Source organism: Punica granatum, chromosome 4, assembly GCF_007655135.1.
Source record: "Punica granatum isolate Tunisia-2019 chromosome 4, ASM765513v2, whole genome shotgun sequence".
NCBI classification, from domain to species: Eukaryota; Viridiplantae; Streptophyta; class Magnoliopsida; order Myrtales; family Lythraceae; genus Punica; species Punica granatum.
The window spans coordinates 18,553,985-18,621,723 of NC_045130.1; the positions used below are offsets into that span (position 1 = coordinate 18,553,985).

Sequence of the window (67,739 nt, forward strand, 5' to 3'; positions counted from 1 at the left end):
GATCTTTCATTTGCAAACCTCCAAAGCCACTTCCCTAGCAATGCAATGTTGAAGTTCACCAAGCTCCTACTGCCGAGAACTCCTGAAGAGAGTGGTTGGCAAATATCTGACCAACTGACAAGATGAAAGCTGCTCCTATTCTCGTCCGAATCCCAAAGAAAATCTCTCTGAATTTTTTCAGTGCGATCAACAACTGATTTCGGGATGACAAAGATGGACATGAAATATGTGGGAAGATAAGATAAAGAAGTTTTTCTAAGAGTCAGCCGAGCACCTTTCGATAAGTACATTTTCTTCCAGCCTGCAAGTTTTCTCTCCATTCAATCAAATAATAACATTCCGAGAGGCAGGCTTAGATATGTCAAAGGAAAAGAACCAATCTTGCAACCCAAGATAGCAGTAAGAGCATTGGCATTATCAGATCTGACAGGAACAATTTCGCTCTTCTCTAGATTAATTTTCAGACCGGATACCGCTTCAAAACAAAGAAGAATGCACCTCAAATTACAAATCTCCTCTTCATTGTCTCCACAAAACAGAATGGTATCATCTGCATAAAGCAAATGAGAAATTCGAAACTCTGGGTTGGTGGAAGGAGAAGCTTTGAAACCAGTTATGATTCTGTTCTCACATGCTTTATCGAGAAGCTTGCTAAAGGCCTCCATCACCAAAATGAAGAGATACGGGGAGAGAGGATCTCCTTGTCGAATGCCTCTAGAGCTGCCAAAGAAATCAAAAGGCTCACCATTGACAAGAACCGACAGTCGTACAGTTGAGATACACCAATGCATCCATTTCAACCTGCTTTCTCCAAAACCCATCCTCATCAAATACAATAGAAAATTCCAATTCACATGATCGAAATCCTTCTGAATATCCAATTTACAAACAGGGCCTGGCCTCTTAATATTCAAACGACTGTCTAAGCATTCATTTGCAATAAGAACAACATCAAGAATTTGTCTTTCAGATAGAAAAGCATGTTGGCTGTTTGAGATACCCTTATCAATGGCAGGTCGAATACAATTCACCAGTACCTTCGCCAGAATTTTGTATATGTTGTCAATCAAACTTATGGGCCTGAACTCTGAGATATCCACAGCACCAGCTTTCTTTGGAATCAGATGAATAAAAGTGGAATCAGATGAATAAAAGTGGCATTAAGGCTCTTCACAAACCTGCAAAACTGGTGAAACTCAGAGAAACTTCAAGATGTCTTCTTTAAGAATGTCCTAGCATGCCTTGAAAAATGCCCTAGAGAAACCATCGGGACCCGGAGCCTTGTTGCTGCTCAGTTACTTGATAACTAGTTCGACTTCATCTTCAGAAAAAGGATTTTCTAAGATGATCGTTTCTTGATCAGAAATTTCATCAAAAGAGACCCCACCCAGATTAGCTCTATAGGAAGGTATAACATTTTCTAAAAAGCAGCAGCACCTATGCCAATATCCTGCTTCTCTGCAAACCTACTCCCTCCAACAGTAATCTCCTTAATCTCATTGAATCTGCCATGAGCTTTGGCCATTTTATGGAAAAACTCGGTACTATCATCGCCTTCTCTAAGCCCAGTGACTCGATTTTTGGCGCCAACTAATCTCCTCCAAAAGCGACAAAGGTTGAATTTCCTTCCGCACATGTTTGAGGTTAGCAAGATCAGATGGAGAAATGGTGCCAGCAGCTTCATCACCATCCAATTTACTCAGTTCGTTGATCAACCGATTTTTGTTAGCGCCCATCGCCAAAGACTTATCTAATTCCACCTCCGTAAATCTTCTTTCAAAAGCTTCAACTTTTGAGCTAAAATATAGCTACGATTGCCTTGAACAGAATATCCGCTCCACCGCTTCTTAAATTGATCGAAAAATCCTTCCTTTTTTAGCCACATATTCTCAAACTTCAAAAATCTTTGACCGGATCTTTGGGCTTTACCTTCAAGGACAAGAGGAAAGTGATCTGACATGATCTTGACCGTAGAAACTGACTAGTATCAGAAAAATGATCCCCCCAATCGGTAGAGTAGAGGAATCTGTCAAGTCGGGAATTGTAAAGCTTGTTACTCCGAGTTATTGATGAAGTTTGAAAAATTCTAACATTGATGCAGAGAAAGAGTGACAACCACGCCTTTCCACTAGACTTCTCTCCACATTAATGTCATCTGCAATGCACCAAGGAATGTCCCATCTCCTTCTAACATTCTCCAATTCATTCCATCAATCATTTCTAATTCTATCATCATTTGGACCATAAACTACAGACATAAACCAAACGAAGCCATCATCAGCAAACTTGAGTTGACAAGAGATAGAGAAAGTTCCGCACAACTTGTCGATTTTCTCAAGAAGCATGTTATCCCGAATAAGAAGTGAACAAGATAGAAATTGGGGAAAGAATCCTATCTTTCATCGGACACACAACTCTATTTATATATTTTACTGTTAATCACACAAAGAATATAAAGTAAAGGCTATGTACATTTAAGTCCCTCTACTATTAACTTCTATATATTTAACACACCCCCTCAAGCTGGAGCATGTATATTGTGTATGCTCAGCTTGTTACATATATAATCTACTCGAGGACCTTAAGAACTTTAGTAAAAATATTTGTCAATTGATCATTTGAGCTAATAAAGGTTGTCACAATATCCTAAGACTGCAACTTTTCTCTAACAAAGTGACAATCGACCTCGATATGTTTTGTTCTCTCATGAAAAACCAGGTTCGACACAATGTGTAGTGCAACATGGTTATCACAAAATAACTTCATAGGACAAGGTTGTTCTACTCCCAACTCTCCAAGCAATTGCTTCACCCACAACAGCTCACAAGTGTTTAGGGGCATTGCCCCATATTCAGCTTCGACACTTGATTGAGCAACAACATTTTGCTTCTTACTCTTCCAGGAAATTACATTTCCTCCAAAAAAACACATAGTAACCTATTGTGGATTTTCTATTTGATTTTGAACCGGCCCAATCTGCATCAGCATATCCAACTACTTTATTATGACCTCGATCTTGATATAGCAATCCTCTACCAGGAGCACCCTTAAGGTACTTCATAATCCGAATTACAGCATTCCAGTAAGTTTCAGTTGGTGAATCTAGGAATTGACTGACAACGGTCATTGCAAAAGAAATGTATGGTCTAGTAACTGTGAGGTAGTTCAGCTTACCGACCAATCTGCGATATCGCCCAACATCTAAAAAGGGTTCTCCTTCTCCCGGTGCCAACCTGACATTTGGATCCATCAATGTATCAACTGGCTTACACTCGAGCAATTTCGTTTCCTCTAAGATGGCTAACACATACTTCATTTGTGATATGTAAATACCACACTCAAACTGAGCAACCTCAATCCCAAGAAAGTACTTCAAGGCTCCCAAGTCTTTGGTTTGAAACTGTGAGTGCAAATAAGCCTTCAGTTGAAAGATGCCAACTACGTCATCCTGTGTAATTACGATATCATCAACATATACAACTAGGAGAATATGTCTTCCTTCATAGTGTCTGAAGAACATCGAATGATCAAATTGACTTCTCACTATACTAAACTTAAGAACAGCCGAACTGAAGAGACCGAACCATGCCTGAGGAGACTGCTTCAGCAAATACAAAGACTTGCGGAGTTTACATACCTTGCCAAAGTACTCCCCCTGAGCAACAAACCTAGGTGGTTTCTCCATATAAACTTCATCTTCTAAGTCTACATGTAGAAAAGCATTCTTGATGTCCAACTGATGGAGCGACCAATGGTTAATGGCCGCCAATGACAACAGTAGACGTACAGAAGCCACCTTGGCTATAGGAGAAAAGGTATCACCATAGTTTAGTCCAGGAATCTGTGTATAACCCTTGGCAACTAGACGAGCCTTTAATCGATCAATACAACCATTTGGGATATCTTCACTGGATACACCCATCGGCAACCCACAACAGTCTTTCTAGGTGGCAAAGATACAAGTTCCCAAGTGCCATTGGTATGTAAAGCAGACATCTCATCTTCCATTGCTTCTCGCCAGCCAGGATATCACAATGCCTCCCTAACAGATTTAGGAATAGAGACATAATCCAAAGAAGAAAGAAAAGTAGTATAGGAAGGAGACAGACGACTATAAGAAAGAAAAGACAGACTTATATAGAGGATAAGGATTAGCAGTGAAACGGGTATCTTTTCTTTGGGCAATAGGCAAATCTTGTTATGGGGAAGACATCAATGGTAGATCTAAGGTTGGAGGTGCAACTGGAACAGGGGCAAAGTCCTCTGGTCTCTCAGGAGAGGTCACCTATACCCTCTCTACCGACTGTGATTCAATATGAGGTACCTTTTTCCTGGGTTGATAAGAGATCAACTCACGTGATTCGGTTGGTCGAGAAGTAGATGGTTTCTCAGGTGTCTCAGACAGAAGAGTGGATGTGGATGAAATACTAGACGGGACAATCACATGCGTAGAAGGGAGAGGCAGTGATTTAGAAAGTAACTTAGACTGATTGGAAGATGCTGAGAAAAAAGGAGTGGACTCAAAGAAGGTGACATTTGCAATCACAAAGTATCGACAGTGTTCTGGAGAGTAACATCTATATCCTTTATACCCACGAGGATGTCCCGAGAAGACACACTTCAAAGAGCGAGGAGACAGTTTTGATGAACTAGGAGCAATTGATGGACAAAACAGAGACATCCAAAGATACGTAGGACAATGAATAATAAATTGCATCACGAGGAAACAAGACTAAAAAGAGGATTTGACCATGAAGGACACTAAAGGGCATTCTATTGACCAAATAGCGTGCAGTGAGAAGTGCATCACCCCAGAACTTGACAGGTACGTTCATATGTATTAAGAGAGTGCGCAGGGTCTCAACAAGATGTCTATTCTTTTGCTCAGCAACTCCATTTTGTTGTGGAGTATAGGTACAAGAAGACTGATGTACCATGCCTCGAGAAGACATATATGATTGAAAGGATGCTGAGAAATATTCTCGGGCATTATCAATGTGAAGGGTACAAATTGAAACACCGAATTGTGTTTGGATTTCAGCACAAAAGGACACAAATGTAGAATATAGATCAGAACGATTCTTCAATAGATATACCCATGTCATTCTGGAATAATAGTCAATGAATGTTACAAAATAATGATAACATTGATTTGAAGGAACTGGACAAGGACCCTAAATGTCTGAATAAACTAAAACAAAAGGAGCACTAGGACGTTTACTATCTCTACTTGGAAATTGGGCCCTAGTGTGCTTTCCAAGTTGACATGATTGACACTCTAATTCACTGACTTTTGACAAACTTGGAACCATTTGCTTCAGATTAGCTAGAGAAGGATGACCAAGGTGACTATGAATCTGCTCTGGAGATGCAACAGAAGTGCAGGCAATAGGTACTTGGAACTCACGCCCCGTTCTAATCGTTCCTCCTGTCCTCGAATCCGGAATTACCGCAGAGTCCGAGGTAAAGGTTACAATACAATTGAGATCTTTGGTTAGTTTGCTAATAGAAATTAAGTTATAGGGAAACTTAGGAAGATATAGAACGGAGGATGAGGGAATGAAAGCAGTAGGTTGAGTCGTGCCAAGGCCATTCACCCAGGCAACATAGCCATTAGCTAAAGTAACAAAAGGCAAAGAACTAGAGTTATGGAAGTGGGATAACAAATTAGAGTTACTGGACATATGATTAGATGCACCTGAGTCGAGAACCAAGGAATAGAGAGGATTTGGTGAGACATGCCACTGGCTGACCGGACTGGGCGAAAGAAACAACAGGTTGAGATGCTTGTTGAATTGCCTAGTTCTAAAGGAGAAGAGCAAACTAAGCACATTCCTAAGCCGAAATAACCACAGATGAAGACTGTCCAGTGGGTGTCCCCTTGTATGGTGCAGGGCTACCATCAGTATCAATTGGCACTTGCATCTGTGCAACATTAGCAACCTTGGGAGGAAACCCGTAGAGGGAATAGCACTTATCACAACTGTGACCTCGTCTTCCACAGTAAGTGCAAGTAAAGGGATTCCCTCTGTCCTTTCTACCTTTGAATCCACAATTTTCCTTGTGAGTATGAGCAATACCAACTAAACTCCAAGCTGCACTAGATGACTTGGACTCGGTGACAAGTGCCGCATTCTCCTTAAGTGCACTTGGAGTTTAGGAAACATCAGCCACTCGGATCAGACGAGCAACCACATCAGCAAGTAGAGGGATTGACTCTCCACTAAGAATTTGATGTCGAACAGATTCATACTCAGCCCTAAGACTTTGTAGGCAGATAATTGTCTTCATCTTGTCACGTTGTCCCTGTTGCTCCTTCAAGTCAATAGTGTAGGGCATGATCTCATCGAACTTAGAAAATAATCCTTGGAGTTGGGCCAAATGTGTGTGCATATCATTGTCTAAAAGCTTCAACTGGAATAAGTTGGAAGGGACAACCCTAGTAATATCCCAGGTATACACCTCTCTGACATGCATCCACACTACTTTGCATGTCCTATAAGGGCGAAACATAGAGATTAGGGATTGGTCAATGGACTGCCATAGGAGAGCGCATAGATATGCATCAGTTTGAACCCAGCTTGCCTTCTTTGACTCTTCAATTTCTGAAGCTTCTTTGGTGAGATGCTCCATGTGCCCTTGACTTAAGAACCATAACTCAACAGATGCTCTCCAATCAGCAAAATTTTTCCTATTCAACTTAACAGTGGAAATTACGGGGCTCCCATAGATTGGGGAGACACCCACATTACCATGGGAAGTTGACATAACTTTCCAAAGAAGGCTCAAGAGATACAAGAACACTAAGAAGCCAACAACAATTGAGATAACTAGAGCTCCAACAGAGCAGTAGAGGAGCACAGTTGCAAATACAACAGAGAAGGAGGTAGGCACAGCACAGACACAGCTGGAGAAATGAAGACGAGCATAGTAGAAGAGGAGCACAGACACAGTAGCAAGTCTTAATTCCAACCTATAGGCAGAGAGATAGCAGCACAGTAGAGAGCCAGAGAGAGACGAAGAGAGCAGAAGAACTAGGAAAACTCACTGAACGAGGAGCCAGGACGTCGAGGAAAGCAGAGCCAAAGGAGATGGAGACAAGAACCAGGATGTCGACTTAAGGAGAGCAGCAGAGGATGCACGCATATGATGTGCATGCAACTAGGATTCAGGTAGAGACGATTGAGGAATGGAACCAGTGGAGATGACTGGAGTTCCAGCTTCGACTAAGACAAAGAGAGGCTGCGACTAAGGCTCCAGAAGAATGGAAGCTCCAACTCCATGATCGGGAGAGTTCTAGCTTCAGCTCAGTTAGTGATCTTCCCCCAACCCTAGCTCTGATACCATGAGCAAGATAGAAATTAGGGAAAGAATCGTGTCTTTCATCAAACACACAACTCTATTTATATATTTTACTGTTAATTACACAAAGAATATAAAGTAAAGGCTATTTACATTTAAGTCCCTAAACTATTAACTTCTATATATTTAACAAAAAGAAAGCCTCCCGATCTCCCGAATTAAGGACAAAACTCCCAATCCAAGTGCGAGTTGTACCAAAAGCTTTTAACCACCCTCAGAGAGATCATCTCCATTTTAGTTTCTTGTAAAGTTAGAATATGAGGTCGATGCTGCTGTAGAAAACTCCATAAGAGAGATCCTTTTTTTTTTAACATTTTAAACCACAAACATTTTAGGAAACAAACTTTGGAATCATCTATCAACACGAGCAGCCCTCAAAGATTTCCTTGTATATACTTTCTCTATCGCCATCTGAGGCCTTTTATCGTAATTAATGGAGGGTTCAAGCCTCTTAAGATCTCGAGCAGTTCTCGCCGAAGAGTCTTCCCCTATATTTCTAGTCATGACATCACTCACAGCAGTCACAGGCTTTCTACTCTTCTTAATAGTCTCAAGAAGTTCTAATCACTTGTCTTCGTGGAATTCGACAGAGAGAATTAGGGAATTTGCAAAACACCTCACTCTGCTCAGGACTTAGCTAGAACTCGAACTAGGATGAGAGAGGGAAAAAGGTGAACCATAATAATCATAATCAATATCTTCAGAAATGAAGCCCGAGGGAATGACGTCAACCGCATCTTTTTCTATCAAAATGACAAGGTGGACAATATGGAACCAGAGCCCACTCTTGAGAAGCCAAATCAAAGACAAGAGAATCAAGTCGAGCCAGACCTTCTTCAACTTCGAGAGATTGAGAGAAGACAATGTCGACAGTTGAGCTTCCACCATGAAGAAAATCATCTCCATAAACAATTCTTGCAGCAACAAATGAAATCCATCGAGCCACCAGTTTTCTTAAATGGCGGAGAACCCCCAATTTCATAATTGATTCCTGCAACTGGTGATTTCTTCTTAGAGTTGTTAAAAGACTCTCGAGAACAAGGTTGTCAGAATCGCTATTCTAACTAGAATTGGTCGATGCTCGTGAAATCGTAAATCATAAAATTCTACCTGTAAATAAAAAAAAATGTATATATAGAAACCAAATCACAGTTCATACCTCAAAGTCTCAAAATAAAAATAAAAAGCTAACAACATAACATATGATGAACAAACAGATCAAATGCCATTCAAATCTTCATCGCTAACACTAACACCATCAACGCACAATAGAGCAGCAGCGAAGAGCTCGAAGTAGATGGCAACACACAGCAGTACTCGAAGGACAACGATTACAATCTGCAATTTGAGCGGGAATGAAGGCAATTTCTACGATTTGATTCGCGAGTCTAACAACCATGCTCGAGAAGATAATACGTGAGCCTTAAACAGTGCTACCATTTTTCAAAGCAATAGTCCACTCTTTATCATGGGCCTCCAATATAATAGCTCCGCTGAAATCTACATCCTGAAATTTTTCAAGATCTAAAAATTGTTTGGGTTGGGGGAAAGGAACGGGCTTGATCTTCAGGCCCAATAGGAGAAAAATTAGAAGCCTAGGAGGTGACATTCAAATTGGTACATCGAGCAACATGGCCTCCCATATTTGTAGGGCCCACAAGTCTCCATATTTGTCTAGGCTATTGATTTCTCCACATGTTGTCCATTGCCACCCTCATAGGCTTTGCTTTGACAAAGCTAGCAGACTTTCTAGCTCTGCTATGGGATGCTCTTGCATGGGTTGATACTCACTCCACTTATTACCAAGTATATGGCGTTTTTTCATCTTCTTTCTATCAATAACGAGGTAGCCTTCTCCTGATGATGATCTAGGTTTGAAAAGTGAAGCACAAGAAATCCCAGGACGTTGGTGATGGTAACCATGGTTGTCGGCTACAGAATTGGAAGAGTAGGTGGACGCTGGCAACGGTCTTTTGAAGTGAACTTGAACCTCATCAGCGAACAAAGTACCTTTCAACGAGAACGCAAAAGCTTCCCAGCTTGAGGCACTCACACCTTCTGAAATGAAAAGAAAATCGAGTCTTGTTCCATAGCTGAACTCAATAAGAGCAGCATAATTTCCCATATGGTTACGACAAACTTCTGAAAGATACGCATGATCATTATCCTTGAATGTCCTAACCAAATTTTTTGGAGATGATGCGGCCAGAAGCCCATTCATGCACCTCCAAAGCCACTGCATTCCTTCATTGCCGAGAAGAACCGACCTAGAATATCCAACGCCTGCGCCTCTTTCAAAAATCTTGTCGCATAAATGGGTAGAAAATTCATCGGAATGAATTTCAAAAGTCTTTCGCTCCATCTGAAAAATCTTCTTGATCATTTTGGATGAAGGAAGAAAGTTAACACAGGTAGGTCAACTTAGCTGTAGTGAATGGAAATGAAGCTTCTGTCGAGCATTGAGAATCCATGAGTGTGTGAGAGAGAGAAGGACAGTTTAAGGGCCAAGAATTCTCCTTCCATCTTGACGTGTACGCCCATGTATGTAGCCAAATCCACCATTATTACCATTCCAAGAGATGTTCACATTCATGCTCACCTCTTGCTTGGAAATAATCGGTAGTTTCCATCCTTGCATCACTAACCCATTCACGGCTATTCTAGTGGAGTATTGCCATTTTTAGGGTTGGGTTGATCTTTGGGCTTCAATTGTGGGTTGCATCTAATGGGTCTCATGGATTTTACACATTGTAATCCACATTTACCGCGAAGTGTGGAAAATGGGTGTAAACAATATCCCCGCATGTTTAGTCATAGGAGAATAACGAGCAGGGCTGGACATGTAATTATGTAATTTGCTACACAAGCATAGCTTGATCCATGAAGGCATTAGACTTCCAAACTGGACGTCCCTCATAGTAATAATTCTAGAGGCCATGCAGCTAGTTAGCACATTTGGTGCATCTTCTAGCCGTGAGGTCGACCCATATGTATTTGGTCGTAAATCGACGGGTAATTGGATTCAACTAGAAACCAACCCCTCGAGCGACTCGTGATGCTCGGGAAGTCTTGCAAACTATGGAACCAATGGTTAGAGTGCGTTCAGCCCCTTCACTTGTAGCTAGCTCACCCTTAGCCTCTGGTAGGGATTTTAGTTTCAGCTGCCGCTGCTTGGCTAGTAGCCTTTCATTAGCCTGTGCAACTAGTAGCTGGACACTTGATGATTGTCTACCTGATGACTATTTAGTTGAAGGTTGACTGGTTAGTCGGAGACTGAGCGGCCAAAGCTTTGCCAGCTGCTAATTTCTCTACTCTTCGGCGACGTTGCTCATGACGCTTTTGTATTCTCGTGAGTGATAGTTGATTCTTCGGGTGCACTAACATTCTCCACTGATCAGTGGGAATATTGGCGGGTAGGACGATGAAGCGCGACTTAACTGGAATCCTCCGAGTAGCTAGTTGCGACCTACTTAGCTACTTTTGATCTGGCTGGTTTTGATCCTCCAAATCTTCTTGGGTCTGGCTCTAAGTGTGACATCGACCCCTCGAGCATTCTAACCGTTTAGCTGCTAGTATTGGGTCACAGCTACAAGATCAACTATGATCCACCGAGCGTCCATACTGCTCGGCCGATTGTATTTGGCAATAGTCACACGTCCGACTACGACTCTCGAGCACATTTGATGCTCGACTGATTACTCCTATCTGCGGCTACTGCATTAATCGCCTACCCCCAAGCGTATTTAACGCTCGACTATTTGTCACGGGCGATAGTCATAGGGCTAGCCATCACCCCCCGAGCGTTCTTAACGCTCGACTGATCGTGTTCAATGACAACAGTTAGTTGGTCTATAGTGGCCAACTTCTTCACGACTGTCTTTGAAGAAGATGAAGTACTTCCTTTGACTATGGAATTCAAACAATAGAGGCATATCTTACCTAGTAGCTCCTCAAGTATTTTCTTCATTTCCTCAGCTATTATGTATTACTGATGCTCGGGCTTCAGCTTGGACAAAACAGACTCCAAGTTAGTTGTTCCAATAAGAACACTAGCCGTGTTGGTGAATGGGTCCGTGTCTACCTTCATTGGCTTTTTCCGTAAAAGTGAATATTCCCCAATTGACCTTGTCTTGGATGACCTTGCACAAATTCATGCAATCTTTGGTCACATGCCTAGAAGAACTGTGGAAAATGCAAAATCTTCGTGCTTTTATTCTTCCTCCGTTGGGTGCTTGTGGTCCGAGCCAAACTTAAATCAAGCTCGCCTTAACAAGATGGTCAAAAAAAATTTCGGTCTTGGAGACATCAAAGGAATAATACTTCACTTGGCCAAAGACATTCGGCCTTTCATCTCTTCCGCCTTTTGCTCGAACAAGAGTTGGACATGCCATGGGTTTATCGGCGACTATCTCAGCCGCGCCGGCCTTATAGTCATCATCGTAGTTGTCGAAAACAACATGGACTCTCCGTTCCTCTTCCGAGCGGCCATATCTTTTCTCAAAATCCTCTCCAAGAAATCTTTCATAAACGGCTGCTTTTTCTGGCAACTCAAAGAAGTCTCGAGAATCTATATTGAGAAACTTCTTTTTCAACCTACACTCGAGACCATTTTTGTACATCCAAACAAACTCATATTCAGGCCGATAAGCTCAACAGGTTTGTTGTGCCAGCTTGAACTGAGCAACACATTCTTCAACCTTCTCACCTGGTTTTTTATTAAGGTGAAATAAGTCGTTGAGGGTCGTTTCCAATTGTTTCCAATAGAACTGGGAGTGAAATTTCACCTCCATGTCTTCCCAATTCCTAAACGATTCGACTGGCATATTGGAATACCAATTGAAGGTCGTACTTGTGCGCAAGTTAAAGAACAATCGCAATTTGAGTAGCCACCTTCCTGCACTAGCTAGAGAGTCTTGCGCCGTCATCGGAAAATAGAGCAAATTTCAGTGTCTTGAAACCTCTTTGAAATGGATGGTCTTGATCCACCCATTCAGAATATGGCTGGCCCATACATATCTCTAATAAGGTCTTGAAGCTAGTCCAAGTTGATGTGCAGAGCTTGAGCCGCTTGTTTCCCCTGCAAATTATTGAGCGGCTGTCACGACCCGAAATTTCGATAGAACTTTTCTTAAATTTCATCAATAGCCCTTATCAGAACCACATCACTATTCCTATAAAATTTTCTTTCCATAACTCTCAAAAATATATAACAAATCCAACAATATCTAATACACACACACACACACACACACACACACACACACACACACACACACACACACACACACACACATATATATATATATATATATCTCAAAAGGGAGTAACTTTTCTCAACCACATCACTAACCCACTAAACAAAAATTTCAGGTCGTAACATGTTCAAATACATTCTGTACAATGAGAATACTTATCAAATAACTAAGACTTCTACCTAGTCCTCCAAGCTGATCCCCGATATCAAAAAGTGGTTCCTCCGTGCAATCGAAAGCTTATCTAGAAAAATGTATGCAGGGTGTGAGTTGCATCTCAGTGAGCACTAAATTCCAAAGCAAAATGAATAATATTAAGTGATAAATATATTTTAGACAACCAAATATTCATATAGATAGTAGTAGCATAACCAAGTCTATCAATTAATTCACCAACACGACGTATTAGACAATACGTACAAATGATTACTAAGTTCATTCATCAACAATCAATTGCCCTTATAACCATATAAAACTATTATTAGAATTAACATTTAACCCAACATCATCTTGCATTCATAGCCTAACTAAATCAAATTAGCAACAACACGGCTTCCACATAATAATTCAGACAATCATAACAATCATCACATTTACAACAATCCAACCAAACAAACAATATACAACACAACCAAATTAATATAGCCATAGGGTTGCATTTCCTCGCAACAGAGTTGTGACAGTATCGTGACCCCGCACATCTCACTCATATCATTCTCAACTTCTAATATCCACATCTCATAGGCGGGGGGCGCCTATTAACCTCTGATAGTAAGAGTTGACCTCAATTTGTATTCCGCCGGGTCTTAGCGGCCGATCAGGTCCCTTTTTCTATTCCGCCGGGTCTTAGCGGCCGATCATGCCCCTTTTTCTATTCCACCGGGTTTAGCGGCCGATCATGCCCCTATTTATATTCCGCCGGGTCCAGCGGCCGATCATGCCCCAATTTATATTCCGCCGGGTCCAGCGGCCGATCATGCCCTATTTGTATTCCGCTGGGTCCAGCGGCCTGTCAGCACCTAATTTCGATCCATTGGCTCCGAGGGGGGCAAAATTGTCATTTCCCAATTTATCACCTTTTCTTTAAAAAAAATATTTTTAATTAAATTAAATATGTTAAAAAAAAAAGAGTCGGGCAGGCCGGGCAGCGTTGACCTGCTGCCCGTGACTGCCGGCCTTCTTTTTAAAAAAAAAAAAATTCGGGCAGGCTGGGCAAAGGCCGGGCAGCGCTCGCCGGCTGCCCGCGATCCCTGCCGGCCCCAATTTCCCCAAATCACGATATTCGCGATTTCCCCCGAAATCGGTCAAAATCTTAACGGAAAAGGGGATGAAATCGAAATTAAATGGACAGAAATGCGATTCGGGGAGGGAGGAACAGGACCCATGGAGAGAAATCGAAAAGTTTGCTTCCGTTTTAAGGAATTTTGAAATCGGTGGAATTTGGAACCGTCGCCGGAAAATTGCGGAAACTCCCTCGATTCCGGCCGTTTCGACCTCGGTGAAGCCCAAATCGGACACCGCGTAGCCCAAGCGGCGCCCAGAACTATCTCCCGCGCCCTCTCGTGCCGTCGTCACGGCGTCCAGAAGCTAGAATCGCCGCCCGCGGCGCCATCGCCGCCGCCCCCGGCGATCTCGACCGCCCGCCGGCTAACAGGCTTTGGCCCAATCCCTTTTGTTTTTCGCGGGTCCAGCCCATTCAGGCCCAACACGCTTCAGTCCGGCCCAAGCGCTCTTCCGGGCGGTTCCTCCTTCGGGCGGGCCGTCCGATCCGATCCGATCCGACCCGATTGTCCGGCGATTTTTTTTATTTAAAGAGAAGCCCCTCAACTTTCTGGATTAGGTAAATCCTCGACTTAGTGGCATGATTAGGACTCATTTCCTGAACTTTCCATTTTGTTACATTTCTGTCCATAGGACTCATTTTATTTTTTTCAGATCTGCTCCGAACCCTAAAATTTATTTTCAACCAAGTCCCGGTCATTTTACTATTTTCCAATCAGTCCTTGGATTTTTCAGAATTTCTCAAGCGTCCCAAAAGACTTTCCAGGTTGTTTCAGTTTAGTCCCTGGGCCATTTTTCACCCTTTTCAGATTTGCCCCGCATTTCAAAATTTCTTTTCAATCAAGTCCCAGTCATTTTACTATTTCCCAATCGTCCTGGAATTCCCAGAATTTTTCAAGCATCCCAAAGAACTTTCCAAGTTGTTTCAGTTTAGTCCTGGGGCCATTTTTTTATTTTCAGAATCAGTCCCGATTTTCAAATCCACTTCAAATAAGTCCTAGGACATTTTCAGTATTTTTTGCACAGTCCCCATTTTTTTAGAATTTTCAAATCAGTCCCCAATCTTTTAGAATTTTCAGATCAGTCCCAATTTTTTTCATAATTTTCAAATCAGTCCCTGCTCTTTTAATATTGTTCAATTCAGTCCCCTGGACATTTTCTAAAATATCCGGCCCTTTTCTACTTGAATCACCCACCGACAATGTATGTGCCCCATTTAAATATTTCATTTTTGTAATTATGTGATCATGTCGGAAATTAGAGTTTATCGGATGGTCAACTAATGGCTATCTCGACGACTCGAAATTCGTAGACCAAAGTATTCGGCAAATTTCTAATTAACCTAAAATTCTACATACGGGGTAATCGGGACGTTAAATTTGGCTAAATTAAATCACTTGACTCTTTTAAATAAATTGCACGAACTGATTAATAATCTGTAATCGCACCGACAGTTCAAGAACTGTTAGTCATGCCCTTTTCAAAATTCACAATTTCAAAAGCACCGAGATACGTACAACGTAATCTTAATTTTCATGCACACACATATTTACCGATTCAATGGCATGATTATCGGTTCTTGTTCTGCCATCACTCTAGTGCAGGTTTGTGTTTAGAACGGGTTAAAACATGGAAAAACGGATTAATTTCAAACTCGGCATAATCAACATGGGCAAATAGTCAAGTAGAGGATTAGGTTTTGGGTTTTAGGTGAAAACACTCTTAATCTGTAAAAGCCATATTGCCATGATACAAAATAATCTAAAAATAACCCACACATTCGAGACTTGACTATGGACATCATGTTTGTCAAGTCCGTTAAATGATGTCGAATGCTACATACCCTATCTATCATCCTGTTTCTTTGTTTTAAGGTAGGATTTGTATGCCAACATATCCCGGTTAATAATCAGTTAATTCACGTAAATTCGGCGATAACAAGAAACCCCATTGTTTGTTTATTTGAGCTTGCTTGTTACATTTTTTGCACTTATTTGTTATGCGGATCGAGCCCGATCCTTTAGGACTCGATTCACACTGGGTCCAACGCCCATAACCTTCGATCACGGGGTCCAATGCCCCCATACACCAAGTGCGCATTTAATTTAATTTTCGATCTTTTCCAAACCATACGGTGAGCACGAGTGGAATAATGGCCGAACGCGAACCGACTGGGATTCAATTGCTGTAATTTGTATTTTATTTATTTGAGAGGACAATGTAAGGATTTATGTTGTACGTTTATTCTTATAAGAATCCCGGTCGGAGAGCGGACGGTCGGAGTGTTTCTTCGAATTTACTGTGTCAAAACGCGTAAGATGAGCGAAACTTAATCATGCGGTAAATAAATAAAATGGCAAGCCTAGCAAGTTAGAGTACCGAAAGGGCGTGTGGGATATAGGCCCACACGTAATAGAACCCCCGAATTCGGAATTTCCGGTTCCGTACAGACCATTGCCTTAACATACTAGGTGTATCCCATACCCCTAGACCCGGGTAACTTGCCGGCCCTCGACCTTCGGGTCGTAAAATGGCAAGTGGCGACTCCTTCTCACGTGCGTCCGTCGCGCGTCCCTGGGAAGGTGGACACTCCCAAGCCGCGTTGCATTTAGGCGCGCGCATGCGTGCCCCGACGAGACGAAATTCGGGTGCGCACAGCTTGGCGACTCCACTGGGGACACTTAGAGGGTTCGGGCTCGTTCCCGCTTGTTTTGTTTGCTTGTTTATTTATCGCTTTTCGCAGTTTTTCGCTTATCTACTTTACGCACCTTTATTTCTCGCATGCACATTGCATATCATACTAGATTCAGGTACCTACAGGTCGCGTCCCACGACCGATTTTAGGAAACACAGATTAGATAGGGGTTCCGAGTAAGGGTACGTCGCACGGTTGGACCGTCGATTAGGCCCCCAAACATCCCCGCTCGATTTCAAGGAATTGACACCCTTGAGTCGGGAGCCCCCATCCTTACGTAGCACGGTCCCTGTAGTACTAAAACCATGCATTCTGCAGGAGCTCCACGCCATCCTCCAACCTGACTCCAATAACAGTCCTTGAGTCGGCCTGCGCGCCAATTTGAATTTTTTCTGTTCTTGAGAGAGATGTGCGATGTATACTATTCATTAAGCCGTGGGCATTTTTTTTATTTTTTACATGCATGCATCATCCAATTTCAAAATTAGGGTGTCATTTGTATTGACTAGTCTTAAGTCGATTTTCCTTTCATCATGGATTAGGGATGTCACGCCCGGTCTCCTGTCCGCGCCTCGACAGAGTCACACCACCGCTCGAGGAGATTACCCGTATATGGGGAGCATTACGCCCAGTCGACCGCCGTTACATCTCTGCGTTCATAAGGGATATCCCTTTGCTGGCTACCCGGCACGTTGATTGGAATTTCCTCGAAGCCGCCATCGCATTCTGGAACCCAAGTCACGCCGTCTTCGACATACAGGGTACAGAGCTCACGCCAACCATCGAGGAGTACCGAACACTCATCGGTCGAACCGCAGTTGTCCACGGCATTGTAGAACCCAATTTCCACACCGCCCGATCAACCCTAGTCTCACGCCTACTCGGGGTTCCACGACTCGTTTGGATGCTGAACTCGCATACTCCGGCAGCACGGAGATTGCAATCGAGAAACTCCTCTTTTTTATTGAGTCCCGAGCACATAGGGTCCAGGGGGATTTTCTTCGAAAAGATTTATGTCATACTGTTCTATTGCTAATTTTTGGGACCCTCTTATTCCCTCGCTCACATAGTCTCATCGATGCGGCCTTGGCCAGCATTGTCCTCCAAGTGGTCGGAGGGCGTGGTTATGAGGTAGCCCTAGTGGCTGAGACCATCCGGTCCCTAGACCGCGTCTTGAGAACATGCGACCGAAGGATAAGAGGATCCCCTATACTTTTACAAATTTGGCTCCAAAGTCACGCAAACCCTCTGCGTCTGGTGCGCTCGATTATGTATTTTAATGGTCCAGAGTCAATTATTTCTCGATTGCTACCCCTCCTGCGTGTGGAAGAACACAATGTCTCTGAGTGGATCAAACTTTTTCATGAAATAGCACCTAGGGGCTTCAAGTGGCGTGCTGCGTGGATGCCACCCGGACCCATGGCCCTTAGGTGTCCTGATTTTTATGGAGTCCCACTCATGAGTCATGCGGGGTCCACTACTTATTTTCCGGCGCGAGTAGTGAGGCAGCTCGGTGGCTTACAAACGGTCCCCGAGGATACGGCGCGAACTAGATTTGAACATACTTGGCGGGAGGATCAGACACCCCCAGATCGCCAAAGTAACGTCGAACAGATCCTGGATGCGTGGCGAACTGTGATTACCGAGCTTCCATACTTCCCCGAGCATCCGACCCTTGATGAGCGAGATTTCCAGGCTACAGAAGAATACATCCTTCGCTTCTACCGATGGGGTCCAGCAACACACGAGGATCTCGTCAACTCTCCGCGAGTCGGAGATAGCGGGTCACCCGGCGCAACTCCCACTCCGAATATGGCCATCCAAGCCGAGCTCACTCATCTCAGAGCCGAAAGAGATCGTCTTCGTCGAGAAGTCGCAGAGAGGAACGAGCAGCTTGTTGATCAGCGTCAACTACAGAGAGAGCTCGCCCAGACCCGCGTCGAGCTACAGAGGCGCGATCAGGAATTGACACGAGCAAACGCCGCTTTGGAGAGGTTCAGGAAAAGGGCCTGCGGGGGTACATATACACCCTAGGATAGACACCCCTGCCAGACCCTCGAACTAGGACTTTCCATGGCGACGGTCGCTTGCACCTCGGGCACGTTGGAAAATCGACTTAGGACTTCAATTTCAAAACTTGCATTGTACTTTGAACTTATCGAGTCAATGTGAATGACAACATTAGCTTTTGGAAAACTCACGGATCGCATGCATCCTACTCATTTGTTGTTTTGCATAACAACTAACATCTCACCATACAAGTGAGTGAAGACCTCCTTCGCAGGTAGACTAACAACGACCTTTACTTTCCCTCCACGGCAAGGCAAGCCGTGGCTCGAGGATCGATGCACCTTCCTTGGCAAAGCTAGCTTCTCTCTAACTCCACGCAATCAAGCGTCATCGCGTGATCGTACGCATCTCTTCGCGCAACTGAGCACATCCATCAGCACAACCGAGTGCATCTTTCCGCGTCGTGCGAGCATGCCTCCACCTTACACATGCACACACCCCCGGCACGCTCGCACGACGCCCACCAGGCCAGTTCGCTTCCCTACACTCTTGCATTGAAATCCTGAACAATTTATGCTCTTTCATTGTTTTCTTTTCCCATTGCAGGAAATTCCCAACAAAAAGACAGCCTGAATACTGAGCGACCACAATTGAGACAACAAACGTCTCTCATTCAGCTCCTTGGGATTTCAGCACTAAGTCCCCATCCTTGCTCCACAAAGCAAGATGCAAGAAAAATCAGAGTCACCGCTTTGCAGTGCCCTGCACTTTTCTTCAGCATTGACCTTTGCTTTTGCATCACTTGCACTTTCTTATCGAGCATGCATTTAGTGCATTAGGCTTTGTCCTCGCATCGGGCTCCGGCCCCGCATTTACTGCATCAGGCTTCGGGCCCGCTTTTGGGTTTCGGCCCCGCATCGGGCTTCGGCCCCACTTTTGGGCTTCGGCCCCACCTTTGAGCTTCGGCCCCATATTGGGCCTCGGTCCTACATTTACTGCTTTCGGGCCCCAGCCTAGCATTTACTGCTTTTGGGCTCCAGCCCAGCATTTACTACATTCAGGTTTTGACACCTCGCATTTACAGGCTCATCTGAAATCCAAAATCGATTTGGATTCAAATTCATCCAAGCGATACTCCGATGAGCAAGTCTAATCCTTTCGCTGCAAAGACCGGAAGTGACAGCTCCACAAGCAGAGCATGATCCAACTCTTAATCGCAGGAGATACCAGCAAGATCATGCCTCTGATCAAAGAATGGATCTCATCCACCTCTGTTGTGGTCGCCGATTGAACGCGGGGGCAATATGCGCAGTCTTCTTTAAACTCTCTTTTGCTTTAATTTAAATGCATTCCCCCAAATAGACTCTCGACATGAACAAATCTTTCAATGGAGCATTAGGACAGTCTTTGCAACGCCCTATTAGTTCTGTTGGACCTGTTCGACTCGCTTGTCCTCATGGGACCTGACTCCTCGAGCCTTCCCTAGGACGACTGCGCATGCTTACTCGCAACTAAGGAAAATATGCTTATGTGACTTTAATCACGGTCTAACCACTCCAGAGTAGTGATGACTAGATTCCCAGAAACAAATGCCACCTACACGTGGCACCCCATGGGTCGCGCGCGGGATAAAAAGGGATTTTCCTATGGGACCACCTCATATTTCTTACCACATATTCACCGCATAATCGCCTAATGCATTATCTTCCTTGTCATCCTTCACAGGGGCACATTGACCACAGGCGAAGAGCGATGCACGAGTTCACGCTTCCTTGAGAACTTGTCTCGGACCCTTTCCTTATACTTTGACGAGGGAGGTGTCCGACGATGAGGTACCCCCCTATGAAGTCTGAAACCAGGACAATCGAACGAATCACTCAGCATTGATGCAACCGTCTTCCTCGAACATCCAGTGGCTTCAACAACGTGCACCCTCCAAGAGGCACGCGCTGTAAAGAACAATAAGACATGACCGGAAACATCACATCAGGCGCCTACCACGGGCCACTTCAACAAATGAAGACCGGGGCATCCCCGTTCAACATTCGCGCCGAGACAACCTCGGTTCCCTATTCCACATTGGGCAATTTGACATTTTCTTTTCCTAGACAACAGGGGAAATTCACATGTAATGCTTGCAAGGGCAAATGACACGAAGTTCGACTTCCGAGTGCGCGAGAGTCAAACTTCCAAGAAAGCCGGTCCTCACAAAATAGGGCTAGTAACACACAACAAGTCTCCACGAGGCGAAGCACACCGAAGCGGCTTCGGCGATGCAAAATCGTGAAGTTTCAAACCCCCGAGATTTAAAACTCCGGCACCGCCAATTCGAAGAAGAAATCAACAAACCCCGACAAAAGGGGAGCAGCAGATGCAACTCCTCGATAGAGACAGAACGCAACGCACTCGGAGGTCAAATCCTTTGAACCCTTCGCCCTTGCAAACTCGAGAGACAAAAGAATCGAGCCCGCTAGGTCGAAAACCCCTTGGGGCAACCTAGGCAAAAGTTAGGGCAAGAGAGAGGCACGACTGAAAATCCCGAGGCGGGCAGTCGTGGCAAAAGGAGAGCTCTTCCCCTTTAGGTTGAAAGGTGCGGCCCCGAGGTGGGTGACCGTAGCAAAAGGAGAGTAAAATGAGAGATAAACAAAACGGTCACCCTAGGCTCTCGCACACTGCGCAGACCAGGGATCCTCAACGAAAGTGGCCAGATTATCTACTCCAACATGATCCTCGATCAGCCCTCCAATACAGCTCAGCTGTCCAGCGTGGATTCCTTCTCAAGCACAGTGGGCAAATCGAGCATGTTATCCAAGCAGTTTGATACAGCCTACACAATAGAAGAACAAAGGAAAAAGGGTACATCTCGCTACAGGCGTGAACTCGTGTATCCTTTTAGCCTGGGGTAACGCGTTCCCCTCAAGCTTTCTCTTTTCTGTTTGTCTTTGCATAACTCTAGAATGGGTCACAGCCACCTTTCAACAGGCTACCACAAAACCGAAATCCAAGACATTCCTTTCTGAGGTCTAGTCATAGCATTCTGAAAATGGTCAGACCGAGTCTGATCAAATTTAGGCAAAAATCCCCACGCGGGTCACAAGCGCAGCTACCCTACGGTACCTTGACGAGAAGGGTCCTAAACCGACGGGCGCGTCGAATAATCGACAGAGCCGCTAGGGTATCATTAAGAATGTCTCAATATGCTCGTACATGGCCAACAAGAGCCTTGGAGGCCTCACATTGAGGCATTCGAAAGTGGGATCTCATTCGCATCGCCAAAGCAAGAACTCTCTACGGGTTGCCCAGGCGACCCGAAACTGAAGAACATGCGTCGCGAACACATCCTTTTACTTGTACTTATACATGTTAGTAACCCCATGACTTACTGATAATGCCAGGATCACAGGTACAACAAACGTAAGAACTACGGCAGACTCTGATCTCCGGTCCAAGAGGGTACGTAGGCGCTCTCAGAGCTCGAGTCCCGCATCGCAAGACGCTGGTTCATAGCAAATGAACAACCGCCCAACTAGCGAACGAGCAACCGCCCCAGGCGGGCAACGAGCAACCGCCTCGTAAGCAAAAGTCACAATGGCGAGACCGGGGCATTCCCAGCAAGCAATCACTTCAGCGGCGAGACCAGCTACCAGCAAGAGTAACAAACAATCGATCCAACAGCAGGGTCGGCTTCTGACAAATCAGACGCACAACTGCCCGAGGGGCAAAGCGGGCCTCCAGCAAAGCACAACCACCCCGGTGGCAATACAAGCCACGCCTACCACTACACCATCCCAACAAAGCCACGACCCAATGCCAAGCGCCCCTTTTCGGCGCCTCGCGCCATTCCCTAACACTAGTCGTTGCTTCTACATTCCTTGCATTTTCGCATCATGCCCATCTTTACTGCCTTTCGGACTTCGCGTCCGCATCTTTACTGCATTTTGGACTTTGTGTCCACATTCATTGCATTTCGGACTTCGTGTCCCCATCTACTGCATTTCGGACTTCGTGTCCGCATTCACTGTTCTTAGGACTTCGTGTCCATCTTTACCGCTTTTCGGACTTCGCGTCCAGGACTTCGTGTCCATCTTTACCGCTTTTCGGACTTCGCGTCCAGGACTTCGTGTCCACATTTACCGCTTTTCGGACTTCGCGTCCAGGACTTCGTGTCCACATTTACCGCTTTTCGGACTTCGCGTCCAGGACTTCGTGTCCAGCTTTCCCGCTTTTCGGACTTCGCGTCCAGGACTTCGTGTCCATCTTTGCCGCTTTTCGGACTTCGCGTCCAGGACTTCGTGTCCATCTTTGCCGCTTTTCGGACTCGCGTCCAGGACTTCGTGTCCATCTTTGCCGCTTTTCGGACTTCGCGTCCAGGATTTCGTGTCCATCTTTACCGCGTTTTGGACTTCGCGTCCGCATACTGCATTTTAGACTTCGTGTCCACATTTATTGCATTCCGGATTTCGTGTCCGAGTCTACTGCATTCCGGACTTCGTGTCCTCATTTACTGCTTTCCAGACTTCGTGTCCGCATTCACTGCATTTTGGACTTCGCGTCCGCATTTATTGCATTTTGGACTTCGTGTCCACATTCATTGCATTCCGGACTTCGTGTGCGCATTTACTACTTTTTGGACTTCGTGTCCTCACTTAATGTCTTTCAAATATGCGTCCACAGTTACTAATTTATGGTTTTTACTATTTTTGCAACAGGCTCACATATTAGCAAAAACGAGGAGAATTGCCAAACGGTCGCCAGGACCAAACGAGGTGCTTCTTATAGTCTTTGGCTGCATCCTCTATCCAAGCACGCAACCAAAGAGTGGCAAGCTGTCAGCACCTAATTTCGGTCCATCGGCTCCGAGGGGGGCAAAATTGTCATTTCCCAATTTATCACCTTTTCTTTAAAAAAAATTATTTTTAATTAAATTAAATATGTTAAAAAAAAAAGAGTCGGGCAGGGCCGGGCAGGCCTGGCAGCGTTGACCGGCTGCCCGTGACTGCCGGCCTTCTTTTAAAAAAAAAAAATTCAGGCAGGCTGGGCAAGGGCCGGGCAGTGCTCGCCGGCTGCCCGCGATCCCTGCCGGCCCCAATTTCCCCAAATCGCGATATTCGCGATTTCCCCCGAAATCGGTCAAAATCTTAATGGAAAAGGGGATGAAATCGAAATTAAATGGACAGAAATGCGATTCGGGGAGGGAGGAACAGGACCCATGGAGAGAAATCGAAAAATTTGCTCCCGTTTTAAGGAATTTTGAAATCGGTGGAATTCGGAACCGTCGCCGGAAAATTGCTGAAACTCCCTCGATTCCGGCCGTTTCGACCTCGGTGAAGCCCAAATCGGACACCGCGTAGCCCAAGCGGCGCCTAGAACTATCTCCCGCGCCCTCTCGTGCCGTCGTCACGGGGTCCAGAGGCTAGAATCGCCGCCCGCTGCGCCATCGCCGCCGCCCCCGGCGATCTCGACCGCCCGCCGGCTAATGGGCTTCGGCCCAATCCCTTTTTTTTTTTCGCAGGTCCAGCCCATTCAGGCCCAACACGCTTCAGTCCGGCCCAAGCGCTCTTCCGGGAGGTTCCTCTTTCGGGCGGGCCGTCCGATCCGACCCGATCGTCGGTTACCGGGCCTCGGCGGTCCAGCCCATTCAGATTCAGTCCAGCCCAGCGCGATTCCGATCCGACCCGATTTTTTTTTTTATTTACAGAGAAGCCCCTCAACTTTCTGGATTAGGGAAATCCTCGACTTAGTGGCATGATTAGGACTCATTTCCTGAATATTATTGCTTGCTTGATGGATATAATGTGAATTGAGTGTTCTTGGGTCGCGTGGGTGATCGGATTTGTCCCAAACTCGATTTTACGAACTTTCCATTTTGTTACATTTCTGTCCATAGGACTCATTTTATTCTTTTCAGATCTGCTCCGAACCCTAAAATTTATTTTCAACCAAGTCCCGGTCATTTTACTATTTTCCAATCAGTCCTTGGATTTTTCAGAATTTCTCAAGCGTCCCAAAAGACTTTCCAGGTTGTTTCAGTTTAGTCCCTGGGCCATTTTTCACCCTTTTCAGATCTGCCCTGCATTTCAAAATTTCTTTTCAATCAAGTCCCAGTCATTTTACTATTTCTCAATCTGTCCTGGAATTCCCAGAATTTTTCAAGCATCCCAAAGAACTTTCCAAGTTGTTTCAGTTTAGTCCTGGGGCCATTTTTTTATTTTTAGAATCAGTCCCGATTTTCAAATCCACTTCAAATAAGTCCTAGGACATTTTCAATAATTTTTTGCACAGTCCCCATTTTTTTAGAATTTTCAAATCAGTCCCCAATCTTTTAGAATTTTCAAATCAGTCCCAATTTTTTTCATAATTTTCAAATCAGTCCCTACTCTTTTAATATTGTTCAATTCAGTCCCCTGGACATTTTCTAAAATATCCGGCCATTTTCTACTTGAATCACCCACCAACAATGTATGTGCCCCATTTAAATATTTCATTTTTGTAATTATGTGACCATGTCGGAAATTAGAGTTTATCGGATGGTCAACTAATGGCTATCTCGACGACTCGAAATTCGTAGACCAAAGCATTCGGCAAATTTCTAATTAACCTAAAATTCTACATACGGGGTAATCGGGACGTTAAATTTGGCTAAATTAAATCACTTGACTCTTTTAAATAAATTGCACGAACTGATTAATAATCTGTAATCGCACCGACAGTTCAAAAACTGTTAGTCATGCCCTTTTCAAAATTCACAATTTCAAAAGCACCGAGATACGTACAACGTAATCTTAATTTTCATGCACACACATATTTACCGATTCAAGGGCATGATTACCAGTTCTTGTTCTGCCGTCACTCTAGTGCAGGTTTGTGTTTAGAACGGGTTAAAACATGGAAAAACGGATTAATTTCAAACTCGGCATAATCAACATGGGCAAATAGTCAAGTAGAGGATTAGGTTTTGGGTTTTAGGTGAAAACACTCTTAATCTGTAAAAGCCATATTGCCATGATACAAAATAATCTAAAAATAACCCACACATTTGAGACTTGACTATGGACATCATGTTTGTCAAGTCCGTTAAATGATGTCGAATGCTACATACCCTATTTATCATCTTGTTTATTTGTTTTAAGGTAGGATTTGTATGCCAACATATCCCGATTAATAATCAGTTAATTCACGTAAATTCGGCGATAACAATAAACCCCATTGTTTGTTTATTTGAGCTTGCTTGTTACATTTTTTGCACTTGTTTGTTATGCGGATCGAGCCCGATCCTTTAGGACTCGATTCACACTGGGTCCAACGCCCATAACCTTCGATCACGGGTCCAATGCCCCCATACACCAAGTGCGCATTTAATTTAATTTTCGATCTTTTCCAAACCATACGGTGAGCACGAGTGGAATAATGGCCAAACGCGAACCGACTGGGATTCAATTGCTGTAATTTGTATTTTATTTATTTGAGAGGACAATGTAAGGATTTATGTTGTACGTTTATTCTTATAAGAATCCCGGTCGGAGAGCGGACGGTCGGAGTGTTTCTTCGAATTTACGGTGTCAAAACGCGTAAGATGAGCGAAACTTAATCATGCAGTAAATAAATAAAATGACAAGCCTAGCAAGTTAGAGTACCGAAAGGGCGTGTGGGATATAGGCCCACACGTAATAGAACCCCCGAATTCGGAATTTCCGGTTCCGTACAGACCATTGCCTTAACATACTAGGTGTATCCCATACCCCTAGACCCGGGTAACTTGCCGGCCCTCGACCTTCGGGTTGTAAAATGGCAAGTGGCGACTCCTTCTCACGTGCGTCCGTCGTGCGTCCCTGGGAAGGTGGACACTCCCAAGCCGCGTTGTATTTAGGCGCGCGCATGCGTGCCTCGACGAGACGAAATTCGGGTGCGCACAGCGATCTGGCCCATTTTGTAATCCGCCGGTCCAACGGTCCCATGGCTATAGTCAAACAACAATCACAAACATAATCAGTTGCAACTAGGCCATCACACATCATAAACCCACACCAAATTCTTATTCCCAAATTATCACAACTTCCGTATACACAAATACAATTCCCATCATATTCCCAATTGAATCACATTATCATCATATATTTCTTACACGATCCACATACTCAATCACACTGCATATTCCAAGTTAAGGTGAATCACAAAGGCCATATTGCTCATATCCGTTCACACAACATAGCAATACCAATTCCTTAATCTAACTACCCCTACATTCATCTTAAATAATTTCTATAATTATAACACACGATTTCACAAGAGAATGGAGTATTCACATATCGTACATACATATACATATATATATATATATATCATTTCACAATGGAATAAAGTAGTAACTGAATATCCAAAAATATTTCATTGGGTCAATTCTTCGAGGTGCAAAGCTCAGTCTCCATGAGCCCTATTAATTATAAGCATAAAAATCAGATAACACACAATATAATAGTTTAAGTATGCATACTGGTGATATTAGATTTTTTCTTCTTTCCAAAAGAAAAACCAACATTAACGCTTCCATACTCGATCTAGCTTTATTATCCCTCCGTTCATCCATCAATGTGAAATAATTAATGAAAACATAACCTCTTCTACATCCTCCAACTTTTACCGAACACTACTTATATAAAATTCTAGGGAAACCTCTCTTACAACAACATATCGTATCATCATTTAATAAGTTGATCTCTCCAAGTTCAATTCAAGTATATTCATAGAAGCCAATGACTAGTAATACAAGGAAATCAGAAGTAACGCCTAACAACATCATTTTTTTTTCACAATAAACACTTGATTCAAAAGTTCTGATTTAAATTCCCCTTTTAATTTCCCCAATTTAACAATTCGACTATGTCGGCCTCCTCAATTCACCAAGGAAAAGACACAATTGAATAAAATGTGTCCTCAAAACTCTAAACTCAGTAACCTGTACCCAATGCGTCGATAATCTAAATAGATATATGATAAATCAGCCATATGTTTTGGAATTTTGACCCAAACCACTCATCCTTCAATAAAGCAATTCATACAAATATTAATTGAGCTCAGCTATACCTACACATATCACCGTAACATAATGGTCTTAATTTTAATAGAATTCGACTATCACAGACCTCTACCTGGAACCATGGTCACTGCACCCTCTCTCTCACAAAACTTGCACTACAAAATGGTAAAGGCATGCACAGTAATTAGTTACACCACAATTCATTGCTACTATAGTGATCGTAAGCTAAGTCAAAACCTTAACACTGAAATGAACAGAATCAAAAGAGAATACAGTTTGAGCAAACCTCCTTCCCTTACTATTTTTATATCACCACAAAATAATCACAATGACATTGATAAGAACCTTAACACTAGACATGTGTACAGAAAATTGAAAGCTTAGTAGCCAAATATTAAGAATGGAAGCATAAACCTCATGGAGCAGAATCTTATACTATCCTAGCGGTTTGTTTGAGAAGACAATAGCAACAATTGCAATTAATCCTTATAAAATAAAAATCCACTTAAATTTTTACCCGAAAATTTAGCTCCTCCTCTGTTTCCTTTGCTCCAACCAGAACCTTCCTTCTCTTCCATAAACCCCAATCTGAACTCTCAATCGAGCTCACGTTCTTCCTTTGTGCTCCATCTTCTTCCGATTCCCTTTGCTCTATCTCGATTTCATACTCTCTCTCTCTCTCTTTTTCTCTCGTGCTCTGTTGTCCTTCGACTTTCACAGCTCCAAAACAGAGCACAAAATGAAAAGAAAATAAAGAAAGAACAGGTGAGATGAAATGAAAGGCGGTGGAAATGGGGGAAGAGTTTGGGCCACGTGCAGCCCATGGCTCCATCCTTTTTCTTTTCTTTTCTTTTGTTTTTTTTTCTTTTCTTTTTTCAGCAACATATATATAAAATAGCATATATATATACGTGTACGAGCATGTGTACTATTTGGCATAAAAAATATTCGAATCTCACATATACACACTTATATAACATGTAAGTAAGTGTATGTATATATATATAAACTATTTGAAATAAAAAAAAATATCAGGTCTCACCGCGGCACGTGTTGTATCTGCCCTTGTTGATGTGTAGCTGACTCACCGCGATCGGCTATTTCATCGGCTAATTGATTGCAGCCGGTTGATGCTGTTGCAGCCGTTGTACTGGTTATTGCTACCATTGTACCAGGTGGTTGGTTGGTGCTACTAGCCGTTGCGGATTGGCGATAGGGTGACTCAGGAAGGTCGATGGGGTTGCTCTGAAAAGCGGTTTAGTACATGCAAGATAAAGTCTGCGAGGAATTTAGATATTGAAAGTGCGGTGTGATAAAAGTAAAGATAGGAAAAGTTAAAACGTGTTTGTTTGATGTGCCGAAAGAGGGTTACAATGTTAGACCGAATAGATACTTATAGGCCTTAATCTAAAATCAAGACCGAGATATCGAATATGGAATAACATTGAAGGATAAGAGTAATTTTCCTAACTAGAAAAATACTCTACCTCTTATTGCTAGCAAAAGTAGCCTAATGAAAGGAAAAATATAATCCTAGTATTCTTGGAGAACAATTCTCTACTTATTTCTAATTGGCAGCACATTCATCTCTTTCTTGGGCAGCATGTCCATCTTCTTATTTTCATATCTTGCCTTATGCTCGAATAAAGCCAATATATCTTGCCATATGTGTCTCATTTGCAATATGGGAACTTCAAATATTCCTCTTCATGAAAGAATTCTCATTCCATCTTGGAGTGTACGCCCATGGGTGTTGCCAAATCCACCACTTTCCAAGAGATGTCTAGGTTCGTGCTGGCCTCTTGCTTGGAGATAATCGGTAGTTTTCATCATTGCATCACTAACCCATTCAATTCAAGGCTATTCTAGTCGAATGTTGCCGTGTTTTAGGTCGGGTCGATTTTTGGACTTCAATCGCGGGCCACATCTAATAGGTCTCATGGGTTTTACACATCGTAATTTGCATTTACCGCGAGGTGCAGAAAATGGGTATAAATAGAGTTGTATAAGTCAAATTAGAATTGTGGTAATTATCAGGTTCCATTTCTCTATTGTTAAGAATTGAGTCTTATGATTTAACAAGTTATGCATGTTTTACTTTCATTTATTATCGAAAAGAGTTCTGTCAATTTAAGCTACAAATCAAATTAGAAAGATAAAAATGCAAGCGTCCACGCAATGCATGGGCTAAATGTTTTTTTTTTTTTTGTTTAAATAAATCGATGGGCAATTATCCCCCACAAGGCTTGAGTGGCTCTGTCCCCGGTTTAAATTCGATTTTCCCCTAAAACTTCCGTTCCGTGTCCAAATAGAACTGCTACGGTTCGCTGTGCTCATCAATTAAAGACTCGAAAAGAGTAAGCAGCAGTCGATCAACAAAGAAACCATGGCTTCCTCTTCTTCTTCCTACCCTTCTGGAGAAGACGATGATCAGGTTTGAATCTATCAATTGAAAGTCTGCTACCGTTGTTATGTCTTTGATGTCCTAATTGCTTTTGCAAACCCCAAATCCGTCTATGAGCTCTGTCCATTTGCGGAGCTCCCTCAACTTAAATGAGCGAGATTTGTTTGGTTTCTCCCAATTTCGCTTCGGTTTGATGCTGTTCTGTCTGCTATCATTACGCATGTCTTGAGTATATTAAATTTTGCGCTTCTTCCCGTTGATTTGTTGGGGATGCCCTGTGTAGGTTTTGGTGGAAGAGAAGGCATTTGTGAGAACTCTGACGCTGAATAGGACCAAGCAGCTCAATGCACTATCCTTTCATATGGTGTGTATATCAATTCTGCATACGAAAATGAATGACGTGAATGCCTTTTGAGGACGGTTCTTCTCCTTTTCAGCTGTTTACTCTTGATTTCGTGTTCGCCCGTTGTCTGGTTTTCTGTTTCTTTGGCTTGGTGAAACCGAGGAATTACAGCCGAGGCTTTCAGCAGCTGCAATCCTTGGGGCATACCCCTAGTCTCGAAATTTTACTTGATCAATGTAATTCAAATTAGAATGTAACAGCTGTTTGTTGTGGGATTCTTTCTTTTGATTGTGGGAAATTATACTATATAATAGCCCACGAGTAGTATTGTTCCCGGTCTCTTTACCCAAGGCTTGACCATAATTATTCTGCTTTATATAGGTTGCTTGATTCATTAGTTTATCCATCTATAGAGTGCAGAATATGGGTTTGAACAATTTATCTTATGGAAGAGTTTAGCAGATTATTTCAAGGAGGGTGTCAATATGTACAGATATAGTCTGCCTGCTTGCCTATGTAGGTACCACCATACCAGACAGAGAATCTCCCAGCTTGCTTATGAAATTGCTAAGATTCTCTGTAGCTTTTCTATGAGATTAGGTACCAAAGGGTTCTCTGTAGTGCTGTTCATTCTTTTATTTTAGTTCTATACTTGCCAAAACTCTGTATCATTTTTTTTTTAAAGATGCCGTGGAGGTTCATTGGAATGTTATTAAATAAATTATTTATGCGAGGTCATGTATGAGGAGTATGAGACACATTATTATTGCTTTTGCAGACTAATATTCATGACCTTTTAATGTGAATGCTGCCCCCATTTGACTTTAGGTGACTTAACTCATTTTTTGTTTCACAATATCTTACTAGTTTCTTTATTTGATTAGTTCATTTGTGGCTTATCTTAGTAGTCCGAGTTGGTTAGATCCTGACTATAAACTTGCTATTTTGTGATTGCCATGCATTGGGTTAATTCTTCATATTGATTCCAGATATCTCAGCTTTTGGATCTCTTTCTTGCCTATGAGAAAGGTGCTGCTGTGAAGCTGATTATTCTTAAGGTACTTCCCTTGTAGCGTGTGTATGGTCTATCTTGTATGTATTAAGATGTTGGAGAAGATCTGGTACTTTTATTTCAAACTTCCCTTCTTGTTGTCATTGGTGAGACTTGGGATTAGCAACTCTGGATTTAGGTTTAGAACCAACTGATGCTTGGTACATGTTCTTGACCTGATGCTTATGATTTCTGAGTACATTCTACGGGGGTAATTTGTTTGGTTTTTAGTGTTGGCTGGACCATCAATTTTATAAGCACTAGTGAAATTGTGTAATTGTGTACTTGCAGTGTGAGATAGATTACATTCATCATACTTTTACCACTCAAAACTTGCGAGGTTGATAAAAAAAGCAAAAAGTTGTTGCCGGCAACCACACCGTGGGTTTTAGGGTTTTGACGCTTTTTGTCTGTACTAGCAAAGAAAGCACATTGTTATATTGTGCAGTTAGATGGTGTACACGTAGTAGTGTTGCTTTTAACTCTAAAATTAATATGTGTTAGCCTTTTCATTTGTTCATTTTTTCATTTTTCTTAACTCTATATCAGAGATATAGCTTCATTAATAGGTTCTGTAGAAGCCTTTTTATGTTCTCTTTGTCTTAGATTATATATACATATAATGTGTATATATATGCACATCTACTTTTACATATGAAATGCAAGAGAACTGTGTTATCTTACTTTGTCAGTCAAAGATATTAGAACAGGAGATGAAAAGGGCATGAGGAATGACTATTTTCAGCGTGTGTGTTGCTCATACTTTTTGAACAATCCTATTAATCAGCTCTTCAGCACAAATGTATCCTTTCATTGTATTCTTCTAGTTTGCCTAGGTTGTTAAATCTCCACAGTTTTAAATCTTAAAAATTAGTCCAGAAATAGTTGTAAAGAATTATAAAGGGGGTCTAGTTCGCCTATGTTTTGCTGTTAAAGCGTTCACAATGGCAGTTGCTTAAAAGTTAGTCTGGAAATAATTGTAAAGAATAATAAAATGGGGAAGAGAGAGAGTAAGAGGTTGAGGTGAGGATTAAAGAGCCAAATTTAATGAAAAATCACTTAATAATCTAAATCCAAACGCATTGTATTTTCATGAGATTAGTATTTTTTTTTGTTTGACATTACTAAACATTTGGATAGTCTACTTTTTGAATTTTGAAGTGTGTAGTACTTCTGAGTTACCTTATATTTTGCTTCATGTTTAGGGTAAAGGAAGAGCTTTTTGTGCTGGTGGTGATGTTGCAGCTGTGGTTCGTGATATTAGGGAAGGTATTGAGCATGTTTATTACAAATGATTTCCTTGAACAGTCCAAAAAGGTCAAAGCTAGGCCTAGGATAAAAGACTCTTATTCTTGTGGAAGATTTTAATATCTGAATTTTTTCTCTTTTGCTAAATCCTGCTGATGCATGTGGAATTGGTTTTACCATTATTGTGATTGTGGAGAACATAAGAGAGTCAATGTTTTAATTTTTTGGATGTAAAGGATGATTATCCAGAGTCAATGCTTATACCTATTTGAATCTGTTAGGTAAATGGAAGCTAGGCGCAGAGTTTTTCCGGAAGGAATTCACCTTAAACTATCTGATGGCGACATATAGTAAACCCCAGGTAGTGTGTGTGTGTGTGTGTGTGTGTGTGTGTATAATATTGAATAAGTAAACTATCTAAATTCAATTATTTTCTTGCGGACATTCTGTTTGTGTTGATTGCTTGGTATTCCGCTCTGATATGTTGTGCCCATGTGACCAAAGGTATCAATCTTGAATGGAATTGTCATGGGAGGTGGCGCTGGTTGTTCAGTACATGGAAGATTTCGCATTGCAACAGAAAATTCGGTATTTCTTTTTTTCTGCTTTCTATTTTAAATTCTGAAATTCCATTTATACAATATCAAGGAATGGAGTGGAATCAAAATAACATACAAATTATGTTGGGGTCTACATTTCCTTTCATTCCACTCTACTGGATAGACTGTAAGTTTCTTTTCCTCATTGAAATGAACCAACTGAAGAGGAATATCTCATTGATGGAAACTCGAAGTTCAGCTGCCAACTTTCACATCTTTTCCCAGCATATCACGACAATGCTAAATTTTTTCTAAATTGTGGCCCCTATTGTTTACTAAATTGCCTCATCGGGTTTATCTAAATTTCTTAACATGTAAGTGGATCTTACAATAGATATTACTAGGTCTAATATAAGTCAAGATGAGCTGGCACAGGAAGGTAGACGATCTTTACAACCTCTACATGCTGACGGTTCTTTATTTTTTATTATTAATTTGATATGGGGTTGGGCTTGTTGTATTCTAGGATTATAGTTAGAGAGATGGATCTAGCTTATAATATCTGTGTCGACTCATGTCTACTCATAAAAAACAATTGATATGTATGTTCTGTTGAGTGAAGACTGATGGTGGGATTCTTTCCTCCATTTTTTCCCTTAATTAAAATGCAGTAGCAGAGTTATTAATTAACTCTCGCTTTTATATATACATTTATCCTCCTGCAGGTTTTTGCCATGCCAGAAACAGGTCTTGGGCTCTTCCCAGATATAGGCGCCTCGTATTTTCTGTCCAGGCTCCCTGGATTCTTTGGTAATGTAGATCTCGAGTAATGCATCTCTGTGATTCTTGTATTTGCCTGAAGAACTAAGGAATTAAGTTTCTGTGGAATAAAGACGTGATTATAATTTATTATTATTTAAAATGTAAATGAGCATTCATTTACAAGCTTTGCCTGAGAAAGTGTGAAGGTCCTTTTGAGTAGGAGTATAACCATTTGAGGCAAAACCAGTCAAATTGACTAAACTACTCTAATTGAGTTGGAAAGACCTCAATTTTTATAACATATTACCAAATTACTAGGTGTGCTAATAATAATTAAACGATGTAACTAGATTACTTGACATATATTTCTGCTAGATTTTGAGCTCCTACACATTAGAACTGCAGACTTATTGATAAAATGTGAATCAAATATAAGTGACACATTTTCAGAGAAAATTTCATGGCTGCATTCAAATTGAATAATAGGTATCTCAGCGACAAGTTATGTCTTGATGTATTAAATTTTTGTTTTTTTATTATTACTATTAAATTTTTGGGTTTTTATTATTACTATTATAAAGACAGATCAGTGCATTTGAGGAACTCAATATTCTGAGCCTTAAGTCTTGAGGTTGAGGAATTGGGTAAATACGATATTTGTGACAAAGTTTTAGTATTTGATGCAATAAACCCGTGAAAGTAGGTATTCATCCCAAGTATAATCAGTCACCTGCTGGCAAGATATTTATTTTACCATTTATTGTTACTCTCTTGCAGTTAAAACTTATGTTTACTCAATCTTTCTACAATTGGATTTCTTCCTCGCTTTTGTAATTACATAAATTGTGTATGAAATTTGACCCTTCTGGTGTCAGGAGAGTATGTTGGTCTTACTGGTGCTAGAATGGATGGTGCTGAAATGCTTGCATGTGGCCTTGCAACTCATTTCGTGCCCGCAAAGGTATTGTTTTGCATTTTCAGAAGTCAGTCAATCTTCATATGGTGAATCCTAGACAAATTAAGGAATAATTGTGCTTGTGGGAGAGTTATCTCTTCCTTTCCTGGTGTTATTTCTAATGTACAAGGAAAATGAGCTTTTCATGGGGGAGTTCATAGCAGGATTTAATATTTAAGATAGCCTACTCTAAGTACATCAGCCCATCTGTCTATTTTACTCCCAGCTTTACATAGAGTTTACATAAGCTGCTGTGATGTCTTGACGATTTGTTCCATAACCCTTTTAGAATTATGAGAATCTTTTTAAAACAGAATCTCATTCTAATAGGCCATTTGTTTTGTTAAGATTCACTTCTGCCAACAAGAACCTCTTTTGTCGCATAATGAGAAAGTTGGTCCAACTTTTTAATCTTTGAGCTATATACCAAATAGAGAAAGAGCCTGTATGAGATAATGAAAGAAAACTTGAAGTTGTGCTCCCTGGGTTTCAGACTTTTGATATCAGATGTGTCTCACAAATCAGAGAATAGGTCTCACTGTTTTTGCTTTAAGTAAGGCATTTGCTAGATATGTTCGCTTTCCTATGTCACTAAATTGATATTAATTAGCCTTTATCAATCTTCGAGTGACGAGCAGAGGTTGCCATTGCTGGAAGCTGCTCTTTTGAAGGTAGCTTCAACTGATCCAGCCTTCATTTCAGCAACAATTCAAGAACACTCTGAGCTTCCTAAATTGAAAGAGCACAGTGCATATAAGAGGTCAGCTGCTGGTACCAAATTTATGATTTTCCTCATCCTGTCTAGGTACTTTTGCATGGCATTGTTAAAGTGTGTCGAGCAACAAGATCCTTTATTGTATCTAACGACCATCTTTATTAGTATCCATGGAATGAAGGCTATGTGGGCTTGTCCACGCATGATTGGAGCTGCTTGAACTTATTAATTAGAACTCCAATTCATCAATGGATGCATCGTATACATTTTCAATTGAAAGGATGGAAATTGAGGGATGACTTAAAAGTCGAAGGAACTGATTAAGACAATCCCCTTGCTTTTATGTACTCTGTAGAAAAGGGGAGAAACCCAGGGTGTTAAGTTGATAGTTAATGCTTCCTAGAGAGGCAATTAGTCTTTGATTACGTAATATATATTCTAAATGCTGCACTTCCGATTTCTTCTTGTTTAGTGTTCCAGCATAAGCTACGTAGCAATCATGAAATTTCAGTATCTAACTGATGTACCAGTGAAATTATTTAGTGAATAGAGACTAGTTCGTCACCGCTCTTTACCTTCAGATAATATTGATGGGTCATAATAGTTCGTGTCCCCTGAGAATATCTTATCTCTGATTGGCAATGCTTCTCTTTTTATAGAACTTATGAGTTGTGTTTTGTTTTGTTATTTTTTTTTATTTTGTTTTTATATATATATATATAGGCTAGGATAACAGTCTGTTAAGGTGAAGTTCCACAATGGGCTATTACGAAAAAATATTTGGGTATCCAAGTAGATGGTGTTCCCCGTAGTATCAGTGTTTGGACATGGACCCATCTGCATTAGGCTCAACTGTAATTTTGTGTGTCATAGTGTTTATTTTGTTGTTAACTTAAGTTTTTTGGGTTGGACAAGGGCTTGTCTAATTGGAGGCCCGCTGAAACTTTACACGTGCTATTGTCATCTATCATTTCTGGAACAATACCAGCACTTAATGGTCCCTGCCAATACTCCCTGATTTTAGCAAATTGTCCACTGTAATGTTCATTAATGAACTATGCTATGTACAGGTTGGACGTAATTGATAGGTGTTTCTCACGAAGAACTGTAGAGGAAATTGTATCTGCTCTTGTAAGTTTTTCATAGCATTCAGTCCATTCCCGGAATCTGAAGTATTATAACCTGCAGCCATTTATTAGATTGAGTTTCTTCTCCTTTTGTAGGAGAGAGAGGCCACGGGTAGGAAAGATGATTGGATCTTTGCCGCCATTGAATCGTTGAAGAAGGCGTCCCCAACAAGCCTTAAAATTACCCTCAGATCGGTAAGTATCTTTTTCTCTTTTATACTTCATCGAGGTGGCTAAAGATGATGATGTTTGCTCCTTTGAAGAATGCCACATCGATGCAGGACCTCCTCATCTGGTCCAGTTAAATGGTCCCTATCTGAAATGAAAATTAGAGTAGCTTGACTTTAGTTGCTCACTCCCCATTATAAAAGGGTTTTATTTATTCCTTATGCTGAGAGCATTCCAATTCTGATTTTATCTCTTTTTCTCCACGGGGGCTACCTGCTTTTCTTTCTTCTTTAGTCCGGGGACCTATATGTCATGTATGTTTAATGGTCATTACCTTGATGCTTCTGATCTTTCTTTTCAGATAAGGGAAGGAAGACTGCAAGGAGTCGGACAGTGCCTAATTCGCGAGTACAGAATGGTTTGCCATGTCATGCGCGGACAAGTCAGCAAGGATTTCGTCGAGGTTTCTTTATCTCATCACAAGATATCATAATATCATGCTGCGGTAGGACATACACTGAGAAATGATCTATTTCTCTCCAGGGTTGCAGGGCTATACTCTTGGACAAGGACAAGAACCCGAAGGTTTGATAAATGATGCTTATGATAATTTCCTTGTACCATCATTTGTATAATGCTTCTCATGTGTGAACTTCTGTTTATCCTTACTGTTTTCTGATGCAGTGGGAGCCTTCGAGATTAGAGCTTGTAAGTGATGAGATGGTGGACCACTACTTTACAAAGGTCAATGATGAAGAGTGGGAAGAGCTGAAGCTCCCACCGAGGCCGTCAAATTTGCCTTCATCAGCTATTGCAAAGCTGTGAAGCTTCACTCATGACACTGGCTTTATAAAACCGACCCCCATAATCATCTGATGACGAGACCACAGCTCAGTGTGCAGCCGCCTCTGCTTGTATGCGTCTAAGATTAAGGAATAATAATGGCAGTGAATATTAAACGATCACATCCAATTGGTCATCACAGCGGTGAGTTCAGCTTCTTGCACATATTTATCTGTTTGGGGCAGGCAGCGACAATAAAACTATTCCGTGCAGAATACTTGAATGTCGAGTGAACTGTGCTATTCATTTTTTCATTAATGAAAAGCTATGTAAAATAATCTTATGCGGAGCATGGATATTTAAGGTATAAAGATTCTCGGATCCTTTGGGTAGATATATCTACCGATAGGAAATTGCACCCTGGATTGCTAATGTTCATTACTGCAAAATGGTCTCATGTGACATGAGGTTGAATGAATACAATAAATTTGGGACAGGGGCTAAGTGAATTGAGCAATCTAAACGTGTTGATTAATTGCAAATTACCGGGCATTACCTAAAGAAAATTAAAGGAAACTGATAAGATTGATTATTATGGCCTTCCAAAATATCAAATGGGAAAAACATAATCTTGAATTTAGCATTTGTTTGAGAATAGCATTGAGTCGAGGAGCTACATGATTGAAACTTCTAACGCCATTATCCTCATAAATTGCGTCGGCAGAAATATCTAAACTCAGCCTAATCAATTACATCTACACTCCTTTTCCAAGTTCATTTAGACGATTAAAAATAAATAATTTGTAAGGAGACAGTTGCAAGTATTAAGAGCAGACAATTGACTAAATATATTGAAATAACAGTCTCATTACATCATGAGAGGAGATCAAATTTACTGTATGCTGGGTTCAATTGCAATCTTAGAGACGAGAAAACATGGGAAAAATCATCTTAGACAAAAAAAAAAACAAAAGGAAATTGTGAGAGTTTCAAGAGATGAAGGAAGCTTTCAGTGTAAACCAAGGTCTTCTTGAGCTCTATCATTTTCCTCGATAATCCGGCCGTAGTCTTCGGCAACAATGACTTGCTCTAAAACTTCTTCCTAAATTCTAATTCAAACATACTGAAATTTGAGAACAAGAGAGAACCAGAAAAACTGAAATCGAAACAAAACGAGTCAGCATACACAAACTCAAACACAATGATAACACCAGCTCTACCACTCCCAAAATTAACTTAAAACATTGTCAGTGATCAGTTGAGATTACATCAGCATGAATTTTGCGACTTTTCTTCCTACAACTCCTTGGATTCGTTTCTTTCATCAATGCTCTTCCTCTTCCTCTTCCTCATCCTCATCATTTTCTTCCTCTGAGAAATTAGGCTGGGGCTTTGCGAACAGCCTCCTTAAATTCTGCTCAGCTGCTCGGTTCCATGCCACTTGGTACTTGAGAGCCGCCGTTTGTCTCTTGTTTAGTTTGCGCTCGGATTCGATTCCTTCGACATCCTCTTCCTAAGAGAAAGTACGGTGGACTGGAAATGCAGCCATTTCGAACTGGAGCTTTGCGGACGGCCTCCTCCAATTCTCTTCATGCTCGGTTATAAGCAGCTTCATAGTCGAGAGCCTTTGTGACTTTCTCGTGAAGGTTGTGCTCGGATTCATTTCCTTTGTCATCCTCTTCTTCCTCAGAGAAAGGAGGGTGGACTGGAAACTCAGCCATTTCGAGCTGGAGCTTCGCAAACAGCTTCCTCCAAATCCCCTCATATCCTCGGTTACACGCCAGTTGGTAGTAAAGAAACTTCATGGTTTTCTTATGAAGTTTGTGCGATTTTCGCTCCATGGTTGTGGGTCTTCCTTTCCTTTTGTGCCCATGGGACAAGGACCACGGTGCTCCGGCTCGAAGCGTGGCAGGTGCTGTTCTTCTTTCTTCCTCATTTGAAAGAACACACTTGCTATCATCAGGCTTAGGCCTCGAACCTCCTGGCCCTTTGGATAACACTTCACGACCCATGACAAAATCGAACACTTAAATATATATCAACACAAAACCAATCAACTGAGCAATTTCTGAATTTTCAGCCAACGCAGAGAGGGAGGAATCGACTTTCTCAGGAAATCAAAGGTAAGAGCAGGACACGCCTGATGGTGCGTGCAGTAGCCCCCGACTTGAAGTCAAGTCGAAGGTGGTCAAGAAAGGGATGGGGGAAAGGTAACTCTGTGGCTGGCACCTACTGATGCAATGGTGCTCGTCGATGTCGGAAGAGATCGTCAGGGTGGATCGACGCCGGGTGGTTGCTATAAGTCTCAGCAGCGATGAGTGGCGTAATCGAAGCCGGGAAGCAGCAGAGACTCAGAGTCGAAGTTGCAACGAGAGATATAGCGAAGAAGAAGTGAAGAAAGACTAAACAGAAAAGCTAGAGCTACTATTTTCTTATTTTCGATCCAGTTCGATTGAATAAGTCGGGTTCGAAATTAAGTTTCTATATATCAGGGTTGATACCGAAAATTACAAAGACAGCCCTAGAGTTTTGTAAATAGACAGCGTACTCCTGCTTTCAACAATAGGAAACTCAGCATCCCCATTTTCACTGATGGAGCAGTTAACTAGGACATATAATATACACAACTAGCCATGGAGCATGGGATAGAACGTGGACTCTTTTTCTCTAAATTTAATATAAAAATTATGTGTTATCAATTATTGAAGATAGTAATTAACAATCAATAACATGGTACTATTAGATATTAAGTGTATTAAAAATTTAATTTCACAAATAAGATGAGAAAAAACTACATAAAAAAGATAATTTGATATAACCTTTAAAAAATTCAAAGTTTTAAAGATTATGCATAAAAAAACAGTATATATATATATATGAATATCAAAGGCTCTAGGAATCACAACAATCTTTCATAACATTGTCATTATTATCCAAGTACTTAACGCAAAGTAGACATACTGGTACTCACAACACGACTTGGTGAAAAGCTTGGTATAATTCAGAGACTGGTACATTTAGTCATATACTTTTTTTGCTAGGCGGTACATATAGTCATATACAAAGGAAATAAGATGATGAAAGAATGATAATGAACCAAAATCAAATGGTGCGGCCTCTGGATGGATAAAGAACTGGTCGAAATTAGACAAAAGCCACGTCCTGTTACTTTTGAAAACTGAGGCAGGTACAAACTCCATCTGACTCAAAAAGTCGCACTATAGATAACAAAAGAAATTTTCCCAAAAAAAAAAATCTCAAAGAATTGGTGCTCAAGGGCAAAGGAAACTGCCTCTCTAACCTCGAAGTGTGGGAAATTCATAAGCAATATAGGTAGAACAGATAATTGAGGGAAAAAAAAAATTTGAGATTTGTTTTTCATGATTTTTATACTTTTGCATAACTCACATGTGTATGGTAGGCGACTTTTTGAAAACTTGCGTGTGGACGTAATCTTGATGTGAGATTTTCAAATATTATTTTTAAATTTTGAAAAATGGACAATCTAAAAGACAAGCTACAAAAAAGAAAAAATAAGAGTAAGTAAGGAACTAGCGGTGGGGTCTCCCTACAGTGGACTCACCTTGCGATGCCTCCACAACCTCAATGAGGATAGATCGCCGACCGGGTGAACTAGCGGGGAACTAGCGGGGAACTAGCGGTGCCTCTGCGATGGGGTCTCCTCATCGCAATGAACTAGTAGGGAACTAGTGGTAGGTTCTCCCCACAGTGGACTCACCCTGCGATGCCTCTGCAACCTTCAACGAGGATGGATCGCCAGTGAGGAAGCCCTCATCGTCGGGATGGATCTACCCCTCTCTTCCCTCCAAATTTGGAGGTCTGCGATGCCTGCGACAACCTCACCTAGGGTGGATCGCCATTGGGGGAGCTCCCATTACCGAATCTATCCATTCTCTCCTCGATAATTTTGGTGGAGAGGGTTTGAATATAGCAATGGGGCTCCCTCGCCAACAACCCACCCCCAGGTGAGGTTGTCGGATATCTGCGATGCCTCTAATGACCTCACCCTGGTGTGGACGCCGGTGGAGGAGCCACCACTGCTAGTCTCCCCCGCTGCATCCCTTTTTTATTAATATCAAAATTTATTTTTAACTTTTTAATTTTTGAAATTAAAAATAAATTTTTAGGCAAAAGAGAGGTGTCACATCATCATAATGTATATTAATGCTTAGTCAGTTGACACATCAGCAAAGATAGGGTTGGTGAGTTTTCTATTTTGAAAGGAGGGTGTGTCTTTATCCATTTACGAAATAATATGGGTGCCGTTGGAATTTACCCAAGGTTTTATGCATTTCGAGGAGTAAAACTCAACTTGTTAGAGAGATTTGGGTGACATTTGAAAAAGAAGTAGCGTATAATTATACTTTATTTCACGGGATGAAGATAAAAGTAATTGAATAAATTTATTATCAAAAAATTGATTGTAATTATAGTTAAGAAAAAAGTATGTGAGAGAAATTATTATTAAATTAAAAAAAAAAGATAAAAAAAAATAATGATTGTGTTGTTAAATTGAGAAAAAAATAATGAATAATTTGGATAATTTAGTATTAAAATATTAATTGTAATAATGATTAAGAAAAATATGTGAAAGAATTTATTATTAAATTGAAGAAAATGATAAAAGAGTAATGATTGTGTTATTGAATGAAGGAAAAAGTAAAGTAGAGTTAAATGGAGTAAAATATGATTTAGTAAAGAAGCAAATCATTAGTCAATTGCATAACGTCTTTAACCTTATGTTTTTGGAGGAGGGATTTAAAGGTGTTACAAACCCTTTGACAAATTCCGCGTTTGGTAAAATTTTAATCAGTCCAAACTTCTTCTTCAAAGCCTAAATCCCAGATGTTCACGCGGCCCCGCAGATAGTAAAATCTCTAGACCACTTTTCATCTTCTTCCCGTACGCTTAATTCCTTCTCCATGCAACGTAAACTACTGCCTCTGCAAGCGCTCCGATCAGGTCAAGGATTTGTTTCTCAGCAATCAAACGGAAACACAGAACACATAGCCGTGTTACGCACAGACTGTCATAATTATTCGTGCTACAAACGGACTGACATAACTTTTTCTCATTTTTCAAAATAACTAAAAAGTGCGACGATTATTCTTAATTTTCTATTTTTATGTAGATATTTCATGACAAAGGATTTTTATTAATTACACTATGAGTGAATAAAATTAAGTTGAAATGAAAAAGGTGGGATGCATAGAGAAAATGGGCAAGAGACCGGCAGTTTTGAGGGAAGAGACGGGGAGAGTAGAAAAAATGTAGAGAGGAGGGAAGAGAATAATGGGTAGTTACGTTTCAACCGAAAAAAAATAAAATAATGGGTAGATAATGGGTAGTTAGGAGAATAACTAGACTGGCCTGAATTACGAAAAATACAGCTTTGAGCTGCAAATTGATACTTCCCTGCAGATTGAAAACCAATTTGACTTGAATTTTGATTTTTCTTCCCTCCCTCGAATCACTACCGCGATGAACCAGAACCACCACCTGGAGCCGTGTTCTTCTGCTGGTTGTAAAGATTGACTTGAGGGTGCGGCAGTGTTCGGCAGGCCAAGGAGAGTTGGTAGCAAGTTGCTCTTAGCTATCCAGGGCTGGGCCTCTTCTTGAGCCACCATCGCACGAATTTTGTTGAAGTTCGGCAATGGTTCCAAGCTGAGGATATTCAACCGGATGGAGCACATACTCGGGATCAAGACCCATGAGAAATTGGTGGGCCTTTTCCTCTTCGCGTTGAGACGCGGATTTGATAAGAATTGGATAGAAACTTTTGATAACTCTAATTTTGTTAGCCATATTTTAAGAGGAAGAAAATTTATTAAAAAATTTTAAAGAGCAATACGATAGGAGTCAAATAGTAAAAAAAAAAAAGAATTATATAAGTAATAAGTATCAAATTTTGAGGGTAACGAAAAAAATGACTCTTGTAATGCCACTTGTCACCTAAAGAGGAGTTACTTTTTGTAACTCGGATGTACATTTTCATCCTTAAAAAAGACTTGGTCTTCTTCACTTCTCTCTTTGTTAAAAAAAAAATAATTAATTTTTGAATATTAAACGGTGCATAAAAAAGGAAAAAAAAGAGAGCACAAAATGAAACATAAAAACACCAAAATTTACTTTAACAAAAACCGACCGTGTATTTTATTTTGACTCAAAATTACAATTATTTGATCAAAAAGGGTGTAGAGGTGATGCACGCCCATGTTTGATAACTAAGAGGTTGCAAGTTCGATACTCGGTCGGACTAGGTGCCCCTTTATTAGTTATTAGAATTTTCATTTCATTATATAATCTCTCTTATAATAAAAAAAATTGCAATTATTTCTTTAAATCTTTTGTAAGTCCTAGTCCCAATATTTCTCTCTTTCATCGCCATTTTTATACTACGAATTAATTATCTTAGATACACACAAGAAGATGTCTCCACCCTCTGCAAGTTCCCTACAAATACCAAAGAGATATAAGCCATCATCCATTCAAGCCATAGTTAATACTGAAAATTTTCAATTGTTACTTCAAATTTTATCTGCTTTTCATCATATATTTTGATTGACTCAATAAAATAGCTAACAAGTATATGAATATTCTCCTTGTCCTCTCGATACTTGCATTTGCTCCCCCCTAGTCATTGCGGGAGGATGAGCGCCGGATACCTTTACCCACAGTTCTACCACTTCGAGTGCCCGAGAACCCAAGAGATAGTCAACTCGGTCGGGGCCAAGGCCGTGGCAGAAGAAGTTCATATGGTTGCTTCCTTGCTCTGGTTTCACTTCCATGACCGTTTTGTCGAGGTTAGCAAAATATGGTGATCATAGGATCCACATTTTTTAGTTTTCCAGCATCTATATAGAATGACCCCGTGCTTGTTTTGTTAGGGATGCGGTGCATCGATATTGCTAGACAGCACCAAAAACATGACTAGCGAGAAGATGTCCAACCCGAATAGAAACTCAGCTTGAGGTTCCGAAGTCATTGACGAGATAAAATCTGCCTTGGAGAAGGAATGCCCGAACACTCTGTCTTGTGCTGACATTCTTGCTTTGGCTGCCAGAGATTCCACCGTTCTGGTAAGTGCTCCGAATCACCGTATCAGAAGACGTGCCTAAACATGAAGATTGAACCTCCTGATCGTACAACAAATTGTTATGTTATCAAATACTGCAGGCACGTGGACCGAACTGGGAGGTTCCTCTAGGAAGAAGGGACTCGAGAAAGGCTAACCTGAGTGTCTCCAACAATGACATTCCAGTCCCGAATGAAACATTCACCACAGTCCTGAATAAGTTCAACTGACAAGGCCTTAAAATCGTTGATCTTATCGCATTATCCAGTAACTATTACTTTATCCCAACTTCATTCATCTAAGGACTAGCTTTTATGCAATTTACTTCTTGGTTATTGCTGTTGGTACCTAATCAGTGATCGATCATATGTACAGGAAGCCACACGATCAGGAATGCCAGGTGCACAAGCTTCGGGCAGAGGCTGTACAATCAGTCCAGGAATAGCCAGCCTGACTTCACCTCAGTCATATGCTGACTGACTCTGCTCAAGCTGACCGAGCTCAGGCATGGACGACAACCTCTTTTCTTTGGACTACGTGAGCCCCACTGCCTTCGACAATGGCTACTTCCAGAACCTGATGTCCTACAAGGGCCTCCTCAACTCTGATCAAGTACTCTTTATGGAGAGCAAGGATTCTCTGGTGCTCGTGAAGAAGTATGCTGAGAGCAAATATGCTTTCTTCTCGCAGTTTGCAGACTCGATGATGAGAATGGGTAACATCTCCCCCCAGACAGGGTCAAAGGGCGAGACAAGAAAGAGTTGCCGAAAGAGAAATTAATCCGTTTTGAGAGCCCTGTTCAATACTTCAATTCCTGGTTGTTTGAGGTTGTATGTTTGTGTTTATTGAAAGTTAATAAAGCATTTCTGATTGTTTGCTGAGACTTTTGGTCTGTTAGGAAATTGACAAACACATTCTAAAGAATGACCAAACATCAGAGATAATTCTCATTCATAAACATCAGATAAAACATGCCCAAAGTTCTCATAAACTCGCAGACATTCAGAGACGAGGTATAGCATTAGCTAAGGGGTGGCTTTATAAGTAATCGATGATTTTGATGGCCTATACAGTTTGAGAAAGTCGATTGCAAACTTCGTTCAGTCTAAAATAGCAACTTCCTTTGCATGATCGGAATGGTCAATACTGAAACGCCTGACAATTGATTTCTCAGAGAGATGATCAGACAAAAGAAATATTATCACCCGGATGAATAATTGCAATAGCTAACTCTGTATGCTGAGACTTTTGGTGTGTTCAGCAATGACAAACATATACACATTCCAAGATCCAAGTTGCCGCAAAAGATAATTTCAAGCCGCAAAAGATATTGAAGCATGACAGGAGCTGATCAACCGAAGGCATCATCTTGAATTGATTCTCATTTCTAGACATCAGAAAAAACTTGCAGGCAACTTCTCATAAACACGCACACATAATTCCCTTCAGAGGATTGGTTTCAAAAGCTACTACTATTTACACTTAGAATTGCACTACTCCTACTCCAAATACCGAAAACAAAGTAATTATAACAATTGAGGTTCTTTGAAATTCGGCGGGACGCCCTTAAGCACCGAGCCTGGTGCTTGGAAAGGTCTTCAACTGCTGATATATGCAGACGTGTACTCACAGTCAGGAGCAAAGAAAAAATGGGCCTAAACAAACTTCTCTTGAGGCATAAACAACCTATCGGCATGGGCCATGGTTCAAAGCGAGTTCGGGATGGCTGTAGACCACCTCGTCCCACATCAATTTCCTCATCACCTTCTCCTTTACGCCCTCCTCTACGTCAATCTTCACCTGGAATTGGGCCGGGCAGTCGACTGTCGGATCGTAAATGTCTTCCAGGTAAGGGTGCTTGAGTGCTTCGGAAGCAGTGATCCTCTTCCTGGGGTCGAACACGAGCATCTTCTCCAGCAAGTCCAATTCCAGAGGATCTGCAAGGGGAAAGAGACTCGAGAGCGGGATTCCTCTACAATGAGGCAGGGACTTGACATATTTCCTCGCCATTGCACTTTGGATGAACTCGAGATCTGCTTCCTTCTGGGTGCCTAGCACGCTGATTATGCACTGCAACTGGTTCTCGGAGCAGGTGCCAGGAAAGATGGGGCGTCGCCCGAGAAGTTCGGCAAAGGTGCACCCAGCCGACCAGACGTCAATAGCTTGCCCATAGTTGTAGGAGCCAAGGAGGACCTCGGGCGCACGGTACCATCGACTGACAACATAGCCAGTCATGAACTCTGAGTCATCTTGGGCTGTCGTTCTCGCCAGTCCAAAATCGCCGATCTTCAGATCACAGTTGGAGTTGATGAGGATGTTGCTGGGCTTGAGGTCTCGGTGGAGGACGTTAGCTGAGTGAATGTAGCAGAGGCCGCAAAGTATCTGAAAGACCATAAACTTCACGTGATTGGCAGATAGTCCCTGACTTGACTTGATAATATGAGATAGGTCAGTGTCCATGAGCTCGAACACCAAATAAATGTCCTTAAATTTCGTCTTCAGGCTCGGCACCATGACATCCTTGAGGGGGATCACGTTGGCGTGCCTGACTTGCCTGAGAATGGCCATCTCCCTCAGAGTCCTGACAGCGGTGGTGTGGTCTTCGAACAATTTGGAGATCTTCTTGACGGCAACCTTCTTGTTCGTCTTCTTATCAAGAGCAGAGCAGACCACGCCGTAGGCTCCTGCCCCGAGAGGCTTGAGGGGCTTATATTTGGCATCCATCTCGAACACATGGTTACATACGGAGTAGTAATTTTTCCCTCTTCGCCGGATTCCATCAGGAGGCAGAGCTCCTTGAATCGGAGGTGCCATTCGGTCAAGGCTGCTTGGCCTGAAAAATTAACAATCCGTTTTCAATATGAGCAACCCACCAGTAAATTAATGAAAGGCACGATCAAACCAAACAAAGAGACCAATTTCTTTCTAACTAAAACTGCTGCCTCTTCCCCAACATCGAAACAAACGAAGTGCTAAACAGATAAAACCGACGATAGCATTACATCACACTCGGGACAACAGATTGGCATGCACCTATGAATGAATAGATTCTTACTTGGTGCAAGCAGCTTCTTGCTTCATCCTTCGTCTTCTTCGTCTCTGCTGCAAATTGCCGACTTCGTGGGGGTGGGGGAATTCGCGGAATGCAGTGGGCTGAAGAGAATCGACTTTCACGAAACTGGGTTTGCACTTGCAGACGTGGGGATTAAGCAATTTAATGAATCTTTGTTTTCGGGTTTATATATGAATCTTTGGATTTTTGTTCCAAGCAGTTATCTGATCTTTCTGTTATGGACGCGCATGACCGTTGCTCCCTCCCGCGCTCCATTTGTCCTTTCTTAATTACGTTTCCTAATTTCTGATTGGCTCTTGCTAGATATTAGCTATTACGGAATAGGAAACATGTGTATTCCCCATATCTTCAATCTCCAGTTAATTAATACGAATTTCGGGATAAAGATTAATTATGTAAATTTGACATATCATTTTATTTTAATTTGTTGAATTAGATAAATAAGGAGTGCATTGGCGGCCAGTTTCAAATATTTCCTCCGCACACATGATCTGGAATAAGGACGTAATCTTTGTTACATCTGCACGTAGGATATTTCTTGCGTGTTTCATTATCGCAGAAAATGCCCGCTCTTGATTTCTCAGTAACTTCAAATTAGACGCTGACAGTTACCTACTTACCAAGAAACATAGCATTGATGCAAATTTTTTCTTCAGTATATGCTTTATCTATCTATTATTGAAGAGTGGTATAATTGGGGATAATCAGGATATGAGAGGTTTATTGGATAGGAAGGGAGCTTTTCTTAAACCGACACTTAAATTTTATTTAGAAATCTTCATGATCTATCTTTAGGATTTGGGTTTCTTGCTTGATTTTATCACCCTTATTTCGATTTTCAACTGGGAAAAATACCATCTCTCCTCCCAAAACTATTGGCGCGTGGCACTTTCTATTTCTGGGACATTTGCCCCCTCAACTATTGTGAGGGGGGCAAATGTACCCCCATCATTAGCATTCCCATCCAAATGGACGAAAGAGTCATGTGCATTACATGTGAATCTATAAAAAAACTTCAGAAAAAAATTCAAATAAGAAGAAGAAGTTCCACCGAAGTCTCTCCACATCAAGTTTATATAATGAGGGTGGTTTATAATTAACCGATGATTTTGATTAGATATCGGCTTATAGAGAACTTCATTTTAGTCTTAAGTACCAACTTCGTTAGCATAATTAGAACGGCCACTACCGAGAATTCGGTTCTTAATGAGATAAGACAACATGAATATCCCATGACGAATAATCGACACCCAAATAGTCGAGACAAGCCTGCAATAGGAATACATATGTAGTTTCATTTAACGCGATGTTTATCTCATCTCTTCTCCCTCTCTCTTCTTATGAAATTATATAAATTAAGCTAAGATAAATTCATTCAAAATCATACAGAAACTAAAGATGCATATTATTGTAAAAATTGAAGTGAGATAATTTCATTCAAAAATCACCTTATCATCCCAACAAAGAAAGAAGTTGCCTGCATAATTCTATTCATAGGAATGGTTTGAAACGTACTACGATCTACAGAATTATAATTGCATACTCTTATTCCGAATACCGGAAACAAAGTGATAAGAAGAGAGGAACTTAAAAAATTGCGGGCCTTCCTTGATCCTTGAAATTGTGTCCGGTTGCTGATACACGCGGACATGTCCTTCATAGTCAGAAGCTAATAAAATTTGGGCCTAAACAGATTAACTTCCATTTCTTGAGGCAGCTGGACGACCTATCGGCGTGGGCCGCTGTGCAAAGCGATCATGGCAGCAGATCAACTCGTCCCACATCAGTTGCCTTAACGTATTCTTCTTCACACCCTCCAGGTCAAGTTTCACCGGGGACTGGGCTGGACAGTCGAGACTCGGATTGTAAACATCTGCCAGGTAAGGGTGCTTGAGCGCTTCGGCTGCAGTGATCCTCTTCGTGGGGTCAAATACTAGCATCTTCGCAAGCAAGTCTAATCCCAGAGGGTCAGCCAGGGGAAAGAGAGTTGACAGCGGGGTTCCTCTAGTGTAAGGCAGTAACTTGATGTATCTTCTGGCCTTCCCACTTTTGATGAAATCGAGCTCTGCTGGCTTCGGGGTGCCTAGCACTCTGATTATGCGCTGCAACTGTTTCTGGGAGCAGGTGCCTGGAAAGATGGGTTTTCGCCCGAGAAGTTCCGCAAAGATGCACCCCACCGACCAGACGTCGATAGGTTGCCCATAGTTGTAGGAACCGAGAAGGACCTCGGGTGCACGATACCATCGAGTGACGACATAGCCAGTCATGAACTCTGAGTCGTCTTGGGCTGCAGTTCTTGCAAGTCCAAAATCAGCAATCTTCAGATGACAGTTGGAATTGACGAGGATGTTGCTGGGCTTCAGGTCTTGGTGGAGGACGTTGGCTGAGTGAATGTAGCGGAGGCCGCATAGTATCTGAAAGACGAAGCACCTGACGAGGTCAGCAGATAGCAGCTGACTGGACTTGATTACACGATCCAGGTCGGTGTCCATGAGCTCGAACACCAAATAAACCTCCGTGAACATAGACGGTCGGCTTGGCACCATCACATGCTTGAGTGAAATCACATTGAAGTGCCTGATTTGCCGGAGAATCTTCATCTCCCTCAGGGTCCTGACAGCAGTGGTGGGGTTTTCAAACACATTGGAGATCTTCTTGATCGCGACATTCTCCTTCGTCTTCTCATCTTTCGCGGAGCAGACCACACCGTAGGATCCCGCCCCAAGACGCTTGATGGGCTCAAACCTTGCATCGATTTCAAAAATAGTGCCCCATACGGAGTAGTAACTCCTTCCTGTTCGCCAGATTCCATCAGGAGGAAGAGTTGCGTGAACCGGAGGCACCATCCAATCAACGCTAATTGGCCTGAAATATTAACAGATTAATGGCTATCTCTATAAGCAACCCGGAAAGGAAGTACAACACGATCAAACAAATAAACAAACGCTTTTCCATCCGAGCAAAACTGGTGCCTTCCCCAAAATGACATCCGCCATGAATTGCTATATTAATAAAACAGAGCAACTTAGCATTGCATCGTATTCAAGACAAGTGAATCGTCATGCACGAGGACAAACAGTTCGCTAGAGAAGGCACAAATTCAATAACATAAAGAAGTAAGTTCTCTTGCTTACTTTGTCATAATTTCTTGCTTCATTCTTCTTTCTCCAATCACCTACTTCGTGGGAGATTGGGGAATTGCAAGGGGCTGAAGGAAGAAATTTTAAGGGAATCGGAATTGCAAGTGCCACTTCAATACTAAACTCTGATTAGAAAGATTACATGAATCTTTGATTTGGGTTTTTATATGAATCTTTGGTGTTTGTTTCACTCGCAGGTATATATCTGTATCTGGGTGCTTCAGCAAAACCAGGTATCTAAATCTATCTGTGCGTCTCTCCAGCTCTGTTCCTACAGCTCCAAGTCACAAAAATAACCGTTGCTCCCGCCAGCCAGCCACCATATTTTTTTTCTTTTTTTTCTTTTTGTCCTAAATGATATTACTGATTTCTCATTGGGTAAATATTCCTTATATTTTGGATAGGAAATATGTGTATTTTCTATATCTTCAATCTCTGCTTCATTGGTGAGAATTTCTTCTTAGAGATTTGCCTTTTTAGATTTATTATCTATTATGGTGAAATAAAATATCTTATTTGGTAAGGATATATGATAGGTATATCATTGTAATTTTTTTTCGGTAGTTTAACTAGGCAAAAGCCCAATATAAAAGAAAACAAACTACTAACATGGGTTAGTTCAAGCGATTTGGCATTTGTTTCATTTAAATAATGTTTCGAGTTCGAGTCTTGTAAATGTAAAAAAGCAACACTGCGAGAGTTTTATCCCTTAGTGGACTAACCCGGCTCGACTGGATTAGTCGAGGTTTAATTGGGCTTTCAGATGCCAAGGTTCACACCGAAAAAGAAAACAAACTATGAACTACATAGCAGGGTATGAAAGCCCTAACAATCTAACCAATGTCGGATGGAGGATTGGGGTAGATATATCATGTTAATTTTAAATACCTTGGATTAAAAGCCGCCATTTTCAAATATTTTCCCTACACATGATATATAAGATAAGTATGTGGTTTTTGATCTTGTTAGTCTTAAATCAATCAATAAGGCGCTTCAAGTTGGATTTCTCATTTAACTTCAATAACGGGTGGTTCCATTATAACAATTTTCAATTCACCAATTGTGTATACTCAAAGAAAATTTTAAATGACTTCTTCTCTCAATGATAAAATTGGGAAAAACTGAAAAGGTTATTACGATTAATAACAATTGCGACAATCACTCAAGTGGTTAACTTCACTCATTTCTTGCATTTTGATAGTTCTCACTCAAACCATACAACAATGTAGGATTACCAAAAAATTTCTATTTTCAAAAATTTGAAAAACTTTTGAAAGAGTGCCACATCAACGACGTGCAATAATTAGTTGAGAATTCCCCTTAGTGGATTGACCCGGTTCGAACTGGACTAATCAGGACCCGTCGAGCTCCCGAATACTAGGGTACACGCCGAAAAAGAAAAAGATTTTTTTTTCGTAATATAGGTGTCAAACATGAAAAGGAGCTAAGTAAAATTTTGAAGTAGTAATGGTGATGGATGAAAAGGCTTTAAAGATACAAATCTAATGACTCGTATCTATGGACTAATATGGTCTTTTTTTTTCTTTTCAGTTATAATGAAGCACAAAGAAATAAAGTAAAGGGGAATAAAGTGCAGACTTACAACTGCCCTAGTTGAAAATTAATGAGCACAGGAACTTCAAAAATTAAGGGACAACCATGATACTAGAACATGTCTCCTATTTGCTGATATACATGGGCATGTCCTTCGCAGTCCAAAGTCAACAGAATGGGCTCGAAGAAACTTCTCTTGAGGCATAAGACCTATCGGCGACGGCCATGGCACAAAGCGAGTTCGGGATGGCAGTATACCACCTCTTCCCACATCAGTTTCGCTTTCAGTTTCCTCATCCAAGTTTGGGATGGTTCCATATGAGATACGGCACGATCGGACGAAAAAAAAAAGATCTAAGATCGATAAAACAGAGGATAGCGTCGCATCGCACTCGGACAAGAGATTGGCACGGGAGACATAATAGATTCGTACTTTTTTTTTCTGCTAACCTGGGGTGTCCGGGCTTCGCCCGACTAATCTCCGGGGCTTCGTGAACCCCCGGCGACGCACGGAGTAGGTAATTATATCAAAGGCGCTCCGGTGGCCCTAAGGGGATTCGAACCCTGGTCTCAAAGCAAACTTGGGTGCTCATTAACCACTAGGCCAAATTCCTTAGGGTTATAATAGATTCGTACTTGGTGCAAGCAAATTGATGACTTCGTGGGGGTGGGGGAAATTCTGGGATTGCGGGGCTGAAGAGAATCGATTTTCAGGAAATTGAGATTGCAGACGTGGGGATGAATCTCTTTACATGCGGTCATCTTAGGAGGTGTTCTAAAATCTCTCTCTTTAACTTATAAAGAGGAGATATATAGATATAGATGTAGATTTCCGTGTTTCTATTTTTGTATGTGCATCTTGAGGCTGTTCTCTCTTTTAAAAACTTGGAAGACCTTGAAGTTCATATTCTGATTAGATTTATGGGAGATCTGAATAATAGAGCCGACATAAAAAGAACAAAAAAATAAAATTAAAGTAGGTCAATGAAGTATAGCGAGTCGAGAACCATTTAAGAAAGAGGCCATCCCTTCAAAGCAAATTACGGCATAATGTTGAATCCCAATCAGCAATTTGTTCATCGACATCCCGAGAGAGGGAAGGAACAAACTCATTTACATTATTCATCACTAGTAGTAACATAAGCACCAATTTCAAGCCATAAACAATATTCATAATACCCATTAGCCCATTTCAATTACAAATGGAGAGAGAATTTTTTATCTCATTTTCATTTTTCATAATTATCAATGTGACTACAGAATTTGTTAGCCAATCACCCTTCCTGAGGATAAGGTGATCAATCTTAAAAAATAACCACCAAACTAGGAAAATGTCCCCGCGATCTCACGGATCAGAAATTTATTTTTCGCCAACTTATTGATTTGTTATAGTAATTTGTAATAATTAATAGATAACATAACTGATGTGCGGACGGTGATTCGGCACTTCGAGATGAAAGGAAAGGGGGGACATGCGATAAAGCATGGGAAGGGAGTTGCCACTATCTGTTTTTTATCTGAAGATCTAGGGGCGATTAATTGCCCGGGTCTAAGTGATATAACTATACCTCCTAGGTTCGTTTAAGCTCATGGTCTTTCGGAGACAAAATTCCAGGTTCGGGGGTCCTATTATGATAAAGATTTCTCGATTGCCCAAGAATTGGCACTCAACACGTTTACGTGTTGTCATGTTTTATTGTTTATCAAGTGATTAAGGTTCCGCACATCTCACTCGATTTGACTCAAAAAAAAAAAGGGATAATCAAGCCGAGTGGACTATTTCAAATCAAGAGTGTGGTAGCTCAAATGCATAATAGGTCTCTCGCTCACTACCCTTGGACGTATGTGAGATCACTAATGATTAGTACTAATCAGATTAACAAATGCAGATATGAGTAGGCCTAAACATCAGAAATGAGACTAAGCATGCGTATTCTTCTTCCATGATATGACCTATTCGATCCAATTGAATGTGGGCCTAGACTACATGCTTCTTGATCTTCCGATTTTACTCTCAGATCGAGTGAATTATCTAGGTTTGATCGGTTCTTTTTCATGGACCACCACCCTCATGATCAAAATAATCCACTTAACATAATTCTTGTGTCTCTGGAGCCTCACACATATTAAGTTCGAGATTCTTACAATTCTAGTCGAAATAAAAAAGAAATGAACTGTCACGCTGATTCTTACCTACCCGACCCGAATACATAAAAACGCTCAGTCCTCTCTTTTATCTCTCTCCCTGACCTAAATCACTCGAGTGTCCATATAAAAGAAAGGAAAAATGGTTCGGATCCCGGGATTAACATATGTAGGCCAATATCATCTCGTGCTCACCGTAAATTTGACACGACATCGAAAAATTGGGTTTAATTACCAAAATTATGAGAAAATGGTTTTTGATTGAGGATAAAACATTTTAAGTCCAATTTAATTTTAAAAATTAAAAAGGCGGCTCGAGCCGGCCCAATGGGCCTTAATTGGGCCCAACCAGGCCCAACAGGCCGAACTAAGCCCACATTGATTGTCGAGCCACCACAACGGGCCTGGCCCAACCCGAGCAACCCATTCAGGTCCCAAGGGTCCGGTGGGGTCTGTACTCTGTAGTGGTTGGACAACCGCTTTCCCGATTCCGATCATGCTCAAATTCTCGGGTTTTCCCAGATTCACTTGTCAAGTCACAAAAATACGTATCCTAGACGTTTCTCTGCTCCTCCATTTTTGCCGTGCTCTGTTGTTCACCTCATCGCTGCTGAGCTGAATCCGAGTTTCAGCTCCTACTCGTTTGCGAAAATCGATCTCTCTACATTGCCCACCAACCCAAAATCCAATCTCTAGCCATCGATATAGCTGAATTTCGTCATTCCCATTAGTTAAGACTCAGATTTTGGAGGCTACACACATAGCCAAAATTCAATCTTTTGTTTGAACTTCATGGAAACATTGAGAGTTAGTTCTGGGTTTACACCGAAACCTATCAAAGTATCTTTCTTTCAAGATGGTTGGTGGATAGGCAGGAGAAATCAATGGTTGTTTTGAGTTTCTGATTATAAAGGAAGCGTTTGGTGTTTAGCCTTGAGGGTTTCGAATCAATGAGCAAGAAGGCAATGCAGCTGTTCGATGATAGGAAAGATGAGTTTTTATCTATCGGCGGGTCGGGCTCTCATCTGAGTAGATTCAGACTTCCACCTTGTGGATGGATTATTTGGGAGTGTGGCGCAAATGGGAATGGATTTCCGGGTCTTACCGAATTCTCCAAATCGGGACAACTTTGTTCTTTCTCATCTTGCATCCGCAATTGAATAATTACCAAAATATCAAAAACTCATATATATACAGTTTGGGGAACTAAGCCCCTGAATAGAGATCAAAGGTCCATGTATCAATTAATTATTGATAAAACTGTTATGCTGCTCTAGTATTTTTCAGGAAAAAAAAAAGAACTTCTAAATGTTTATTTGTAAATGGAGAAAATTATTAATTTTTGGAAATATTTAATCTTTATTTAAAATTATTAATCGAGATTTTTAAATAAGAAAAAGAATATGGTGGGCAGTATAATTAATTGATTGATTATTTCTTGAGAGAATATTTTCTAATTTTTGAAAAATTTTGCATGATTACTCGTGAATTGATGAAACATTTGAAAAAGTTTAAGGTTGATTCAGATATTGTATATTGATCAAGTATTGAAATATAAACTAGTGAGACCCGTATCCGCGCGATGCCGCGGGAAGATATATGAATTATTTATATGAATGTTATAATATATTTTAAGTAGATTAAATCATATATATTAATTCATAAATCTACCATGTAAAAAATTGTCATTTTTTTGGTAAATAGAAAACGGCCATTAGATATAAAGATATATATATATGTGTGTGTGTGTGTGTGTATGGTCCATTCAACAGTTATGATACAATTTGATATATATTTTTTGTTCATTTACTATAATATATCTTAAATATATCATGGTATGAAAAATGTGTAAAATGTTATTGAAACATTATACTTTATTGAGTTTAATTCATCATTTTGCTCATACTATTTGAGCTTCTTTTTTCTTTTTTAGTTGTAAAAAAATATTGAGAAGACGGAGTGAGTGAAAGATATTGGCAACAATGTCAAATTAAAAAGAAGATACTCTATCAATTTTTAAAAATAAAAAGAGGGAACATTATAAATATGAATTTTTTTTAAAAAAAAGATACACTATAAATGTGAAAATAAATAATTAATCAAAGAGGGCATGCCAATTGACAAAACACCCTAATGTGTTTATTTTATCCTTTCTCCGTTTTTAGCTTGATTTTTGTATTCTAATTGTTCTAGCTCTATGTTTTACCCATTTAAACATGCTATATAATTTAAAGCATAACCAATAAACAAATTATATTTAGGTAGATTTTTAACAACTTAATACTTGAAAAATATATTTTATCTTTTTTATTATACATTAATATCAATCTATTTTAACCTCGGGAAGCCACGTGATTTTGTGGACCTTCCATTCAAATGTCTGCTTTTAATTTATATAACTTACTACAAAGACTAATTTCACGAATAGATCAACACATGTCCAGCAAATTTCACGAATATGCTTGTAATGTCATGATGAATTTTTTAATGTCATCATAGCAAATTCATCGTAATATGTGTCGATCTTCCCGGAACATTTGCTTGTAATGTCATGATGCATTTTTTTCATGAATGATGTTCTCTCTCTATTCCATATAATTTCACGAATTCAGCTCGATCGCTGCTTGCCCAGTTGCCCTCGACTCAAATAATGCCGGGTCCGCCCCTATTATGTTGCTCTGTTTCTGATTGCGAATTAATCGCAACATTATTTTATTAATCACTGACAATTCCTCTTCTCCTTATTAGAAGGGTAAGCTTTAAATATATCAAATTAATCAATTCATTCATGGTTGATGCAGATTACCTGGCGGTGACTCTCGACGGCAATGACAAAAAAATAATTGAAATACCTGATGATGACCAGAAAATTACGAAAGGGAAAGCGGCTGTTAATAATCATATTTCCAAGTCCAAGAAGCGCCCATCTTTTGTCAGGTCTCTGGCCTATTACGAGATGCGTTTCATCGTAAGTTCTTTTTCACTAATTATTTTCCCATTTCTGTTTATTGGAGAGATGCGTTTCATCGTAAGTGATTATGCATGGTGCATTGGTGTACATATTTGCAGATATTTGCATTTTTCCTGCAGAAACTACCAGCAACGTTTGTTAGAGAGGCAGGGCTACGATATAAGAGTAGGACAATGATCAGAGGTCAGCAGGGGAGGGAGTGGCCGGACAAGTTACTTGGTTGGCGAGACTATCATCGGATCCATCTATCAGCTGGATGGTCGAAATTTACACAGGACAATGGGCTGTCCATTGGAGACACCCAGGGGCGGAGCCAATGTGTTGGCAAGAGGGCAATTGCCCCCCCGTGAGATTCTCCCAAATCCCCCCAGCACATATTAAAAAATTCCCCTTATTAAAAAAATTAATTTTAAGTGACTATTCTGTTTGCTTGAGCGGGAAGAGAAGACAGAGTTACAGAGAGATAAGACATGAGGTTAAAAGAGCCTCAACCACATACAGAAGTTCTGTGACGTAAGTCTCTGCAGTTTTTGCTTCTCTCAACCATGTTCTTCTCGGCTACAGTACGTCTTTCTTTTGCCTATTGTATGATTAGCTTCTCGAAGTAGCGTTAGAAAGTACATAGCTCAGTGGTTCTTTTTAGTTATGTCCTGTAAAGACTGATTCTCCCTTTGATCTGCTCTCCGCTACCCATGCGAATCCTGGAGAGTACTGTCATATGATTCATGGCGAGGGAATGAGGGAAAGATCGGATTGCGAGCGGAGCAGTAAACTATAATCTTCTTCATGTCCTCTCCTTCGTTTGTAAATGTAAGTCTATGATGTTTAATCTCCGCTTTTTCTCAATTCTTATACCGTATAAGAGTAAAGATTGAATTTTTTTGGGTGCTCTATTTAGATTGAATTTTTTTTCTTGTGTAGATATGGATAAGTATTTCATAAAGAAGAATCAACCATAGAAGAAACATTAACGACCAGAACGAATAATGATTGCTCAAAAAGAAGACATGTGGAAATCAATTTGGAAGATCTCCCTTCAGATCCCGGGCTAAGGAAGAAAATTTACGATTATCATCCTAATTATCGTGATAGAATTAGAATGCATTATTTGCAACAAGGTCCATGTCAACCAAAAGGACGTGATTTTCCTCTAAAGAAATTCGGGAATCTATTCTGGCGCTTTATTCCAAAATGGTTTGAGGAGCATAAAAATTGGCTAGAATATAGTATTGCGAAAGATGCCTCCTTTTGTTTGTGTTGCTATCTTTATAGGCTGGACATTAGAGCGCAAGCAAGTGGTGAAGTGTTTGTGTCGGAAGGATATACAAATTGGAAGAAAAAATAAAAATTCAATGAGCATGTTAGAGGTCCGGATAGTGCCCATAATAAAGCTTGGAGAAGATGCGAAGATTTGATGAATCAATAACAAATATCCAATTTGCTTTTGAGAAGCAATCGAAAGAAGCACGTAAAGATTATCGGCTTTATCTGATTGCTTTACTTGACTGCATTTGTTTTCTTCTATCTCAAGGCTTGGCATTTCGTGGCCACAATGAAATAGAAGAATTGCATAATCAAGGCAACTTTCTTCGGCTCCTCTATTTTCTTGCTAGTCACAACGATACTATAAAAAATGTTGTCTTGAATAATGCCCCAATAAATATGAAAATGATATCCCTAGATATTCAGAAGGATCTTATCCATGCTTGCGCTATGGAGACACTAATGTTATTCTCCATGAGCTAGGGGATGAATTCTTTGCTATTTTACTTGATGAATCTCGTGATGTTTCGGTCAAGGAACAAATGGCGGTTGCTCTAAGATTTGTCAATTCGGAAGGGTCTGTTGTTGAGCGTTTTCTTGGCATTCTTCTGCTTATTATGTTCATTGTTTTGCTCATCAACTTCAACTAACTCTTGTTGCCATGGCAAAAAATAACTGCAAGTTGCTACATTTTTCAACTTAGTGGTTAGTATAACTACTCTTGTTGGAGCTTCATGCAAGCGTAGAGATCTTCTTCGAGAGAAGCAACAAAACAGAGTCTTGGAAGCATTTGAAATTGGTGAATTCTCAATGGGTAAGGATTCAAATCAAGAGAAAAGTCTTCAAAGAGGAGGTGATACACGTTGGAGATCCTATCGTAGGTCATTGATAAGTTTGATTATCATGTTCTCATCAGTTATGGAAGTTCTCCAAATCATTGAGAAAGATGACAATTATAGATCAAAGAGGTGAAGCATTTTCCTTATTGAGTGTTATGTCAACTTTTGAATTTGTGTTCATCTTGCACATGATGAAAACTATTTTGGGAATCACGAATGAGTTGTCTCTAGAATTGCAAAGGAAAGATCAAGATATTGTGAATGCTATGGTTTTGATTGAAGTGGCAAAGCAACATTTGCAAGATATACGGGATGAAGGATGAGACTCTTTGATGAGTGAAGTATCTATATTTTCTGATGGAAATGACATTGATATCATAAATATGAATGAAATGTATGTGGCTCCAGGACAATCGCAGCAAAGAGGTGAAGCCTTGACAAACTTGAGTTATTTCTGGTTTGAGCTTTTTAATAGTGTGATCGATTGGCAACTTCAAGAACTCAACAGCCGTTTCAATGAGGTGAACACAAATTTACTTTTTTGTGTGGCTTGCTTAAGCCCAAATGATTCTTTTGCCTCTTTTGATAAGTCAAAATTAATTCAACTTGCTCGCTTTTATCCTTCAGAGTTATCTGAGGTTGATATTCAGTTGCTGGACAATCAACTTGAGACTTGCATTTTTATATGAGATCTCATGAAGAGTTCTTAAACCTAAAAAGTATCGGAGATCTTTCTCAGAAGTTGGTTGCCACAAGAAGACATATTGTCTATCTACTGGTTTACTTACTTATGAAGTTGGCGTTGATATTACCGGCTGCTACTACAATGGTAGAGAGAATTTTTTCAGCGATGAAATTTGTGAAGAACCGCCTCCATAATAAGATGGGAGACTCTTGGATGAACGATTGTTTGGTTACTTATATTGAGAAAGATATTTTTTATAACATTGACAATGAAAGAATCTTGAATAGTTTTCAGGTTATGAGACCTCAAAAGGGACATTTGTAATTATTTAGTTTTTAATTCAATGAACTTCATATATCACTATCCTTAATATACATTTGATGTAGTTTCATATATAAGTCTATTTTCATTTTATATTTTGCCTCGCCTGAGATAATTTCCTGGCTTAGCCCCTAGAGACACCCTTCACTTTTGAGTATATTGGAGGAAAGGGTAATGTTATCGGTATACAAAGTGTTGAACAGGGCCACGTGAACAGATGGGAACTTTGATGTTCTTGCCATAGATAGGATTTTCAGACCGAAGTATGATATATGCGCGCGCGCGTGTTTATATATATATCTTTAGTGTTCTTGCAATCGCAGATTAGTTCTTCAGTGATGCTTTTAGCTTTCTTTGCTTATTTTATACAGCTCCACTTTCCAGGCATCACCTGTCCGAAGCTTGAGTAGTACATATTCCCTGACAAATTTCTTTTGTATAGTCTGTCGATCGAGAGGTATTATTAAGCGTATTAAGCATGCATGCCATGTAACACGAAACAAACAAGTGCAAGGAACTATGCGTGGAGCGTATATATGCCATGCACAAAACAAAGAGAACTTGCTTACGAGTTTTCCCCTTCGAAGCATGTTAGATTATCTTGATGGACAGGATTATCTTGAAGAAATGTAGAGTTTGGGGGTTGAACAAGATGCTCATGCCATCTTGGGAGGTATAGGGTGCAACCAGTTATAACATACGATCAATAGCAGCTCATGCCATCTTGGGAACATCTAGGGTGCAATCAGTTGAACCATATATGCCATCTTGGAAAGCTGCTCATGCTGGACATGATTTACGATTTGTACGCATTTCTCAATGTGTATATGCAGAGCCTATCAAAAAATGAAAGGTTTAGGATGCAACCAGTTGCATCATACAATCAAAATAAATTATTCTAATTTGTAGTAAATTATTTGAATTTCTAGTGAATTCCTAGTAAAGGAAGAAAATTACCAACAAAAAGAAATAAATTTACACTGATTTCAAAGTATATTATACATGTTTTGAAATAAATACAATACACGAATTACCCAAAACTTTACTTAAATTCTTCGTAAAATACTTCACTTTCACTCGTACATTTAGCAACTTACGTGACTTTATAATGAACCAATTTTATCAATTGCGAAGTAGGATGTGATTTCCCTATCTTATTCCATTTGGGAAGGATTTGTCATTATCTCGCCTACAAGAACTTTGTACTGTGGCTGCTTTATATAAGCGGGGAGCCAACATTGCTTTGAGAATTCGATTGAAATGGAAGAAGCCTCACTTCTCCGGCTATATTTCCATTGTAAAGGAGATATAAATTTAGTACAATGAAGTAAAAATTCTAAATAATTAATAAAGTGACAATGATAACCTCACAACGAGTATCGAACATAATATTTCTTGATTATCAGGCGTACATCGATGTGCTACACCCTCTTTCATTCTCTGTTCCATATCCCTTCTGAAGCAATACTAGATTTTTCCTTTTCTTTGTGCATTATATAGCTATGTATATCTATTTATAGAGCTTTAATTGTTGCATCCGGTAGGTGAATGACATAACGGATATCGCTCTCTCTGTTTTTTTTCTTTTTTCTTTTTTCTTTTTTCCATTCTTTCCGTTGTTCCTCCCGCAAAGGAAAAAAGAAAGGACGTAGCAGAAAAGAATCTCTGCACATACACATTTTCTTGATAGGCTCTGCATATACACATTGAGAAATGCGTACAAATCTGCAAGGTAAATTAAATTGAAAGCCAAAGTTATGGAAAATAATTAAATAAATAAACAAGCACCACGGCCAGAATTTAATGAGTTTGAACTTTGAAGAGCCATTTATGTCTTCCACAAGGGGAATCGAGGTAATAAATGGACAGATCTCTTACATCTCAGTTTGAAATCAAGAAATTTTGATTTTCGTCCTTGCTGTTGAGAGTTTTCATGCCCTCTGTTGATCACATTGAAAAATCGCCGATGGGTAAATAATTAGAAAATCATGCTCACCAGGGCATTGTCACTAGAAAATGGAAACCAACACGACACCAGCCGGCCATACCAATACAGACCGTCGTACAATGGCCTCAAGTCAAGAGTCCACAGGACTGAATGGCGGTTAGGTTTCAAATAGATGAAGTAGACGGTTGAATGCGTCTCAGACAATCTCACAGTTCTAAAATTTAGCCGCTAGGAGTTCTCCATTATTTCTCCGTGCTTCGAGTGATCCGAAACCAAATAAAAACGGCTCGAAAGCCTACAATTAATAACGGCTGAGTCAACTCGAAAAGATTGAGTTGCGAGCAAAATAGACTGACTTGAATGCTTGACCAAGTGAACCCAATCCTTTCCCTGTGGCTTCAGCATGTGTGACCGAAAAATAGTCAAAGGCCTCACCTTGGAGGATTAAGGCGACAAAGGATTCGACAAGTGCTGCCAAAGTCCAAACCAACCTCTTGGATGGCCAAGAATACTGAGATACGGCTAATAAAGCCATGCAAGGAACAGTTCTCGGCTTTCAATGGAGCGTACATGAAACACTAGAAAATCTCTTTAAATGGATATGTCTATAATTATAAGATATTGTGATAAAATCAAATAGAAAATATCCATCTAGACTATTCAAATTGCCTAAATTATTCAAAAGATAGAATTCCAACGCCACTTATGAGTAGTTTATGTCCATGCACACGCAGATATTTTCCATCTTAAGCTCCTCATTGTTCGGCTTGAAAATTGAGCCTAATTCCATGAAAGTCTTGGGCCTTCTATTATTTGGACCTCTAATTGATTTGACCCGCACCATGATGATTGCGGCCAGCATCTCCGATCGCTCGTCCATAAACCTGAGAAAACCATCGGAATCACAATTCGGCAATCTTCAAGTCCATATTTTCGTGAAGTGTGAAAAATGAGTATAAACAATATCCCCGTATGTCTAGTCGCGCGAAATCAAATTGAGCGGGACTTGACATTTATATATAATTTGCCACATAAACTCATAATGAACACAGAAAAGGATAAAGGAATGAGTGCACCTCACATTCAGCACAGCCATTGTAGATAACTCGAGCAACAAACTTCAGTGAGCTGAACCGAAAAATAAAATATTGTACCCTCTGCTCCAGCTCCAATTCTTCTGCAATTCTGAGTACCTTCTGATCAGAACTGGGCAAAAGTCAAAACATGAAAATTGTAGATCTTTCTCTTAGTTTTTCATAACATCTTGAATAATTGAAATCAGAGCTCTACAGTAAGAATTTTCCCGAGAAACTGCATGAAGCAGGAAATGTGGTCGAGAATGAGCCTTCAAAACGAACTTTTGAGCATGAGAATGATCAGAAATATGGATCACGATCATGGCCTATAACATGGCCACGACTCACCAAGTATACTTCCATCTTGGTTACGGCCTTAGACTCGACCATACTCATATCACGTTCACGCTTCAAACCATGGTTCGGCCAAGTCATGCTTCAGCTCTATGGATTAAAATTAACTTCATTCAGGTTGTGCTTCGGCCACCATCTCTGTGCCATACCTCAACAAAGTCATTCGAACTCTTCTATCACCAAGCTAGTCATCTGTTGCTGCGGTAAAAGCGAGAATAGGCGAGGCATGAGAAAAAATAGGATCAGAAGATACTTGATGTGAATTGAATTGTTTGATAGTCGCAACTCCAACCGGCCTCCTAGATGCGTCTTGCCCCTCACAAGTGTCGAAACCCACATTAATAACTTGAAATCAATCGAGAGCATGCATCTAAAGTAAGAAGTAGCAACTCGTGATTTAAATAATTCTTATTAGCTCGACTAAGTAGCGCCAAGGCAGTTGTTGGCATGATATTGACCGTAGCTTCATTGACAACCAAAACCTTAGGAATCAGAACTGCGAAAGGATAAGTTTGCCGAGACACTACCTCAAGAATTCGTTCAAAAACGAAAGATGGAGCATGCTGAATTTTCTTCTGCTCGACTACTTGAGCAACCATAGCCGAAACAACTTCTTCTTCGTGTGAGTCCATACTAAGCTGCCCTCTCACGAGCAGCTTCCCAGCCTGTGTCACGTTCTGCTTGGGATGATCATCTTGACCAACCGCAATCCGCTCCGCTTAACGTCATCGTTGAGCTCGACGCTTTTGTGTCCGAGTAAGCAGCTTGGATGTCTTAGAATGCACCATCCTTCGCCATCCTTTCCTAGGAACCTTCATGGGCGGCTCCGTAAATTGTTCATTAGCCGAGACGTATTGAAAATCCTCTGAACCTTCTCGGTCGTTTAGCCGAGTGTACCGGTCTTTCCCAAAGAGCTCAATGTCGCATCTCAGCTCTACAAGGATGGATCTTTCCATAATTTGCAACTTGGGTCGGAGGTTCTTCTCTGGAGTAAACATCATGGGAAGCTCGGTTTACTTCCCTCACGCCGCTAAGTTTTTGCCCGACCCCCCGAATGGTGCTCGAAGATGCATTCCCAGACTTAAAAACATTGTTTCAGGCCATGTGGACAACTCCTTTCAGCTCATGAGCATCATGACCGGAATTAAACGTTCTCCTTTGTGAACCCGAGCTAACATATTGCATGCCTTTGCATACGGGCTGAACCTTCACGTTTCGCAGCCTTAAGCCTCGGGAATTGCCGCCGTCATTACTTAACTTTCGGGGCATAGGTTTGGGTATATACTCAACCCCCTATGCTTTGCTTGAAGAACTGTGCACGACTTCTCAAGCATTAAAAAATGCTCGTACCTCGAGTTTCGAGGCATTGAATCAATCTTAAACTCGACTCCCCGAGAGTTTGAGCTCTTGTTTCTTGACTCCATAGGTGTGGATCCAACATGAATCTTGACCCTCGAAGGATCGTTAACGAGCTCAGCTTTCGGTCTTTTGTCATTCTCCCTCGAATTCGAGCTTCTCGGGTCCTTCTCTGCCTTGGGCTGTTTCTCTAAAATCGAATTCTTGTGCGTCCCACCAAGCGTGCCAAATTGTTTGTTCACTTGTCCAGCCCTACGATAAAGCTCTCAAGGCACTAAGTTTGGCTCTTGTAACTTGTTATGCTCGCACTTCATCCCTCGAGCTTTCACGTTTCGTGGTCTCGGATCTCTAGGCTTTTAGGCATCATACCCCGACTTATGGGGCATAGGTTCGGGCTTGCATCCAACCCCCCGAGCTTTGCTTGAAGATAAAAAATCAGCACTGCATTTAACTTTTTGATCTTTAGAATTCTCATACCTCAACTTTTGAGGCATGAAATCGGTTTTTAACTCGACCCCACGAGAGTTCGAGCTCTTGTTTCTTGACTCCACAAGCACAAATTCAGCATGAAACTTGACCCTCTGAGCTTCTATGTGGCGCAAAGCATCGTCAATGAGCTCAACTTCCAGCCTTTTGTCATTCTCCTTCAAATTCGAGCTTCTCGGGTCCATCTAAGCCTCGGACTGTTATTTCAAGGCCGAGTTATTTAACGTCCAGCTGCTATTTTGCGAAGTTCACTTCGGGATCCACTTGTTTTAAGGATGAGGTTGATTGGTTCGGCGTGCCTTGCTTCCCCAAGCCGGTCGTGTTAAAGTTGGCGGCTTGATCATCTCTTGTAGAACTAACTTTGCACAAGCCAAACGTACTTTCTTCTCCTCATTTAGCTTATGAAGAAGCTACCTCCTCGATAGCCTCTAAAGAGATGCCGTTTTCTGGCTTCCACATCGAGGAACTTGACCTCAACTTAATGGCGTCATCTAATATAGATGTTGAGGACGGGAATGGTTTATATCGACTTCCATGCTTTGTTGTCTTCACTTGCTTTCATTGATGAAGTGGAAGGATCTGCATCCTCAAGACTTGATTTAGCCACACCAATTTTCTGATTGGCATTAGCTTGATCTTCAAGATTGGCTCAAGCCAATTGTTGCTCAGTCTCTCCAAGTTGATGCTCCAAAATAATGTCATTAACACCATGGGGCTCGAGTGTATCAACTCCCAATGAGAGCTGAGAAGAATTCGCCCGCTCGACCCTTGCCGCAAAATCAGTCTTGCCGAAATGATCTCATCTTGTGTCGACGGTCTATGATCGACCGTTTCTTCTTCGAATGGATGTTCCTCGCATGATTGCGCTGAAGAGACTTTCTCACCATCATCGCCTAATAGTTTAGCCGATTCAACTCGTCGTGGCAAAGATTAATTCGACCACAAACTCCACGAGAGGTTGAGTTGGTTGATCCGCCCTACCCCTCAAGCGTCGATCATGAAAATTTTGACCGACTTCTTCCTTTGGTGAAGACGGCGACGATGACGGAGTTGATGATGCTTGCACCAGAGGTTAAGATGTAGACAAAGGTTGAGCATGTTCTTTTGACTTTAGATTTGCATAATACTACCTAGCCATTTGTTTGATTTTCTCAAACTTCTCATCCCACGAATGTTGCTTTGCCTCTAACTGCTGCAAGTGATGTGGTTCTTTCTTAATCAAAAGTAACAGTGTCGTCGATGATGAAGAACAACTCGATGGTGGCGTCGAGTAGTCTGCCGATGTTGAAGAACATGATGAAGGTGGCTGAATTTGAAAGTGAGGTAAAAGTGGTGCTTGTTGCACCAGTGGCTGAAGTTAAGTCTGCGCCGGAGGCTGAGCTTGAGTTGGAGACTGAGCATGGACTGAAAGCTGAGTTGCAGCATATGACGCCATATATGGCAAGGTATAGGCGAGATAAGACTGCATTGAATATCTCATCATTGCTTGTGGATAAATCTCTGGTGAGGCTGAGTAGTTAGTCAATGATGTCGCATAACTAACCGCTTATGGCTGCGAACAGTCATAATGATTGGACAACTGCGAATAGCTGATGGATGAATATGGTGACAAATAAGTCAACAGTAATGAATTGCCAGTAGATGGCGTCAAAGAATAATACCATACTCCATGATAGTAAAAGTACGAATTTAGCGCATCCCAT

The 67,739-nt window shown here is 41.0% G+C and overlaps 3 protein-coding genes and 1 pseudogene across 3 annotated transcripts; 2 read left to right on the top strand and 2 right to left on the bottom strand.

Moving 5' to 3' along the window:
• Positions 1-29,908: 29,908 nt before the first annotated feature.
• On the top strand, positions 29,909-38,152 carry LOC116204594 (3-hydroxyisobutyryl-CoA hydrolase 1). Its single transcript, XM_031536751.1, has 14 exons — positions 29,909-30,068; positions 30,322-30,402; positions 31,371-31,439; positions 32,638-32,701; positions 32,962-33,041; positions 33,185-33,268; positions 33,945-34,029; positions 34,857-34,942; positions 35,575-35,696; positions 36,722-36,782; positions 36,875-36,973; positions 37,308-37,409; positions 37,490-37,531; positions 37,631-38,152. The coding sequence occupies exons 1-14, from the start codon at positions 30,021-30,023 to the stop codon at positions 37,769-37,771; spliced, it is 1,164 nt and encodes a 387-aa protein (XP_031392611.1). The 5' UTR covers positions 29,909-30,020; the 3' UTR covers positions 37,772-38,152.
• A 6,187-nt stretch (positions 38,153-44,339) lies between these two features.
• On the top strand, positions 44,340-45,605 carry LOC116204208 (annotated as a pseudogene).
• Positions 45,606-46,505: 900 nt separating this feature from the next.
• LOC116205621 (mitogen-activated protein kinase 7-like) lies at positions 46,506-47,639 on the bottom strand. Its single transcript, XM_031538254.1, has one exon. The coding sequence runs from the start codon at positions 47,637-47,639 to the stop codon at positions 46,512-46,514; it is 1,128 nt and encodes a 375-aa protein (XP_031394114.1). The 3' UTR covers positions 46,506-46,511.
• A 1,953-nt stretch (positions 47,640-49,592) lies between these two features.
• Positions 49,593-50,744, bottom strand: LOC116204209 (mitogen-activated protein kinase 7-like). The gene has a single exon (XM_031536286.1). It carries the CDS (start codon positions 50,742-50,744, stop codon positions 49,593-49,595), a length of 1,152 nt encoding a protein of 383 aa, XP_031392146.1.
• Positions 50,745-67,739: the final 16,995 nt, after the last annotated feature.

Coding starts and splice junctions, on each gene's coding strand:
- LOC116204594 (XM_031536751.1), top strand. CDS start 30,021: ATGGCTTCCTCTTCTTCTTCCTACCCTTCTGGAGAAGACGATGATCAG. Junction 33,269..33,944: donor GCATTGCAACAGAAAATTCG/GTATTTCTTTTT, acceptor ATCCTCCTGCAG/GTTTTTGCCATGCCAGAAAC. Junction 34,943..35,574: donor CTCATTTCGTGCCCGCAAAG/GTATTGTTTTGC, acceptor AGTGACGAGCAG/AGGTTGCCATTGCTGGAAGC.
- LOC116205621 (XM_031538254.1), bottom strand. CDS start 47,639: ATGGCACCTCCGATTCAAGGAGCTCTGCCTCCTGATGGAATCCGGCGA.
- LOC116204209 (XM_031536286.1), bottom strand. CDS start 50,744: ATGGTGCCTCCGGTTCACGCAACTCTTCCTCCTGATGGAATCTGGCGA.